Below are 72,089 nucleotides of genomic sequence, written 5' to 3' on the forward strand. Positions count from 1 at the left end.
GTTAAGAAAAGTGATGAGAGAAAAAGAAAATGGAAAATGAGTGAGTGAGAATTATAGGGAAGGTAGGTTTGTGTGTCTCCTCAAGGGAAGGATTAAATAGGAGAGAGAGTTATTATTTATGAGTGTCATAAACAATTTAATTTGTGCACTTAGGGGTAGGAGACTCATTTTATTTATTTATTTATTTAGTTATTTTATTTGACCCTGTGTTGTATAGCTGCTACTATTTTTGGGGGGCTTCTCTTATATCCATAAATTGTTGATATGAAAACTGTAGAGGGAGGATAGACATTGTTCATGTCTTAACTACCATTGGTTAGTTCCTCAACTAGGATATAGTAATGCATGTTTGGACATTGCATCTTAGATAGAATTACAGAAATACAAGATTTTCTTTTTTTTACGGTTAATATTAGTTTTTTTTTAATTGACTCATATTAACATCCAAATGAATATTTAAATTTTAAAATATTATGTACAAAAAAAAAAATTTATCATTATATATATTATTTAAGTTATTTTTAATATATATATTTATATTTTAATATGTATTTTAATTTATATGAGTGATTTATTTTTTATGTATAACTAATATGATTGTCTAGAATTATATACTAGAAAAAAAAATTCAAAATCCTATTACAAAAAAATTCTAAAGTGAAATAAAATATTCAAGTCAATGATGATTTTGTTTGAAGTCTTGAGAGAGATAAATACAAAAATATAATGTACAAACTAAAAATAAGTTATTAAATTATATATTATTTTATTTATTTTGATGTATATTTTATATTATATCATATATTTTATATATAAATGGTTGATTAGTCAGAAGCAGACCTAAATTGAATTCAGAGAGCACTAAAAATTATTTCGCAATAAAAAAAAATTAAAACAAATATTTTAAAAAGGACTGATATAAAATTTATATTCAATTTCTAAGAATAAAATGAAATGACCAGGGACATTGTCCCCTTTTGGTTAATGAAACTTTTTCATAAGATGTGGTTGAATTTTTGTGTATACAAAATATGCTTGAGAGAGGAAATATGTTAAGAATTGAAGTTAGATTTACAAGTGTAGATAAAAAAAAAATTAATGGCTAATAATAATTTTATTTTATATTAATTAATACTTCTAATATCTTCAACTATTTAACCTAATATTTTTAGTCTAATAATTTACTAATATATTTTAAATTAATATTTTTAAATATTGTTGGCTAGCTAACTGCTAGTCAAAAACAACAAATATCATTAGGTTTCTAATATTACTCGATATGAGTTAAAAAAATTATTTTAAGAATAAACAAAAAATGGTTAAAATTGGTTATAAAAAATTACTCCCTAAATTTGTTTTACTTCTTGAAATTTGATATAAGAATTCGTCTTTATTTTGTATTTTATTTTAAAAATAAAATTTATACAATCTAAATATTTTGTAGATATATAAAAAAAATTAAATTGAAGAAATATTTGTTGAAAAGGATACGGATTTTAAGTTTTTTTTTTTTGAAATATTAATTAGTAATTACTACATCACCCTCTTTTTTTCATTTTTTTACATTCTTAACAAATATGTTTAAACCATATATTAAAATGGATGGCTGAATCTTGTTTTAATTAAATAACAATAATATTAAAAAGTATGTAATTCATGGCCGTAAATTTGAAGTGTTATCAACAAAGGTAGGCGGTGATAATATTAAGTGCTTGTTTGGGCGGCATTATTTTGATAAAAAAAATATTTTTTTTAATAAAAAAGATTTTTTTTAATGTATTTGACAAATTTCTAATAATAAGAGTAAAAGTATTAGAAAAATAAAAAATATCTTTTTTAAAAAGCTGTAATTTGTATTTTTTTAAAAGATCTGTTTTTTTTAAAAAAAATAATTTTTATGTAGTAAATAAACAAAAGAGTACTTTTATATTATTATATCTAAATATAATTGATAAATAAAAAAATATTTTTACATAAAATACCAAATATAAAATTACTTTTACATCTTCATAAAATCTTTTAAAAAATTAACTTAAAAATTTTTTTTTTAAAAAGTTCATCCAAACAAATCTTAAATTCAGTGGGAACAAAAATAAAATGAAGATTATTTTACGCATTCTTGAACGGGAATGCAATGCAAGTGGCTCTCATTCACATGGTGTACGCATAGTCCCTTTGATCCTCCATTAATTAAGCTCATCAAACTTTGACTACCTCTGAACTACTCTTATTTATTTTTCATTAATTTGGATTTATATATATATATCATCCTCTTCCATCTTCATTCTACTTTGCTTCAATCTGGGTTTTGTTATTAGATAAGTTAGAATAATAGTATCAAATTTGTCTTGTACAATATATTCATAATTGACCAAATTATGTGATTCTTTTTGTCATATTGTGATTGTGATCCATATATATATGGTACAAACTTAATAATTATAGATTTTTTTGGGTTCATAATTTTGGTTCCCTCCAATTATTGCCGTCATTGCAGACGTAGATCAAATATTGGTAGCCCAAATATCTGGCAGTGCAAATTTTTTATTATTATTTTTATTACAAAATAATAAAAAAAAGGATCAGTTTTAAATGCCTTTACACTGTTCTGCCTATAACCTGTATGGTCAGAAAGCTGTGTTGATGTAAAAGAACATGATGTCATTTACAAATTTCTGAAATGAAAAGCGACTTCTCATTTTACCAATTTCATCAAACACTCACTTAATTGATGAGGAAAAATACACAGAAAACTTCACCAAACACTCATCAAGTCCCCTACACGCTTTGCGGGACAATCCTTTTGGGTTTAAATAACATTTTTATATTATATAATATTAGTTATTATTACCTAATTAGTATTTAGGCTGTTATCTTAGTATTTAACAATAGAAATTAAAATTTTTAAAATTTTATTGATCCAAAATTAAAAAAGGAATTTATAGAGATCAAAATTTAAAAAAACACCATTTTATAAGAATCAAATATTTATTTAGATAATATCATATTTTAAATTAATATATAATAATACGAATATTTAAATTTAAATTTTTTCTTCCGTTATACCAAAATAAGAGAAAATTATTACAAGAATTGAACAAATAATCATATAGAATTAAATGAAATTTATAAGACTTAATTACTAAACTTTAAATTTAATTGTTTTGATTTTTAATAGCCTACTTAGACATAATACTAAAATAAAATTATAATAATAATTTGAAGTTCACTAAACATGCTTGATTGAGTATCTAAAAAAAACATGGTTGATCATGGCTGTGGGAATTCATGACTTGTATATGCATGTGTGTGTAATTTTAATAAATAATAAATAATGAATTTATTATTAGAATTTATATATACACATTAATTAGTAATTTAATTAGACTATGATCCGATAATAATATTTAGATAAATGCAATATAATTTTTTGAGTTAGTTTTTAGAACTGACTAGGTTGAATACAATAATTTCTAATAAAAGTGACATATAAGCTGAAAATCATATGCATAACATTATATACGTCAAATAAATTATAATCCCTTCATTCTAAGATATACCAGCGGCTAATGATGTTGTTTTAAATCAAGCTAAGGAAGTGAATTCAAATGAGAACCAGTACAAGAGAGAGCCTAAACATATATAAAAAAAGCACATTAATATATAGGGTTATAGTATCTAACTAATAATTTTTTTAACAATACAAATAACCACCAATTAAATAAAAACATATTACACCTTTAAATAACTAACTTAAATCTTAATATTAGAATAACCATCCATATATCTAGTAAAATGAACATTCGATATATTTATTGTTCACATTATTTAGTATTTTCATTATCTACATATACTTTTCTTAATATATATAATACCTTTTAGACTAAATAGTCTTTGATAAAAAAAATTACCAATTAAGCCTTTCGTCATAATAAATAATGCGTGGACATATATATCTTTTTATCAATGAATAGTACAAAACGAAACAGAGTTATTCATGTATTTTATCATTTATTGTGATTCGTGTTTCATTGTTGCTCACATGAGTATGAAAACTATGTAGTTTTAGACGGTAAACATTTATTATCTTTTAAATTTGCATATAATTTATCATGAATCCTAACACAGGTAAAATTTTACTTCAAAAGTTGTTATTCAAACGACAATCTTTCATGAATAGACATGTCACAATAGTTAACGACTTAACGGTGCATGTAAGCAATACCCTTAAATTTTACGTGATAAATTGATAGAAGAATTTTACGTGTCCACCGTTTGTTATTGTGGATGACTAAATTAATACTTTTTTATTCAGAAAATAATTAGTTCGAGGTCAAAATTTTCAGAGCCTTAATTGTTGTTTTACTCTCAAACATATCAATAACATTTAACTAAAATAAAAAAAATGCTTGAAATGTTTAATTTTTTAAACTTAATTTAAAAAAGACAATGTTATTTCTATAAACAAGATTGGCATTATTAATCAAATTGTTAGAAGATTACAGAGACTCTAATATAATAACTCATATGTTGATAATCACCACTTTATGCATCAAACACTAAAATTAAGAATAATTAAGTTAAAAAAACAACTTGAATCAAAGTCAAACATTGTTTACATATCTAAAATAAACCTTTTTTTAGTTATGATGAATAGTTTTAACGGTTAAGGGACGGAGAAGAACTGAGGTAAAAGATTGAATAAGGAAATTGAACTTTTGTGAATGAAAACTATTATTGATGATTCTGAGAATTACAGAAAATATAGAGAAGAGTATTTATACCCATAGAGGTCACTGTCGATATTATATTATTAAAAATAAAATCATTCATATTTTTTTTATTAATTCAAATTTTTAGGACAGATGTTACATATCAAGACAGATAGATATAACAAAATGAATAGCACTAAATCATTTAGTGGTACCCAATTTAGCTACGAGTGAGTAACTGTCGCAGAACTATTTAGCAGCGATTTAAGATCGTCCCATACCGTCGTATTTGGTGGTTTTGATGTAGTGTTTCTCATTTTATATATATATATATATATATATATATATATATATATATATATATATATATATATATATATAAAATTGATGAATTTATCTAAGGTTGATAAACAAAAGACAAAAGAAATTAAATATATATTAAAAAAATGATGAAAAATGTAATGCATATGGTCCTTGACTTATTTATTTACTACACCCACTTGTTCATAACAGAGTATGTATGTTTACTTTTTTGTTTTCTACCTTTGTACCTTAGGAATATATATATATATATATATATATATATATATATATATATGGAGAAGGATAGTGCACACTTCACATTATATTTATCGTATGTTACCTTCTTCCGTTAGTAACAATCTACACAATACGATTCAACAAAGTTAGAAAAAAAAATTCCATTTTAGTGAAATTGAATAATATCTAATTCTATAGCTAACAATAAACAGAAGATATATATAGATTGTCCGTTTTGTATAGGAAAGTTAAATCCCTTTACGTGCACGCGAGCTGTAGAGACGGATAGTGCTACTGAATTCTTAAAATGGAATATAGAATATATTATAGTGTGTGTGAGTGTGTGTGACCGTCTGTTGTGGCCACTAGCCATCATGATTGCTCTTTTGGACCAGTTTTGTTGTTGTTGATGATATATAGCAGTTAAATTTTCTATTTAATTTTAAAATTTTAAATAAATTAAAAATTAAAAAAGATTGTTAAATCAAATAATTTCACGATTTAAAATTTTATTATGATTTTATATTTTACTTATTTAATTTAATGTTCGATTTTACTTTTCTCCATCTTGCATTACGAGTTATTCTATATACATTAGAAAAAGTTTTAAGTATATCGATATATTAGTGTTTTATTGACTTTTTATCATTGATTTTAACTATATATATATTATATATATTTTTTATAATTAAAATTAACAGTTAAAAATTACTAAAATACGAGTGTATCCATACATTTGAAAGTTTTCCTATATATTATGTGTATGCTACTGTACGAATTGAATATGCATATCAACAAGACAACAACTTATATTACAAATCCCACTACCTTATTATTAGTTACTTAATAATCATCTGATTCATATGTTTGAGTTTATATACATGAACTAATGATAATTTAATTAATTAGGCAACATAGTAATTTTTTTTTTAAAGGAAAAAGGAGAGATATAATAAGAACATCGTGTTATTGTGGTGGTGCATGGTAATCGAGTGCATGTTGAACCAAAACCAAAAGCACATTGCATATTCAATTTATTTTGCATTCTTGGTGGGTAGATCCGTTAATAAAAATACAAAAATAAATAAAATATTTTTCAGAAATTTTATTTAATTATATATATATATATATATATTTAAAAGTTGAGAACAAAGATATGAATATAATTTTTGTTGGTCCTATCACTATTTAACTGTCTTTATATTTTTTCCATCTATCAAACACAATAATTAGATGCCACATTCATCAAAAACTCCTTATATAATGCTTTATATAGTCATGCAATTATTTTACTTTAAAAAGATGATAAGTTCACCTAATTGATATTTTTAATTATATTTTGAATTCAAGTTTTATTCATATATATACTATGAAAAAGTATGAGGAGCCAATGAAATATTTGTACAATGTATACAATGAAGGTTTATGGAGTATTAGAGATATAACCATTAGTGTTACCTTTTCTCATCAGCAGCTGAAATTTTTGGGATGAGTGGTATAATGACATGGTATTAGAATGCTAAATTCGAAAAGTCAAAAGTTCGCTTATTGGTGAACCCCAAAATCAGTTTAATCTCTTGAGAAAATATTTATTATCCTTAGTACTTGAATAGTTATTCTAAATAGTATGAGGAATTTTCATTTTGTAATTCATTAGCCCATTATTGTACACATTGTACAAATAGTTCGTTGTCTCTCTAGCAGAATCCATATACTATATATATCTATAAATCTTAAATATTAATATGTAAATTAATACATATATATATGACAAAGTGTAAACAAACTAATAATGACCAAAACTAAAATAAATAACTTTTAAATGTAAAATAAACAAAAAAGAATTATAAAAATGATTTTTTTATAAGAATAAAAAATTATTTAAATTAATCTTTCCGATTTTGAACAAATATATATTTTGAGCTTTAGATTGTAAAATTATATTTTATCTTAAAGTTTATATGAAAATGTAATAATATGATGTTTAATTTATTGTTAGGAATAAATGATGAGATGGAAAGCAAAGAAAGGTAGTAGAGTTGGAACTTGAAGTTGGAAAAGGACCTAGTTTGGTTCCATAATGAGGCTCCATCGCACACAGCTAGATTCAAACGGCATTGATTGAAGACTTCGAAAGAAAGCTTTATTGTGTCAGTGTCACTTCTGCTACTTAAGCTTTGGTCAATGCTCATCTTCTTCCTCCCTAAGACCCGCACGGACTCTTCCCCTAAATAATAATTATGCCACTTCCTAATTCTACACTTCATTCTAATCTCACGTTAATTATTCAATTCATAACGTCTTATATGTGGTATACAAATTAATTAATTGCTTATTATGTTCTATTAATTAAGATTCTTTAATTTATTGTTTCCAATACTATTAACTTCTTTTTTTCTAGTATGGCTAATTTGACAAATTAATAACTAATTTGTTATAGATCTAAATTTTATTAAAGATTTATAATTGGCTAATAAATTATTACATACATAAAATATGATTCGAATACTCAACACTTATTTAAACGGATTACTGAGTTAACTAGTACATCAATCTAAATTTCCTAAACTATCAAGTTAACATCATAAGGCAGCATGTGTTTGTTGCATATAATTAGGACCTAAATATAAGAACTAAAAATTAAAAATTAAAAAATGCAGGTTATATATTGTTTTATATTTATATTTATATTTATATTTAATATTCATGAAATTAATTCTCCTAGAACTTGAAGCTAAAATCTCTTTTATGAGTTTGCATATAAATTATATATTTTTTATGCTAGAATTCTTTTTTTTTTTTTGAGGGGTTCAATAAACTAAGAAAAAATTAAACAGTAGATCTTTTAGTCATAAAATTTGTGATATCATATTTATATCATGTTAATACTTTTTTTAAAAATAAAAAATAAAAAATATACATAAATAATTATATTTCTAATAATATTCCTTTATTATACAAGTATTAAGTTAACTATTGCTTTAAGTTTTTGTCACATCTTTTTAGGTTATAATCCTGGTTTAAAAATTTAACAACAACAAAAATTATTGTAGTAATACATCTTAGCTATATTAAGAACGGTGATGTTAGATAAATAAAAAAAACAGTTAAAATTTTTTATTTAATATTTAATTTTAATAATAATTAAAGAATATTAAATAAAATAATTTTTTACTAATTTTAACGAATTTTATTTGAGTTTAATTTTTATGTATTGATAGTATAAAATGTATAATATACAATTACAACTATTTTTTTAAATGATTATTCATGTAATTAATATAAAATGTTATTTACTTATTTATATTAATGTGGCATACTAATAATATATCAAAATTAAATTCATTTTATTTTGTTATTAAATATTTTCATATATATTAATAAATTAAAATTTGATGTTATTATGATGAGGAGTGACGAAGTATTGCTGAAACGGAAAACTTTTCAGGTTGCCAGATCTACAATGTAACAGTGGCTATGCACGCATGTTGGAGTAAATTCTAGTCGGTGCTTAGTTGTGAGCACATACAATACACACAGAACTTCAACTCATTTTATTATTGTAACATTTTTCTGGTTAATATAAACGACACGTTTTGTACATCAGTTCAGCTTTTTTTTTTCTTTTTTATTAATCCGTTATGTAATTAAGCATTATTAGATATCAGACAAAGCTTTTCTTCATTGGAATCGAATGCTGAAGTCAAATTAATTAAAGATAACATAAATCATCATCTTATTTTTATAGTATCTTAGTGTAGTGGTTTTATTTAATTCATATATATACATATGGATAAAATGCTATTTAGATTTCGATATTTGAACCAAATTCTAATTTAGTCAATAACGTTTTAAATATTTTATTTTAATTTTAAAAAAATTAAAATAAATTTAATATTATTCTACAGTTAAATTTGACATGAATAATTAATATATTTAAAAGTTAATATAACGTTCGATTTTAAAAGTCCTACTTAAATGAGTAGTTTTTAGATACACATTGTATTTATCATATGTCTTCCATTCGAGAGTAGTTTTTGAATTTTAAAGAACTATATAAAAGATCGAGTTATTTACATGAAAAATAACATTTCATGTAAGATAACTGAGATAAATTCAATCAGATTGAACAATTAAGATAGATCCACCAGAATTTTAGAAGGTGTTTAATATGTTCAGAATTTGAAGAAAAATCTCATTTTTCTTGGGCCATAGAATCAAGTAGTCTAGTGATAAAAATAAAAAGTGAAATTCTTACAGCAAATTTTAGAGCATTGGTGGTGATGAAAGGCACATGAAAAAACTTGTATTACTATCAAAGTAATTTGGTTGTTAGAACAATAACAACAGTGACAACAATAATTTCTAGTGGCAATAAAGATGCAGAAGCAATAAAATTGTGGCATAGGCATTTGGGACATGCTGGTGAGAAAGCCTTGTAAACTCTAATTAAATAGGGACTGCTTAAAAACGTTAAATCTTGTAAATTGGAATTTTGTAAGCATTGTTTGATGGAAACAAAAAAAAAAAGAGATTTGAAACTATGATTCATGATACTCAATGTATTTATGGGTTTTTGTTGATGATATGATTAACGAGTAGTATGAGTCTTCATTTTTGTACTAGCAACATTTGCATTACGAGGAGTTTTTTCTTTGTTCTTCAGTTTTAGACAATTTTTCTTTCAGTGTCCTTTCTCACGACACAAAGCACACTCGTCTTTGGAAACTTTGGCTTTTGACTTTGATCTATCTTTTCTACTTTTTGTTTGGTGTTTCTGATGTCATCTCACCACCAGTGCTTTATCTACTACCGTCTGTTTGTTTAGCTTCTTTTTCTATTGTTTTAATTCAAGTTGCACCTATCATATATCTCACATTTTAAAATGGTTCTTGGACTTTAAAGAACAAAAAAGATGAGATTGTTTACATGAAAAATATTATTCCACATAAGACAGCTGAAATAGGTTCAATCAAGTTGAGGAATCAAGATAGATCCACCAGAATATTAGAGGATGTTCGATACATGTCGAGTTTAAAGAAGAATCTCATTTCTCTTAGGGACATAGAATCAAGTGGGATAGTAGTAAAAATATAAAAGGAAATTCTTACAGCAAAATATGGAGCATTGGTGGTGATGAAAGACATCCGAAAACACTTTCTTTAATGGAATTCTCTTTACATAGTCAGTCAACACTTTAATGCTTCACTACTGGAGAAAATATATCATTATAGTCGACTCTTTTCTTCTTAGCATAGTCTTTGGCTACCAATCTTGACTTGTATCAAATGTCATTTTTATAAGAAAATTCTTATTTCTTTGTAAACACCCATTACATGCAATTGCCTTCTTGTTCTTTGGTAGTTGTGCGAACTGTCAAGTGTTGTTCTTTTGAAGAGATTTTATCTCTTCTTCCATGACTTCCTTCCACCTTTCATTTCTTGAGCTTTGAATGACTTCTTGAAAATTGGATAGAACTTCTTCATATACGAGAAGTGCATATGCCACTATATTGACAAATTGTGTAGGTTTACAAGTTTCTCGTCTTAGTCAGCTAACTGCAATTGATTTTGACTGCAGCAAAAAACTTTCAGGTGATTCATTCGTTTCAACTGGCTCCACTTGAGTCATACGGGTTCAGTTGGTGTGCTTTTAAGTGGGCTAACATTTAGCTACTCAAACTCAACCTTCTTCAATATATACTCCATTTTTTGTGAACTACTATCAGTGTCGTCTTTTTTTGCCCTCAACATGGTGGATTCATCAAATGTACATTCCTGCTAACTGTGATCTTTTTTGTTTTTGGACATTAAAGACAATATCCTTTCACTCCAAAAATAAATCTCATAAAGAGTCATAGTCAATTGCAGGTTTTCTAGAACAAACTTCTAATGGTGTTTTACCATTGTTCGCAGATGATGACAAGCGGTTAACAAGATGTTGTGCATATCTCACAGTTTTTGCCTAAAATTGTCTGCCTAATCCAGCATCAGATAACATGCACTGAGCTTTCTCTATTAATGTCTTATTCATGCACTCTACCACTGTAAAATCTTGCAAAATACTAAATAATTAATTAACAATTAATAAATAAATTAAATGAGAAAGAGATTATATGATTGAACGATGAGATTGAGTTGATCGAGAGGATAATGGAAATAGGATTATATGATTGAATGATGAGATTGAAATGATTCGAGAGGATAATGAGAAGGAGATGATATGATTTAATGAGGAGATTGAATTGATTCGAGAGGATAATAAGAATGAGTTTGATTGATATTTGAGCTTCTGGGGTAGACGCAAGGATTGTGGTTTTGTCTCGCTTGCTTTCAATCGGTATTTAAGCTTCCGGAGTGAATGCAAGGATTGTGATTTTGTCTCGCTTGCTCTCGGTTTATAATTGAGTTTTTTGGTTGGAGGTGAGGATGGTGGTTTCATCCCACTCACGGAAAGGCAAGTTGAGGATGAAGAATTCACTCTCTTGTATTTTGAGGAATGTGAGAAAGGTGGTAGGACACTCATCCCCCGATTTATTCCCTGCATTCTCGTTAATTGTGTTTTTAGGGATGTAGGAAGGTGGTAGGGCACTAATCCCTCGATGTTTGAAAGTGGTAGGACACTAATCTTCTCGATATTTTCTCCCACACTTTCTCTCTGTCTGTAAGATAGTAGGGCACTAATCCCTCGATCTATATGGAACGGTTTCACCAGGGGAAGGTGGTAGGGTACTAACCCCCTGATAAGATTCTCTTTGGTGTTTGTCTCTAGAGGAAGGTGCTAAGCCATGCTCCCCCGATTATATGCCTTCTAGAGATGCGCAGCAGAGAGACAATATCCGGGTTAGCTACCGGATATGTTGGGTTTGGCTGTATAACCGACAGATGAGCTCATTGGCCATAGGACAGACATACATCATTTGTATTTGTGTGTATTGATTGGGTGTGCATTGTGTATTTGCCTTGTCTTCTTGATTAAATGTACGTACATGCTACTCAACCTAATTATTTTATTTGTTCTCTCTACTTGTGTATTCCTTGTATTGTTTTGTATGTGTTTGAACAAACGAGAGGTATCTTATGCTGGTGTCAGTTGATGCTGAAGGCTGTTCTTAATGAGATGATAATAATTAAATGAGTGGATGATGAAACTGAATACTAATTGATATGTGAACTCCCTGGGTAGATGCAGTGGTCTGTCTCACTCCCTCCGGGTTGAGAATTTGAGAGTACTAGTATAACTGATGTAACATCCTCCCTGAGGTATTACAATCTCTAAAATAAAATGTGTATATATAATAGCAGAAAGAATATAATAGACTATGAGCATTGAAAAATAGGTAAAACAAAATCGCAAAACTAAAAGCGCAATGCTCCGGAAACAGAATGACTTGTGTATAAAGAAAACTATAACTATCGAATATAAGATAATAAAAGTAGGAATAGAGAGCCAAAGATACAAAATAACAAGCTCCTAACTCAGCCCGCGAAGTCAAGGCTAGCCGGAGAATATTTACACGTATAAATATACATATCCAAAATCCAAATGTACATAAACAAAATCATGCTTCTCTATAAACCTCTAAGAGGATCAAAACAAATAAGTTATACGGAGAGAAAGCTAACTACACATATATATACATCACTGCACAATAAAATAACCTAGTAACCACTTCACCTCAGGGGCCCAGACGCCTAACGAGATGTCTCTCGACCTGCATCTGAAAAATAACAACATAGTATGTAATGAGAACCGGAGGTTTTCAGTATGGTAAAGGTGTCACACACATAATAAATAAGGTCTTGGGAATGCCAGAGGCAATCCTAGAATGCTGACACTCAGATTATAGAACTTAAAATATTAAAAAGAAGCCATAAAAGGTGGTTTACTAAGAATATCTGAACCTAACTTAACTTAATTCTAAATCTAAGTCATGTACTGCCATCCCTCCATACCTCCATCTCCGTCAGTATTTCACAGACAAGTAAACAGATAAAGGCAAGCACGAGAAGGTTACAAGTACAGCAGGCAACAAGTATACATTTAGCATGACAAATACACTTAGGCGCACCCAGTTAATGCATAAACAAGTAATTCAAGTAGTATGCATATGATGCATGCCTGTCCTATGACTGATGAGGCTCATCTGTCAGTTATCCAGCCAACCCGACAAGTCCGAAAGCTTTAGACTGTCCCTCAACGTGCATCCCCAAGAGTCTATGCATATCTTTTTCTCGAATAATCAATATTGCTCAATGGGGGCTAACATTCCCGGGAATTTATAGTGCCCGGTCACCCTTACTTCATAGGGTCAACAGAGTATCGAGCTTTCAACCTGGTAGACGTGGTGGCAAACCACGGTACTTTATCTAGGGAATCTCGTATCTCAGATCATTTAATCATTCAAGCCAAGTTTCATACATGATCATTCATTTGATTATCAAGTCAAGTATCAGACATGATCATCCGTAACATTTCATAATCAATTCATCACTTTTCAGCTTACTTCACCTCCAACTCATCTCCATTTCCTAACTTCATCTGATTATCAGGTGTAATACTACTATTCATGACTAAAGGAATAAAAATAGAGGTTTAGAGGTTTGAAATATAGTTTAGAATGTTAAAAATCATGTTTGCTGAAATAGGGGCTACGCGTGAGCGTGGCTCACGCGTGCGCGTGGGGTGTGTGAAGCTGCAGCTCGCACGCGTCCCTTTGTCATGCGTATGCGTGGGTGAAAATTCCATGTCACGCGTGCGCATGGGTCGCGTACGCGTGGACATGCTTAATACCCCTTACGCGTGCGCTTAGCATCAGTCACGTACGCATTGTCAAAATCCCATGCCACGCGTCGCGTGGACGTACGTTCTCTTGAAAAAACACAAATTTCAGTAGCAGAGCTGCAGAACCACAAGAAAACTTCTTGCATTATCACATTCAAATTACATATTCCGCTTCAAAATTTCTGACGGGCATAACTCAATAGTTTTAAATCATTTTTCTTCCTTTCTTGAAACGGCATAAACTTCATGACCCCAATTTTCATTTAAAATAAGTTGAAATCAATTTGGGGTTTCGGAAGCCAAGTTATAGCCCGCCGAAGTTCAGTCCAAAACCAAAGTGCAACAAATCTCAAAACCTCATTTTCAACTCAAAAATTCCATTTTATACACTTCCAAACTTACCAAATTAACATTACATTCCCTTCCTCATTACCGTAGCAATCATCACCAAAATCATAGTCCAAATCACCACTAATTCATCAAGCATTATCAACTATAAAGTCACATTCTCAAATCCATCATCATCAAGCTATTTACTTCTCACAAATGTCAAATCAAATCAACTAATTAACAAATTGCTAAGCAATAATTACATGCACATTCGTTCCAGCCTATCCTATGGTCAACTAGCCTAAGTTTTTACAGAATCTTACATATTAAATGCAAGAAACTTAAACCATACTTTGCCCGATTTTCACGTAACGATCAAGGCAATTTATCCAACACAGACACAGCAACTCAAAATTCAATAAACAATAGACTCAGCTTCCTCCAAGTTCCAATATTCATAATTTCAAGCTCTAATTATTTATTCACAACCTAATACACATTTATAACACATATATACCCAATTTAATACTCAAAGCTCAAATTCAATGAAATTAAAATAGAATTATCGTATCCTCAGCTTACCCAAGTTCCACATAAACAAGAGTGAATGTTTTCCTCAAACTAATTGGATCCTAAAACTTCAAAAAGCAAGGACTTTCAATACCCATACCATACTTTCAAGAATTGGGGGAAATGAGTGGCTGAGAGTATTTAATAACTTACCTATGAAATTGTTCTGATAGAAACGTAGAGTTCGACGCGGTGAATGCGTGGCCGCAAACGGTGTGGCGATCGGAGCTCGGACGGAGGAGTTACAGCGTTTTGAAATCACCGTAAAAGGTTTCGACGATCTTCTCTTCTCCTTCCCCTATTTGCTTCAGCGCTGAATGTTGCTGAAATGGGGAGGATGAGGAGGCTGGGTTCATTTAATAGGTTGGTTCGGTTGGACCGACGGTCCAATTTGGGTCTGGTTCAATCGGTTTGACTCGTTCAGTCCAATTTTCGGACAGTTTTCTTCGAAATTAGTGTCAAAATTCTCGTTTCAATGAGCTCTATCCTAATTTAATATAGTATTCACATTTCTGATCTTCTTTATTAAAAACTAATTATCTACTAATTTAACAGGGTTTACAAGTGAGAACCCATATTGAGACTGTTGAGATTTACTAAGACTATTGAGACTGAATGTTGTTATTAATAATTGTTAGAGACTATAAAACTAGAAGGGTTAAATACTGAAATGAATAATCCTGACATTGAAAGAGATGATGATTTAATGAGGAAAAAATGAGATTTAAAGACCACTACTATAGTTGAGATTTAGTTTACCTACCTTGAATCGAATTGGTAAGAACCCTAGACTTGAACCTTGAATGATTGGAGATTAAGATTACCTAACGAGTTCATGTGGTTATACATTGTTTCGATTTGGAATTATTGCCCTGCTGAAAATTCCGTAAAGGATGATGTTCTCACCCGTTTTAGGAATGATTACATTTCAGATGTAGGTTCCAGCGTTTCTCAGAGGTTTATCGGAAGGACAGCGAAAAAGACCTTTTATTCTGCTTTAATTTTAGACTCTCTCCTTCTTTTGGAAACTCTTATATTATGCTCTTGTTTTAAAGACTTGCCTTTAAGGGCTTATAATGTATTTTGGAGATATAGGTTATGTATATCTAACTGTTTTACTGTTGTAACTCTAGCTGGTCTAATTTTTACGAGTCGAGACTAGATGATACTCTTATATATACTTATATATGTTTCTTTACTATTATTTTTCTGTCGAGCTTTTGATTATCTATGTTCCCGACGCACTTATGTTTACTTTCGAGTGTGAACAATTGACGAATTGTCTTTCATTCGAGTTTTAAATTTTTCTACAGGCGTCTAGTATAATATTCCTTTTCATATATATATACCAATTTTAGTCGTAACACCAAACCATACTTAAATTATGACTTAAACATAAGACAATGAATAGTAGGATGTTACAACAATCCCATTCTATTATGATGCATTTCATTCTAACTGTAAAGTACTGTATAATTCCATAATTCTAACAAAATTTTGGATTGGATCACTTTTGTATTTTCCACCATTGTCTGATCAAAATTAATTTGCTAATAGATTCAAATTTGACTTCACAAAACTCTCGTCAAAACAAAGGTTCATACAAAATTAACCATATTAGTTAATATTCAAAATCATCTCCAAAATATTATCTTTATAAATTCTCCATTGTGTCAAATATCTTTAAAATAAATTTAGTTCAAAACTCAACTTTAAACTCTAATATCCCTTATTAAGATTTTAGACGGTGACTAGAGTGCACACAAGAGCTAACGAAAGCAGAATTTAGCAGAATTTGACACAAGAGGAATTAACGTGGTTCAACTTAAAGTCTACATCCACGAACAAAAACGATAAATGAATATTTTACTATAAAATATATCAAAGATACAAATAGGTGACAACACGACAATACCTAAATCAAAATCTCTAGTGAAATACCAAATAGATGATCAAAATTTAAATAAACATAAATCTTAAATACATCCAAAATACTTATCAGTATTAAATCAAATGGTGTATAGTCTCAACTTTTAAGAGAAGTAAATAAGAACAGATATTTTTGACAAAAAACAAAGAGAAGACACACAAGACTGACAAAAATCTTCTCTAACCACAGAGAGACCAACAAATAAACTTGGTATACAAAATACAAATGTCGAAGAATTCTAAAATTCTAACTAAAGAGTTCTTACACCCAATGGGTCTCTAACTCTATGGACTACATTATAGAATGCTTGATTATGAAACATCAAACCCTAAGCCTTTATATATGCACCAATGAAGCCACCAAACATACAAAAATATGAACACAAATTGTATTCATACAAGTCTCCAATATAAATACAACCAAGTCACTGAACATACATACCTACCAAACACACACATGTATGTGAATACAAAATTTCAATTTCGTACCTTCACATCCAAAATTATTATGCATGTTCAAACATCTTAACCATTTGATCAAACTTTAAACAAATTTTTGATGGTCTTCCCTCAAAACTCTACCAATGTATGTAACCAAAATTTGATCACCATACATGCAAAATTGATTTTGATTTTCTTCACAAAAACTTTAGACACCATGTCACAGTGTCTAGGGAGATTCCAAAGTTCTACGGCGAAGAGAACCTCGCCACCATTAAGAAGTTATTGGGAGGGTCATTGTTGCATCCTAGCTTTTCACGCATGTTGGAGTAAATTCAAGTCGGTGCTTAATTGTGAGCACAATAATGTACACACAGAACTTCAACTCATTTTATTATTTGTAACCTTACCTTGTATGGTTATCAATGAATCAATATATTTTCCATTTTTAACTATTTTGTTGCTTTCATTTAGAATTAATACAACGGTTTTGCTAAGTAAACAATGACTTTTGTAAACAATAAATTATCTTTTAAATCTTAACATTAGGATAACCATTCGCACACCTAGTGAATTGAACATCCATCCATTGTTAACTGTGTATAAGTAAATCGAATAAAAAAATAACCATCCAATTAAGAATAATCAATATAGTCATCTGCATACATATTGAATTGAACATCCGACATATTTATTGTTCACATTGCTTAATATTCTCATTGTCTCGTTATACTTGTCCTTAATACAATAGAAGGTGATATATATTCTCCTAAGATTTTCCACATCTTTTGTTGACTATTATTATATGTTGTTCGCGGGTAATAATGGATCACATGAACTTTTTCCTACCATATGATGAATGATGATGATGATGAATGAAATGTCTCAGCCACGTGAGACGCAAGGCTTCTTTAATTTACTTGTGTTGGTGTCAGAAAGAGTAAAATCTATCTTCTTCCTTGTGCAGTTGTGAATGACCCAAACAATAAACAGAACAGTACATAACAACAGTTTGTGGCTATTTTAATTTAATTTTCTAGCCCTAGCTGTAAAGTTTAGAACAAAATTATGCAAACAAAATAAAGTGTGATGATTGAAGTCAAAACCATATTTGATGCTGATAAATAGAATTATAGAAGTTGACTAGAAGCAAATAGAAAAGGAAAATGATGGTACAAATGGAATATGATGATCAAAACTTACAAGAACAAGGACGTTTCAGTGGAAGCAATTGGAATTGCGTGTTTGCCTGCTGTTTATGTAAGTGAAGAGACAAGGTTGGATTTAGTAAGATTCCACTATTAAGGGGACCACCTCCCATACTCCATTCACAAAAAAAGGAAAAAAAAGAAGAGAAAAATGTACTCGGATACAAGTTATACAATCCATAATAAAAAGTATAATTTATAAGTAAAGTTGTTATGATATACATCAGAAAAGTCACAACACTTTTCTTCTATTCTGTACATTTTTTTCAGTTTGTACTGTAAACATCTTTTTATATTGAGATATAACATTGTTAATAATAAAATTGTAACTTTAAAAGTTGTACAAAGGAAGTAGTATGGAAACCCTTAGATTAAACATGTCTTCAAAAGCTATGTTGAAAACTTTGTTGATAGGGAAACTAAATAGTCCATGCTTGGTTACTATTTTCACATTTTAATTTTGATATTGGCTTCACAATAATATTTCTAGTCTTATTGGAGTCTGGTGTGTTTCACTATAATTTGAAATTAGCTTTTACAAATCTGACCCTCTAATTTGTAAAATCTCAAATTTCTGTCTTCATAAAATTGAACCATCAGATTTCTTTAGAAATTTTGTTACTACTCAAATTTAAAGGTCTAATTTGTTAATTAAAATAAAAAATTCTATATTAGAAAAAAATATACCGACTAACCATTAGTGGATAACACAATCTTTCTCCACATCTAAAAAATTCAGCCGTTATTATTTTCCTTGGGTTCCAAAATCCTTTTTGTAGCACCAGGTATCTGAAAATCCAAACTTATTTAATGAGTCAATGGCCAAAGAAATGGATTTGGGCTCCGTAGTTTTCCACTTTTTCTTATTAAATTTGTGTTCGCTTTTAGGTCAGATGCACAATTTGGGTTCACGTACATTTTTGGGCTTAGGCCCCGATTTCTTACAAAAATAAAAAAGAATGCTCAATAAAAAAGTTCATTTGTTTTTCTGGGATTAAGTTCCCATTTTTGTACCACGTACCTTTACAAAATATATGGAAGTCCAAGAGAAAAGAAAATTGGCAAAAAATTTGGCTACGTTGTAAGAGAAAATGTGACAAAAAAAGATGTCCGACCCAATCCATGAACAAAAACACAAAGAAAGCAATAAGGATAAGAAAGAGACATAAAAGAGACTTTAAAGAGGAAAACACACGAATTAAAAGTGTCACATACAAATGACATTTCTCCAATTATACTAGTCTTCTCAATCTAAAATAATATACTAGATAATATATACACTTAGAATAAAACTGAATCATCAAATAGACAAATCCACACTGCCAATCAAAGTCATTGCTGGAACTCTATCCTATCTATATCGTATGCACTCATCATCAAGATGTGATATATAATTATGTATCTTGAGAATAATATCTCAAATTAATTTTTAAATAATATTTAGTTGGAAATTTTTGTTTCTAATAATATCTCAACTTGTTTGACTTTTGAGTTCTGAAAGCCGACGCAAAAAGTTCTGCTTAGGAGCGCAAAAATCCACTATGAGACATTGAAAGTAACGTCAAATTGGTAAAATTACTAATAATAGGATTGATTGAACCCATTACTCATATCGATTTTTTTTTTTACATATTGGTATAATTTTGGTGTAATACTTAATCATTGAATTTTATAGTATTTTTTAAAATTGTGGGAACAGTACAATACGCCCCCCTTGTATTTTTAAAATACAAGGAGGGCGTATTGTCAATACAAGAGGGGCGTATTGTACTGTTCCCACAATTTCGAAAAACACCATAAAATCCAATAATTAAGTATTACACCCAAATTTTTTCAATATATAAAAAAATTAACCAGTCATATCAAATCATAAAAATAAAAAACATTTTGTTAACGAGGACTTTTAAGTTTTAACATATATTTTTTAAAATATTTAAATAGCAAAGTTTAATGGTCCCATCTATATTTAAATATTTTTATTCATAAAATTTAATTAAATTAATTTAAATTCAACAAAATCACTAACATAATATATACATAAATCATACATTTCTTCTTTTTTATATTATCTCTTTTTCGTTACGTATTTTTTTATTTCTTTTTTTTATTATTGATGTTATTACAATATTTTTTAATTTTTTTGTTTTATTTTTTCTTCTATTTTTTTTGTTAATAAAAAGATAAAATATAAAAATTACAAAAAGATGGAACAAAAAAGAAAATATAAAGTAAAAGAAGAAGATGGTGATGGTGAAGGCGAAAAAGAAAAGGAGAGTCTTGAATTATACAAAATTTATTAAAAAATAATACCAAAATTTTTTAACCGTAATACAGAAAATTTCTTAAGTTTGATACAGAAATTTTTTACCGTGACACATGTTTTTATTAAGAGAATGAAATAAGAATAACTATGAAAAGGTAAAATAAGAAGGAGAAGATAAAGAAAAAGAAAATGATAACGAAAAAGAAAATGAGGAGGAGAAAAAGCTTTGAATTGTGCAAAATCTATCCAAAAAATAATACCAAAACTTTTTAAGCGTGACACATGAAATTTTTTAATTTTGACACAAGAATTTCTTTGCCGTGACATAAGAAATTTCTTAACCAATTAAAAATTATCAGAAACAAAAATAACACTGAAATTTTTTAACCATGACACAATAAACTTTTTAACTGTGACACATAAAATTTCTTAATAAACTAAAAATTATGAGAAAAATTTTAACTTGTGTTTATTTGAAAACTTTTTGTGTCATTCATTAAAATTTTTTATGCCATTTTTAAGTAAAAGATGTGTTATTTTATTATTAAATTGATTGAGTAGTATTGAACTCATATCTAAAAGTGGTCATTTTTGTGTTATTTATAATAAATTGTTGTATTTTTTAGTTTCAAATATATTTAAATATATTTTGTTGGTTGAGTGAGTTAAGATTTTTAAATTTGTGATTTTTTAATTTTTTTTATGTTATTTACTAAAAATTTCTGTATCATTTTTAATTAAATAATATATTTTTGTTATCACTAAATTGATTGTGTGATTTTGAACTAATATATAAGAAATTTAGTTATTCTTGTGTCATTTGTAATAATTTGACATATTTTTTGAATTTAAAATATATTTAAATGTATTTTGTTGATTGAGTGAGTTAAAATTTTAAAATTATAATATTTTAAAAATTTCTTGTAATTTTTATAAAAAATTTCTATGTCATTTATAACTAAATGACGTGCCTTTATTATTATTAAACTAATAGTGTGATATTAAACAAAAAATAAAAAACAAACGATGATGTTGATGGTGATGATGTGTTAATGAAGAGGAAGAAGAGAAAAAAGATGAAAAAAAAGAATAATAAAAAGAAAAAAATGCGCATAAATATTTTTTTTAATTTGAATATTCACACAGTTTAAATGTATTAAAATATTTAAAACTTAATATTAATTAAATTTCTCCCATTTCACGTAAGTATAATACTATTTGTTTAAAAGTTAGGCTTAAGATTGAAGTTTTGGAATGTTGATCGACCAGTTTCTATTTGTCTAGATGTGTGGGAGTTAAGCTGGTCCAAAATGGCGTTCAACAATAGCAAGTAACCTAATCTTGATCATTCAAAACATACAAGAGAACAAATACCATTAAATTAAGATGGTGTGAGAATATCAACGCCTTTGTCGGCCAAAAAAAAAAAAAAAAAAACTATTGATTGATACAATGATATGTGAAATTTGAAAAGTTGACAATAACCATTCAGTGAACTCTGTTTCAAATTATAGGGAACTAAACTTCAAGTAATGCAATAAAATAATGTCATTGTAAACAATCAAATCTTATTGAAAATCAAACTCAATGTTGCACTGTAACAGAAAAAAAAAAGTGAAAAAAAAAATGATTTTGGACTTCCATAAATAACAGAAATTTAAAACTTGTTACAGGAAAAAATAAAATCAAATCGAAAAAGAAGATTTCAATGCTTTTTTTTCCCTTGGACAGAGCAAAAATGATCCTGTCCAAGAATTGTTCTTCATCTGCTATGAATCCACCACAAGAGATTAGTATATGAGTTACCATCATCAAACCCCTTCAACATCCTAATGTTGTTCAATGCATTTTCCTTATCATAAATCCCCTGCAATGCATAGGTAAAACCCTTCCAACCTTCTACATTTGTTTTACCCTTCAAAGAAGGTAAAGTCCATTCAACAAGCTCCTTAGCATAAACACCATCAGAGAACAAAGGTTCAGTGATTGGCAACAATGGCAGCACTTGTATGCTAAGCCTACAATATCTACAATCCGCTGAAGCCCACCATAGCTTAGTGTCCCTCTTATTAGACCACAGAATCCCAACAATTCTATTATCTTTTGAGAAATCTTGTTCATACAAATTGTCCTCAGATTTCACATGCCACCATGTTTGTGCAGCTTGGATCTCCAATGCTAAGAGGGTTGATCCGGTATCAAAAAGGCGCGAGTCGTCGAACGCTAGCCCCATCAATGCTGCTGCATAGTATGCATTCACAGCTTCACTAGTACTCTCTTGATTTCTTCCATCTTCGAATTCGGTCACTCCTGAAGCCCAAGAATGCAGAATGTAGAGATCAAACATCCTCAACCGAGGATAATTAGCATTGAATCTTGGCCCCAAGTTCAAGAAATCATTGACAAGTGAATAGGCTTGTGGCTTGTACTCTTGTCCCCAATCAGGATCAATCTTTGCAAGAACAGAAATTCCATAAATGAAGTATCCTATATGGTAATGGTGATCATTATAAACACCAAAACCAAAATCACCACCTGAATCATTAGACCCTTGTAGTGTAACAAGTCCACCCCATTTTCTCTCATACAGAAAGCCATTCCCTTTGAGTGTTCCTTTCAACCAAGGCTCAATGGTTTCCTTTAGGAACTTGGCAATTTTGGGAATCACAATGGGATAAGACACTTCTTCTGCTATTAGTGCCATTCTTGCAGCTCTACCAACCAGCTTCCCATAGAAATATGATGAAGTTGTGTTCAAATTTGAGGAATTCAGCTCCTTAACATCTTTGTTAAGTGCTGAAACAATCTCCTTGTATGAACCTTTTTCCACACCTTTGATTGAATGCCATGTTACAGGAACATTCTGAGCTTCCAAAACCCATGAGTCACCAACAACACCAACAAGATCTCCATCAATGCTTCTGTACTTGAAACCATTCAGAACAGTAACATTATTATTGTTCTGTTTGAGAAGCTTGAGATGAAGAGGGTGAGCCAGCATTAGAAGCTCCCCGGATCTCCTCGTCTGCCATTTATACACAACCCTGAAATGCTTCTTGATATCTGCATCACCAGACACAGGGTAACAAGAACTGAACCTGTCAAGTATTTCACCACAGTTTGAACCGTTGTTGTTAGATTCATCAGGCAATGCTGCAACTCTAATGATTCCATAGAACGGATTCGACAAAATCTTAGAGCCTTTGTTGTACAATGCTATTGGAGAAGATGTATAAAAGATCCACGTCTGATTGTTGTTGAGCTTAAGAGTGTACTTGGTTTTGTCATCATTGGAAGGAAACAAGGAAACAATGGAGTGTGGTGTTGTAATAGAGAGACTAGTTGGTTTTGTAAGAGAAGCGGTTATAAAGGGACTTCCTTTAAGAAGAAAGAACCTTAGATTGGAAGAGGGTATGTCTAAAGTGACACCAAGATCACTATAAGATGAGATTACATGATCTTTTTTTGTTGGGGCGGTTGTTTTTTGAGTAGAAGAAGAGATGGTGATGTCAGGGACAAAAACCTGGTACAACATGGCAGCAGAGAATAAGAGAAAAGGGTAAGAGACAGAAAGAGAAGAGTTAGAGGATTTGATGAGGTAAGGGTGGAAGTACTCATGTTGGTCACCGTTTTTGAGAACAAAGTTTTGGAAGAAAGAGTTGGTTGGGAGTGGAGATTGAAGGAGGTTTTGGGAGAAGAATGTTGATGGATCTGGTAGGACTGTGGACTGAACTTCTGGGAAGAGGAATGGTGGAGAAGAAGGCATTTTTAGTGGTGGTGGTGGGTGGCGGCGAAGGAAGAGAAGAGAGGGTGATTATTGGTGAATGGTGGTGATGATGGTGACAATGACAAATAAAGTTGAGTGGTGAGGAGTTTTTTATATGAAAGAATTGAGGAATAAGATAAACAATTGATTGGGATTTAGGAGAGTAATTAAATGCTAGATATTGACTACTTGACAAGGATTAATTGTGAATTTGTGATGCATGGTAAAGGCCTAAATTAAGGGAAACACTATTTTATACATATATAAGTAGAAATAATTGATTTCAAAATTTTATACATATATAAGTATAAATTTAATTAAATGATTCTAAATTTTTTTTATTACGATTAGTATATTTGTATTAATAGTGAATTTTAAAACTAAAGGTTACTCTTTAAAATATTTGTATTATACAGTATTTTAGTATTAAAAGAAATTATAAAACCTTTTTTGCTTTAATTTAAAGGTGTATTATAACGCTTTATTCAATTACTATGTATTTTAATTAGAATTTAATTTTAATATACTGCTTGTATAAAAAAATTTAAACACATCAAATTACATTCTGTTATAGGAAAAATAACAATTTTTCATTAATGACGTAAATAATTATTTAAAAGATGAATTTATTATTATGCACATTATTTTTTAACAAAAATGAATTTATAGATACTAAAATGAAAACAATAGTGAAAATACAGAAATATTATTATATCTATCATGTTATATTTTAAAATATTTGGAGTAAAAAACTAGCTAAACTAAAATATGAATTACATATACGGCTTTTTATATAAAATATAAATAATTTAGTTATTTTGTATTTTAAGAACATATTTGAAGAGGATAATAATAGAAACATATGATTTTTTTTGACGCATTCAATGTATTAAAAAATAAAAAATATATTTTTAATACATTATTTTCTTTTATGATATTCTTATACATGATTTGTAGGAAGCACTTGTTGAAAATACCTCACTTTATTACTCAACAAGAAGGCTGAATTTGCAGCCAACTCCTTTGTCAGTTTCTTCACACACATGATATAGATGACCGTTAGACTAATCACTTTGTAAAAGACTATTAAAAGTACTATATATTATTTGAGACTAAAATAAATATGTTAACAAATTGAATTATTGAAGCGACGTTACTTAGCAAGTAACAAGCGAAGGTTTGAAGAAGGAACATGTATTTGACTTTATGCTAATAGTGCCAAGTTATTCTTAGAGACGAATATACTTAATTAGGGGATTGGTATGTATATTCAATTATTCATAACAATTAGGGTAGACCTAATTAAATTTGATTTTACAAATATATTTTCGATATACATTACTTGAGTAAGAAAAGTTTTATATGTATTGCTAAAATAAAGCACCGTACCTTACAATGATGTGTGTAGATCCAAAAGGGAATATAAGTCAATAAAGGTAATAATTATTGCGCGCCAACCATATATACACATTCAAAATATAATTAAAACGTGATAGCTTCAATTTGATATACTTTTCCAAAATTGAGCATAATAATTCAAGGTAAGCAATAATTAGACGGTGCGTAATAAGAGAAAGAATTTACATAGGATTTAGTGAGGCAAACAATTTGTAGAGCTGTTCAAGGAAATCTTTTATATTGGCGAAGTTAATAGGCATGATAGGGAAAAAAAAGCTAAAAGATTCTCTTTCCAAATAAACCCATTTGTGAATCCCATTTAATTTTGATAGGAAAAAAAATATTGAACAAATGTACTGAGTACAATACTTATTTGGTGCTATTAAGTTGATAGAAAAAAATTTTTTTTTAGTATATTTAACAAATTTTTAATAATAAAATAAAAATATTAAAAAATAAAAATTTATTTTTTTAATTATTGTTCTTGCCTGATTGTGGCCGAACTATAGGTCGTTCCCGAGCAGTGGGAGGCCGAGTTTATCCTCGAGTTGCAGTGTTCCACCACTAGCCAGCGGAGCCAAAGGAACAAGGGGGGAAATACCTGCAAAAGTACTCCGACGCTCAAGTCAGTTTAGAAGAGTTATTCTTAGAAGTTAACGGGTCAAGAAAGGTCTACCTTTACCGATTCTTCTTGATTGCTTTTTATAACCGAGATACTGTAACAGTCATATTCCTTAACTTACCGTTTAAGGTGTAACCGATGTAACTGATCATAAGGTTGTTTATTGCCATAAACTCGGCGTAATGGATTCGTCGGTTATCAAAGTATTCGCCGAGTTATAACTCGTAACCGACGTATAACGGTCGTATCACAGCCCCCAAGCTTAGCCTGGACGTAGATAGGGCAGGTTGAGCTTTGAATTTTGACTTGACCGAGTTATAGCTCGGCGTAAGGAGCCCCCAGTTCAACTTGACGTATCGAGTGGGGTGCATTTATTATAGCATAGGAGAAGTTACCTGAACAGTTAATGATGATGCCTGTCTTTTCAATGCAGGTGCAAGTTCCAAAGTGGCATTTATGCCATTGAAAGTGGGTTTGAACGGACGGTCAAGATTTAAACTTTGTAAATGAAAACGTTTTCTTAAATGAGTGGCTAGGAAGTGATGTTGAGTTACTTTCGTGTGAGGGGTTAAAGTTTCTAGTCTCTTTGTCTTCTGCAGGGGGTCTTAAAGAATGAGTAAAAGAGGTTAGAAATTCTACTCTCTTACTTCTTTTCCTTTCTGTTATTCCTTCGTCTGATAGAGAAAATGAGTGATACGAAGGTGAAGTTACTGCCTAAGGTAGAAGACGATGGATCGTATGGGTGGGTTGGTGAGGATGTGAAAATAAGGGCCTCTCTGTTTTTCGATGAAGAAAGCGTTAAAGAGATATCCTTAGAAAAAATAACGAGGCCCGGTTTTCACATTGAATTGGTTCCATGCAACCGTACGGATCAGGTTTATCATCGAAAAAGGGATTTTGAAAGTTTTTATTTGTATAGCTGTATTCTTGAGGAGTTGTTTGTGAAATTACCGTTTACAAAGTTTGAATGTAATATATTGAAGCAGATGAACTGTGCTCCGTCTCAGGTTCATCCTAACGGATGGGCTTTTATAAAGTGTTTTGAAGTTTTAATGGAATTTTTAGGGATTGAACCTGAGGTAGAGCTGTTCTTCTCACTTTTCCAGGCAAAAGGTGTTTGGAAGGGCCTTTGGGTAAACCTGAACAGTACGCCTGGTTTTGCTGTTTTTAAATTGTACAAGTCTTCTTTCAAAGACTTTAAAGAAATGTTTTTTAAAGTGAGATCAGTAGAAAAAGAATTTCCGTTCTATTTGGACGAGCATCTCGGCGAACAGTTTCCCCTTTACTGGTGTTGTCATCCTAATCATATATTGGGTCCCGAATTGATTTCGCCGCGGAATGAATGTATTATAAATTTTTTAATGGAGATGGTTGATCGGGGTGGGTTGATATCTGTATCAAACTTGTTGCCTTGGGAGGAAAATAGGGCTTCGGTAGTGGAATATTTGGGTAAGGTTTTATTTATTATCTGTTTTGCATTGAACTCTAATTGCTAAGGGTTTGTTTTGTTGTTTTTAGGTGGAAGATATCCTGGAGTTTCTGCATCGAGTATGAGAGCTCGTTTTAAGTTAAAAAACTTTGAAGGGTCTTCCTCTAACCCGGAAAAGGTGGAAGGGGAGGTTGAGGTGAATCAACCGATTCCGAAGAAGAAGGGAATTGTGTTTAAGAAGAGAAAGTCCGAGAACTTAGAGGAGGGGAAGAAAACGATTGAGCTTGACGAGTTGGCGAGTTTTATTGTTAAGCAAGAAAAACTCCACTCTTTTGAGCAAGAGGGTGATGGTTCGTCACTGTGGGACAGGAATTTCCCTTTTAACGTTGTGGCGGACGAGGTTGTGCAGTCTGCTTCTGACGTTACTCGTATTGATGAAGTCGGAGATCTTGGTATAGACCAATTTATGCAGGTTAGCTGTGGCTGTTTGGTTATACTGTTTTTTTTTTTTTTGAAAAAATTAATTGGGTTTGTACTACTATAGGTTTTGGGCTTTCGGTTGGCCAGCATTGGTCGAAGTCAGGAAAAGAGGCATAGGAAGATGTTACAATGCGCTTCTGAAAGCACAGAGCTAAAGGGTCAGCTTGAAATGAAAGAAATTAAGCTTGGCGAGCTTGAGAAGGAGTTGTCTGATATGAAAGAGAAATTGAAGGTTGAAAAGGAAGAGCATGAGAGTGTTACTGAGGCTTTAGAGAAGAAAAAAGGTGAATTGAGTACGATGAGTGAAAAAATTGTTGAAGTTACAATGAAGCTGAAGGAGATGGAATCGAGTCGAGAAGCTGATATCCTAGATGCCTTTGCAGAAGGTTTTGAACGTGCGGTACTTCAGGCTAAGTTTCTGTTTCCTGGAAACGATTTTACTGCCATGGATCCGAGTAAAGTGGTTCGGAATGGTGAATTAGTTGATGATGAAGATGGGGCTGAAGAGGGCGACGATAATTTAGCTGACTAAGATATTAGGCTGTATTTTGAACTATCTTTTTTGTTGTTTGTTTAAAAAAGGAACGACTTTATTTTGTAAGGCTGTTTGAATAGTCGTTTTAATGACTCTGGTTTTGATATTGTTTGCCTTGTGATTGATATATCTGTTAAATTAGGATATGGTTAGTCCTAATTTTGTTTATCCCTATATTAGGGTCTGATTAATCTGATATGCTGTTTTAGATTTTTTCAGCGGCTGTTTGCGCATGAGTTATCAATGCGACTTTAGGTTCGATTGATGGCGTATACATGTGTATATATGTTGTATGAAATGAAGATAAATTATGTGCTGTGATATTATGTGTAGATATGTATAAGAGAGCAAATTTTATTTAGTGCAGTACCTTTACAATTGGGATAGGTAAGCTAGCCTCGTTAAAACCTTCTTGAGCAAAACCCTATATGGGAAAAATCTCAAGGTAGGAAAAAGAGTACTAGCGTGCTGCACTTTGCTAGCTGTAGTATTTCTTCAAGGAACTAACATTCCAAGTGCTAGGTAGCTTTGTTCCATCTAGTTCTTCTAGATGATATGCACCTTTACCGATCACTTGATGTATTCTGTATGGTCCGTCCCATGTTGCAGCGAGCTTGCCATGGGAAGGTGGTTTACGTGCTACTTCAGTTTTCCATAATACCAAATCGCCTTGGCGAAATGATCTTGGTCTGACAGTCTTGTTATGACGTTGAGCTATTCGTTGTTGTAATGCCTTCTGCCGAGTTGTTGCCATAGTGCGGACTTCTTCAACCAAGTCAAGCTCGGCTCGGCGGGCTTCATCATGGGCTTCATGCCGTGTTCTTAAGGAGCTTTGTGATATCTCAACCGGAATCATTGCATCCGAACCATACACCAAACGAAATGGTGTTTCCTTTGTTGTTGAATGCACCGAGGTATTGTATCCCCATAAGATCTCCGGAACAAGCTCGGCCCAAAGGCCTTTAGCGTTGTCGAGTTTCTTCCTTAGAGCTTGGAGGAGGACCTTGTTGGCAGCTTCTGCTAAACCATTTGATTGAGGATGTTCTACTGAAGAAAAATGTTGTTTAACTTTTAAATTCTGCAAAAAAGTCTGAAAATTATGGTCTATGAACTGGCGACCATTATCAGTTACAATATGTTGAGGTATACCAAATCTGCAGATTATATGTTGCCAAACAAATGATATCATTTGTACCGATGTAATTCTGGCTAGAGGTTGAGCTTCAATCCATTTGGAAAAGTAATCGATTGCCACAACTAAAAATTTTACCTGTTTGGGTGCCGTGGGGAAAGGTCCGAGGATATCAATTCCCCATTTATGAAATGGCCAGCTTACCGTTGACTGGTGTAGTTCTTCGGCTGGAGTATTAAGTATCGGGGCGTGCTTTTGGCAGTGTTCACAAGTTCGAACTTTTTTCTGGCTGTCTTCCCATATGGTCGGCCAGTAAAAACCTGCACGGAGAATTTTGCGTGCTAAGCTTCTGGCGCCTGAGTGTATTCCGCAGATGCCCTCGTGAACTTCGGCTAGGGCTATTTCGGCCTCCGATCTGTCTAAGCATTTTAATAATGGTCGAGAGTAGCCTCGCCTGTATAATTCGTCATTCAACAATGTAAAAAAAAGATGCTTGTCGTTTAAACTTTTTAATGTCTTTTACTTCTAGCGGAAGTTTAGCATTTTTGAGATATTGGATGTATGGCTTTTGCCAAGAATCCTCGGATTGAAGGTTGCCGATCATATTTATGCTCGGCTCCTGTAAAGTTGACTGTAAAAGCGAAGCATTATGTGACTGACTGGTAGCTAACTTAGATAGTATATCTGCCCTGTGATTCTGATCTCTTTCTATGTGGGTAATCTCGATTTTGGAAAAACGAGTAATCAGTTTATTGACAATTTCAAGATATTTTAGTAGGATAGTGTCTTTTGTCTGAAAATGCTGATTTACTTGTTGAACGACTAACAAAGAATCACAATAAACGTGTAAGTTAATGACTTGTAATTCAATTGCTAACCTGAGCCCTGCAATGAGGGCTTCGTATTCGGCCTGATTGTTACTGGCTTTGAAGGAAAACCGAAGAGAATGTTCGAATATAACTCCCTCAGGGTTTTCCAAAAGTATCCCTGCACCGGCTCCTTGTGGGTTTGATGCTCCATCAACGAATAGCACCCATTTTTCGCAATCCTCATTTTGGGTGGGTCCTGTAAATTCAGCAACAAAGTCAGCTAAATACTGTGACTTTATAGACGACCTAGGTTGATAATGGATATCGAACTCTGAGAGTTCGATGGACCATTTGATCAACCGTCCGGCAAGCTCGGGTCTGGCGAGTATTTGGCGTAATGGCTGAGACGTCCTAACATTGATCGTGTGACTTTGAAAATAGGGACGAAGCCTTCTTGCTGAAAAAACGAGGGCGTAAGCCAGTTTTTCTAACTTCGGGTAACGAAGCTCGGCGTTCTGGAGTGATTTGCTCACAAAGTAGACTGGCTGTTGAGTCTTATTGTTTTCTGCAACAAGGACAGCACTAACTGATATATCAGTGATAGACAAATACAAATATAAGGGCTCACCGACTTTGGGCTTTTGTAAAACAGGTGGTTTAGAAAGGAATTGCTTTAAGCTTTGAAATGCCAATTCACAGTTTTCATCCCAGTGAAAAGCTGTGTTTTTTCGTAAACAGTGGAAAAAACTCGCCGATTTAGATGCTAAACATGGCAAGAATCGGGATAGTGCTGCTAGTCGTCCTGTCAGTCTCTGCACTTCCTTTATGTTTGTGGGACTGCTCATATCTAGAATCGCCTGACATTTCTCCGGGTTGGCCTCGATTCCTCGGCTGGTCAGAATAAATCCGAGGAATTTTCCACCTTGGACACCAAAGGCACATTTTTCTGGATTAAGTCTCATGTTGTAAACTCGGATCTGACCGAATATCTCAGTAAGATCGCCTACATGGCTCTCTCCGATCTTTGTCTTAGCGACCGTGTCGTCAACATAGACCTCTAGGTTTCTGCCGATCTGTTGGTTGAAGACTTTATTCATCAGCCGTTGGTATGTTGCTCCTGCATTCTTTAAGCCAAAGGGCATGACGTTATAGCAATAGTTACCATATTCAGTAATAAAAGCGGTTTTTTCTTGGTCTGATTGATGCATAAAGATCTGGTTGTAGCCAGAATATGCATCCATGAAACTCAATGTACCATAACCACAAGAGTTATCTACTAAAGTATCAATTGAAGGTAAAGGATATGCGTCCTTTGGACATGCTTTGTTTAAGTCAGTGAAATCAACACACAGACGCCATTTACCGTTATGATTTTTTACCATTACGATGTTGGCTAGCCAAGTTGTGAATCTGATTTCTCGTATGAAGTTTGCATCTATTAGCTTTTTAGCCTCGTCCATGGATGCCAGTCTTTTTTCTGTGCCGAGATTTCTTTTTTTCTGGGCTACTGGTCGGGCTGTCAGATTAATGGCGAGCTTATGCGTAATGACAGAAGGGTTAATTCCTGGCATGTCCCCTGAGGTCCAGGCAAATAGGTCGGCATGCCATCGCAAGAAGTTGATCAGTTTGTCTTTCTCTTCGCCCTTCATAGATGCGCCAATAAAGGTAAATTTGGTTGGATCATCTGTCAAGGTAAGCTTTATCAGCTCTTCATTTGGTAGAAGGCGATCTTGAAGGTCGGCTCGAAGATCCAGCTCGGTAAGCATTGGCCGTTCTGCGCCTATGGAATTTACACGTCTGTCACTATTTCTCTTGATGGGCTTTAAGCTAGTGTTGTAACAGTGCCGAGCATCTTGTAGGTCGCCATGGACGATGGCCACCGTATCATCCTGCAGAGGAAACTTGATACAAAGATGGACAGTGGATACAATTGCGGCAAAACTGTTTAAAAAGGGTCGCCCTAAAATAAGGTTGTAAGGGCTGAAACTGTCAACCACCAAGTATTGAATATCTTGTGTTCTAGATGCAGGTTGTTCACCCAATGTGGTTTGCAACCATACTGAACCCATGACTGGGACTCGCTCTCTTGAGAAGCCGACCAAGTCTCCTACAGATGGTTGCAGAATGTTAGTACTTAATTTCATTTTTTCAAATGTAGTAAAGAATAAAACGTCGGCGCTGCTGCCTGGGTCCAGCAGTACTTTCCGAACTATTAAATCGCCCAGCTGGATGGAGATGACGACAGGGTCATCGAGATTAGTGTCATGAGCATGATAATCGGTTGGAGAAAACGTTATCTCAGGTGCTTTTTGTGTCAGCTGAGGATTGTTAGTCGTATCCGCCAGGGCGAGCATTGCTCTGTATGTGCGTTTTCGTGCAGAGCTTGTGTGTCCTCCTCCCGCATAGCCCCCGGAAATGCAATTAATTACGCCCCTGGGTTGAGCAGGAACTTTCTCCTTGTCTTTTGATGGAGTTGCTACCGAGGATGGTTCCGCGGCAGAAGTGGATCTCTTTTGCATGTGACCTGCAATGAATTTGTCAAGGTGCCCCTGTCTCGCCAAACGTTCAAGGAGATCTTTGGCGATCACGCATTCATCGGTTGTATGACCGAACTTCTGATGGAACGTACAATACTTGGATTTATCAACATTTTTTGGTTCTGGATAACTCCCGGCTTTCCGTGGAGGTTTGATCAGCTTGGAATTTAATATCTCCTTGATAATGTCGTCTCGTTTGGTGTTGAACTGTGTGTATGACTCGTATCGGGGTACTGGCTTGAAGTTCTTTCTACTTTCGCGGGGCCTCTCGTCGTCTTTGGTGGTTGCCGACTTTTCTGACTTCCGAGCTTGACGGAGTTCTTCGATGTCTATCTGTCCTTTGGCCTTCTCACGGAACTCGGCCAGGGTCCTTGGTTTAGCTACCGCGATAGCTTCCTGAAATTTTCCTGGGCGGAGCCCACTCTTGATGGCATGTAGGTGGACCTCAGGATGAAGGTCGGGGATCCTCATTGCTATCTTCGTAAAACGGGTGATGTAGTCCTTCAGGCTTTCTTGAGGGCCTTGTTTAACAGTCGTCAAATAGTCCGAGTCATGTAGATAAATAGCGGATGCTGCAAAATGATCCTCAAATTGCTTTGCCAGTTCCTGAAATCGGGAAATAGAATCTGCAGGTAAAGAGCAAAACCAGTCAAGTGCAGGGCCATCTAAAAAGGAAGGAAAACAACGGCATAAAATAGGATCAGATGCACCGTTAACAATCATAATTGATCGAAATTTCTTGATGTGTTGCTTTGGATCTCCCAATCCATCATAAGGAGTTAACGTTGCTGGTAAAGTAAACTGCCTAGGTAGCTGGAAATTCATGATATCCGCCGTAAATGGTCCTGTGGAGTTGTCAAGGTCGTCCCTATCGGTTTCGGCTCTTTTTTCGCTATCATGCGGACCGCCGCCTTCCTCATCCTGAGGTGTCTCCGAAACATGTGTGCGGTGTTCATCGTCATTATTCCGCTCATTATGATCGTTACCATGTTCAAGGCGGGCGTTGATTAATTGCTCGATCTGTTGTTGCATCCGTTGATTCTCGTTTCTCATGTGCTCGTTTGCCTCAGCCATGCGCTGGTTTGCCTGCTGAAGCTCAGTCACCATACGAAGGAGCTCGGATGGGGTGGGAGGAGGTGCGTCAGCCATTGTTAACCGTTGAGGTATTTTGGGGCCTGAGAGAAGAAACTTCAAGCTTCGGGCCCCACGGTGGGCGCCAAATGTTCTTGCCTGATTGTGGCCGAACTATAGGTCGTTCCCGAGCAGTGGGAGGCCGAGCTTATCCTCGAGTTGCAGTGTTCCACCACCAGCCAGCGGAGCCAAAGGAACAAGGGGAGAAGTACCTGCAAAAGTACTCTGACGCTCAAGTCAGTTTAGAAGAGTTATTCTTAGAAGTTAACGGGTCAAGAAAGGTCTACCTTTACCGATTCTTCTTGATTGCTTTTTATAACCGAGATACTGTAACAGTCATATTCCTTAACTTACCGTTTAAGGTGTAACCGATGTAACTGATCATAAGGTTGTTTATTGCCATAAACTCGGCGTAATGGATTCGTCGGTTATCAAGGTATTCGCCGAATTATAACTCGTAACCGACGTATAACGGTCGTATCAATTATAATTTATAATTTTTTAAAAATATTTTTTTAAAAAATATTTTTTATATTATAAATAAATAAAAATTATTTTTATATTATTATATTTAAATATAATTGATAAATAAAAAAATTATATAAGATATCAGAATAAACATTTATTTTTATTTTTTTAAATTAAATTTTTTTTAAAAAGCTCACCTAATCAAATCCATAGTTTAATTTTCCCATTAAAAGAATTATGTATGTGATGATGGATGATTATGGTGAGATGTTCGACTTGTATTCAGAACTATTTTTGTTCTCTCTAGAGGGCCACGTGGGTACATTCTTTTATAACAAAAATCCAAAAGGCCTGCTCTGTCAGAAATATTGAAATAATGGAGAATTTGATTTATGTCTGAATTGTATTTTTCAAGTTTCCAAGATAAGATTCATAGAATATAATATATGATCATATCACCTGTATTTATTTTTATTTTATTTTCTTGCTGTCTTGATCATAGATACGTTGATACAAGTTTCAATTATGTTGAATATTCTTATTAGAAAAGTATATCACAATAAAGAATAAAATAAATGTGTTATGATTCAAATATAGGTTTATGACTTAATTTGTATTAAGTTTATGTTTTATTTTTATCATTTTATAATTCAACCAATTAGGTACAATTATGACTTCGACAACTTTTTGTTGGAATTATAACTATATATAACTATTTCTACTACTAATATTCATATTAAAATATAGCTTCCTCTTCTTTTTTTTTTTTTAATATCATAACTAGTACTATTAAAGAATCTAAAATGAAATAACTACCTTCGGTTTTATTTACACTAAATTTTGATAATTTTTTTTAACTTTGTCTATTTTAATTATTTTTAGGTGAAACTCAGATAATTGAGGACGATTAAATAATTTGACTGATTTAATTAAATTTTCATCTAACGGTTTTCAGCTATCAATTTCACGTGAAGTCGACTGCACGTGAGTTTTCATTTTATTTTTAATATTACATAAATTAAAAAATTGTGGATAAACAAACACGGTTTGATTAATTATATTTGATAAATTCAACCGGCTTTATTTTATTCATCATTACTTGTAAAGTTGAATCATGAATGTGCTTAACATTTTCAACTTTTTATTAATCTTTGATAAGCGAATATATATAGCCATAATTGTTAGCAAAACCCAAATACCTTTTGATCCAGAAAGGGAAAATTTTCTTTAGCTTAGCTGCAAACATTCCAACACTACACGCATTGTGACTTTTTTAGTAGCCAAAAATAAATTAAGTGCTTTCAGCACCAAACGAAGAGAACCAATACAATGAATATATATAAAATATGAACCACATGGCCTTGATTAATATTCTTCCTTCACCAAAGTGGTGTCAATTAATGCAAAAGTCAATATTACAACATTATTGGTCCATATATTAAGAAACGAAAATATTTAATAATAAAAAATATTAATAAAAAATTATCAAAATTTATTATTTTTATTTTATTTATTATATTCTAGAATAAATAAATATTTAAAAAAGTAAATTTATACTATTTGAACTGATTATTTTTTTTCTCTATCATTACCAATTTGAAAAAACACGGAAAAAAAGGGGAAAAAAATATGAAAAGAGAAAATGTGCCATGTTTTAAAATGGTAATAAAAAAGAATAATTTTAATTAAGATTGTGAAATGGTTGGTTATAAATGGGAATATTAATCATTAGATTCCCAAAGACATAGATCATAGATGCCATATTTTCATTTTTAGATCTCTAAGACAGAACCAGAATTGTACAATTCGGCCGTTGCAAACCCTACTTTATTTTATAAACGGTCATGTCAAATATTCTCTCATATCATATGAATCAATCATCAAACTGGATTCATTTTCTCCCTACCTAGTACGGTAAGCTATATGATGTTTGTGCTTTCTTTGTAATGTATGGGTTTTAATTAATGGAATATAAATATTCACCATAGAAAGGACACAAAAGGTTGGGTTCAAGCTGTCATTTGTTAGATATGTCTCCTTGGAAATTAGTTTACATGTGATTGTTTTAGCTTAGTGGAAAGGCAGCATCATTATTCTAATTTCACTTAGTCTAATAATTAGTTTATTAATCTGTTTAAATATATAAGTGTTAGATATTTAAATTTCATTTTATTCATGCAACAAGCCAACAACCAATTTAATAATTTATCAGTAACAAACTCTTAAATGAAGCCAAGTCCATAGTAAATTAGTTATGGAGTCGATAAATTAAAAAATACCGTGTAAAACTAAAAAAATACAAGTTCAAGTAGTAAATTAATTATTTTAATTAGCTAATATTGATTAATTTTTTATTTTAAATCTTAATTCTAAATCTAAATTCTCAGAAAATTAAAAAATCAAAATTAATGTTATAATAAAAAAAGGTGATATTAAGTTATTAATTAATTAAAAATTATTCCTTATAATTATTAAAAAAATATAATAATGGTTTACGGGTAATGATAATGCTCATGTGTGGATTTATGCTTTAATTTCAATAATGTCTCGTATGTGTCTACAACTCTACATACACTCCCTGTCCACCATAATAATCAAATGATTGATACTACTAAAATTGTAAACTGTAAATCAAGAGATGATTTTTTTTTAAAGAAAAATATTTTTTTGTTAGTATGATAAATTGATAATAGAATTGTAAATAAGAAAATAAGTAGTAGTTAGACAGTTAGACTAGATAAGTGTAAGATTCTGAGTCAAAATTTTTGTTTTTTTCTTTTCTTGTAAATAAGATGTAAACCTAGTGTTTTTATGTTTTACAAATATGTAGTGTCGTACACTCGTACAGAAATTACATCCAACAATTTTTATTTAATTTTTTTAAAAAATTGACAGAAATCTCACCTACCGATTTCTAATTTTAATTTAAAAAAAAATCTCACCTACTGATTTCTGATTTTATAATTTGTCAACTCAAAAAAAAAAAAAAACTCAATCATTTGGAATTTCCAAAAAAAAAAGTTCCTCCGTATGTTAAAAAACATTGCCGATATATTCAAAGTTAGTAGTCAACCTATCAAGGATGTTGAATCTCCTTATAAGAACAAACAATATAAACACCTCAACTTTATATATTAGATAAAACGATAAATAGATTTTTGATGTTTTATTTTGAAAATAAATAAATTATTTACTAATTAAAAATATAAAAATATTTTTTATATTTTAAAATATAAAATATATAAATTCTTTTAAAATATTTATTTGTTTTTATATATTTCAAATAGAAGAATTTAAATATCTTATAATTTAAAAAGTGAGAAATTTTTATTATGCACTATGATAGCTTTTTTTTGGGCATTCTGCATTATGATAGCTTTACTCCCCAGAACATTTTTTGGTGTAGACCAATAGCTAGAAATTCTTGTCTAAGCTAAGGTTGGTATGGGTCTTTGGCTCTTAGCTCATGGGCTTTCAAACTTGTAACAATTCTTTCAATATTTTCTTCTGTAATACATAAAAAGAATATCAAATTATGGCCGAATAATATATATTATAAAAAATATTGCCTCGAAGCAAAAAATAAAGTCAAGTGCCATTTAATTGAATTTAAATAAAGAAAAAATCACCGTACTAAATAACTTTTTTTTTCACAATATCTTTTAGTTTAGCAACTAATAATTAATCTGTTACGAATTTAAGTTCCATTTAAAACGAGATTTAAAAAATTGGATCGGACTTATCAATTCAATTGAGAACCAATCATCTAACTGATCCAATTAACTCCAAAATCATCATGCAAAAAACTAATAAAAAAACTAGTAGAATCGGTGATTAACAAAAAAAAATGGACAGAAAGCAAATAGTAAAATCTCCCTCTCCCTTCACTCTCCCCAAATTCTAATCTTAATTTGTGTAACCTACTAACTCCCTACCATAAGCAAAACCATGCCTCCAATCTTCCACCGTTAACTCCCACGACTATCGGTGTCGACAATGACAACTAACCACGTTTGCTCTTCTCCTCGTGAAAACCTTGCCACTGGAAAGTTTGTTCTTCTCTTCGCATCGCTAGAAGGTCGATTTAGAACCGTTTTTGTTGGCTTTGTCCACCATTATTCTCGTCGTTATCTTTATCCTCATTATCGAGTATCTATCTTCGAGCCATCTCTCTCTCTATCTGTTTAATTCACTGTAAACGTGCGAAGTGCGATCGTGAACTCTTTGCCGTCATAGACTTTTCACCGTCTCTTTCTATTGCTGTGAATTCTTCAATTTTTAGTAATTCAGTTTTTTTTACTTTGTTAATTAATAATTATAATGATTTTGAATTACTATTGTTTTTTTTTTTGAATTTTGGATTTTGGTCACTGAATAGAATAGTTTTTGGTTAATATAATTGTCAAAAATAATGATAAGTTCAATTTTAAATTTTGAAGGCAAAGGTTTTATTTTGCTATATGTAATTGATATTATTGTTGGCAGTATCTTGTAGATGGAATAACCACAAAGTGGTCAATAGCCACAAGACAATGTTGTCTAAGAATTTCAAACGGGTTCCTCTCGAGAAAAATCTGATCTAACTTGGCAATATTTTACTATAAGTAGTATCTTTATTTAGTTGAAAACTTATTTGTTCAGTGTTATTTCTTTTGGTGATAGAACATTTTGTGTTCATCATTTATGAGTAGTTTTGATTTTTTTTAGTTATAAATTTTGATGTTTCAATTTATTTATGAATTTTTAATAATAAATTATGGACAATTTATTTTGTAAAATTTTAAATTTTATTAGTTTAGAAATCATTGAATTTAAATGTTTGTAATTATATATTAATTTTTTTTACAATTTTATTGTATATTTAGTTAAACCAGTTCAACTACAGTTCAAACTCGATTGGACCATTGAACCAGTTACTCGACCAATTCAATGACTAATTTGGTTCTCGCAACCTTAATTTAAAAGTTTAATTTAAAAGTTTGTCGTTGGCCATTGAATTGTTGCATTCACAAGAAAGATTTTGAACTCTTGTAGCTTACTTAAATAGACTAATATGCTAACCACTAAACCAACTAAATAACTGATTTATAATTTCAATTAACATAAATAATATATCTACAACAACATAATATTTTTAACTTCCCATTAACAATGTTGTTATAATACTACTTTTCTTAAAAATTTAATATGATAGAAGAAGACATATAAATAATTATATCTTTAATAAGTATATTACCGACATATATATAATTTTTTTTTCAAAATTTTCACGGCATCTCTCAATCCAATCATCCAAAATATTAATCCGTCGCGAATTTGAACTTCATTTAAGAATCTATAGTCAGAAAATGACTTCCTTTATACACAAGACGATATTCGAACCTTTAATATTTATTTAAACGTACAAGTGAGTTAATTGCTCGACTAATCTAAGTTGGTGGAAATAGATCCTTTCATTTTTTTTTCCACTGGAAAGAATAAAATATAATCCTCACTATTAATTTTATAAATAAAACTAAAATAAAATATTAAAAATATTAAAAAAATAAAAATTATATTTTACTTCCTCCATTTAAACAAAAAATGGAGAGGAATCCTTTCCCAAGTTGGTTACCTACAAAGATATCATCGTTACTCAGGCATCAGTGACCAGCTACTTGTCTTGGATGTTTACTGAAATAAATAATGGAAAGGCCTGTAAGACAATGTAACAGAGACAAATAAGAGGCCCAAATCACAAACATGAAGCCCAACTTCAGTTTTATTAATAATAGTCTATAATAGATCTCTTACGAAATTTATAAGTAACAAATATAAACTTATTGCTTTTTTGTCTCTTCAATCACCACCACATGGCAAATGCTTGAAGCAACAACACATAAAAAGTACGAAGAATGTGAAAAACCACGTATAGGAACCCATGTTAAAACTCACCGAAGATAACAAACAGATACAGTGGGAAATAATAATTGATGTTGGTCCATTGGTTTGTATAATTTTTACTTTAATGATGATAAACAACACATGTCACATGCTCATCCATTCACATTTTCACCCATCTTTTTTTTTTTTGGTGACTTCACCCATCTTCTTTTTCTAGTTTCGTATGATTTATACAACGAACCACACCTTTTTCCGTATCAAAATCTTCGCCCTACAAATATACATAGAAGATTTAATCGGACTAAAATTAAGCAAACAAACTAAATAGCTCAAACAAATGAGGAGAAAAATTAACTTCGGCTCCCTACTATAGGTGAATTTTTTAATTTTTTATATTTTTATTCATCATATCTACACTAATTTCCCTAAAAGAAAATGCCAGTATATGTCCTTTTCAGGGGTGTAAGTCTACCATCATAATATATCATTCATATAAAAGAGATTAACACATTTTATAAGGGATAATAATAAAAAGAATCCTGAAAAATTATGTCTTCATCGGTTTGATACTCAAAAATCAAATATTCTAAATTAATTTCTGAAAAATATAACGATAAATCAAATTAATCCTACTAAATAATGATATATCAGAAAATATTTATTTATATCATTATGAAAAAATTAATTTAATTCACAATCATATCTTCTAAATTTAAGACATTAAGAGAATAAATATTGTAAATGTCACTTACCTTTTCTATAAATTCATGTTAAGTACAATACAAAAAAAAATCATGTGTGAAATAATATCATAAAAAATAAAAGTGAAATTATCATCTCCCCAAAATTAATACATGCTTAATCTTTCATAAACTATTTTAACAGTAAACCCCATTTGTCATATTACCCAAATATATACATTATGAAATTAGAATTGACTTGCACAAATAAAAAGAATATTGGATGTATTATTTACCCTAAAAAACTGCATATTAAAACTCAAACAAGGAACACCATCACTCTCACACTAGGTACACCAAAATATGGAACAAATTAAACACATGAAACAGTTCAAAACATCTATGAATTCAAAGGATGCAATGAACTTTGATTATCAGATGCAAGATTAGAAGAAGTAAGCGAGTTATAAGAGTTAACATAGAATCAAAGAGAGCAACAAAAGAAAAAGAAAAATGATCACTCATCAATTGGTTCTTCTTTCTCTTAGCCTCTCACCCAATGCAAATTACAAACACCCTCCTGGACTAACAACAATATGCTTCAATGGGTTTGACACATCACCACCACCACCGTGCTTGACGAACTCGGCCGGCGTGAGGAAACTGCCGTGGCAGACGCACACTATCCTCACCTCCAAACCTTTCCCGTACCTGTAAAGAAACCCTTCTATTTTCTTCCCATTGGGGCCGTCGAATTTGGTCGACACACACGGCATGTCTTCCAACAAGCTCTTCACTATCTCCTTGGTCTTGTTTGCCGGCGGCGAATGCTTGTTGGAGGACTCGTCTCTTGTCGTAGTTGAAAATGTGTCCGAACCAACAGGGCTTCTTACATCTCCTGGTATTGACCCTGAAATTTAGCAATCGATGAGTTTAAGAGTGAAGACTTCATGAATACTAAAATGAGAGAGAAAACACAATCCAAGAACAGAGATCGGGTCCCAATTTTAATTAATAGGTCATCAAGGAAATTATGTGGAGTATCTTGAATACAAATGCAACTACACACCCAATCTACAGATGATGCAGTTGAAAAGAGAATGCAATTTCTTCAGTAAGAGTTGATCAATATTTTGACTACTGTTCCCACACCCAATCTACAGATCATGAAGACTTCAATTTCTTCATTTAGAAATTAGAATACAGTTCTTAGACCACTATAATTTTTTGAAATTTTCAGTAGTAGCCAGAGAAGACTTAACGATTTTAAACACACTGATTGTTCTAATCATGGGAATGGATTCACAAAAGGAACTTAAAATCCCAATACATTTTTGCTTATATTCTAAGTTGTCTCAAACACTTGCCATAACAAGAATTTACTTTACCAAATCGATTCTCACCGATATAAATCTCCTCCCTTGCCCTTATATATAGTGTGACTTATATATAGAGTGATTCTCGCTCCATCATATTAAAGGATGCAATAATAAAACCCCCAAAGAAAATTCAGAGGGAAATTATGAAATAACTGAATATACTTAAAATGGCAAATTCAAGAAAATAAGGGGTATGCTAAAGTCATCAAACAAAGACACAGGTAATAATGTAAATAGTTCCTAGTTAAATGGAACAGCAATTTCTGCTTAAAACAATGATCCATTAATAAGGTAGGAGGTTGGGGTGTCACCAAAATCATCATACCAAGCAAATGTCAAATTGAAAAAGGAAATAAATTTTGATTAATTTTTGGCCAGAGATAATAGGCATAATATGACATGACAAGACAGAACACCATGGTCGGAGACTTGCAACTCATGTGACACAACTCACAAATAGACTCCAGAGAAATACAAATTGATCAAATTTGTGCAACAAATTCACATTGATTTCTGTAAAATGGACTCATCTTGGACACCCCAAAAACATGGCACAAAACGGGGGAAAGGGACTAAATATAAGAAAACAATTAAAGAAGTTGAGAAAGTGCATTAAAATTTGCACAATTCACAATATAAAAACTCAAGCACCAAAATTAGAAAAAGAAGAGAGATTAAGAAAAAAAAGAGGAAAATTGGTGATTTACCTTGACCCTGTGGACTCTCAGATTCTGAGATCCCTGATGATCCTGCTCCTTGAGGAGAACCAAATGGACCCCTTGAAGGAGGAGAAGGAGGTGGCAAACCACCACAACTACCACAACCACCACCACTTTTCTTGTCTCCATTCAAACCAAGTTCACCAACTCTAGTACTCAACGACGTCGTTCTCCCCAAACTACTAAATTCATTCAGAGCAGCCTCCACCAGATTGCTATTATTTCCATCAACAAAAGCAGCAATATCTTCAGAGAAAGAAGAAGAAGAACGGTTACTCTTTTCCCTCATGGCCTTGATGTTCCTCTGCTGCTTCTCAGAGCGCTTTCTTCTTGCTTCCAACCTCCTCAGCGTCTGCAACTCCTTCCTCTTCCTCCACTCCTCCTCTGTCTCCGTTGGAAGGGAACATGTTCTTATCAGATTCGATGTGCAAGGCATTGGCATGTTATTAGAGTAACCCCCAATATCTTGATTATTATTATTGCTGTTGTTATTATCTTCATCTCTGATGAGGGGCTTTGAGAATGAGAATTCGGGTATTGATGTTGTTCTCTTGATCTTCTTCGCTGTTGGGTCCACACCAAAACGACCGTTCATTGAAAGACCAAGACTCAGCTCAATCTCTTGTTCTGCATCTCCATCACCATGGCGATGTTGTTGTTGTTGTAGCTCACGATGGTGATGATGGTTCACGGACATGAACCTTTTTAGCAGATCTCTTGGGAAATCGCTCATGCGAGTTCTGCTGTTCTCTCTTTCCTCAACAACTTGTGCCATTGAAGAATTTGGGATTGAAACAACAAAAAAGAAGAAAAAAGGTTACCTTTTCCAGGGAAGTAAGAATAGCCAGATGGCTCAGAATTCACGAGGACTTGAAAATTGAAGTTTGTTTTTGATAGGTAACCGAAGATTGGTGATGAACCAGAAGAAAAACAAGGTCAAATCAAATGGTTTTTGTACCCATGCAGTGAGTGAAACTGAACAATTCTAACGTTGTTTTTTTCACATTCTGTCGCAGTTTCCCGGTAAGAACATCGGGAGAGAGAGAGAAAGAAAAGTGAAGAGTTTTTAATGAAGAGTGAAGAAGGGGGGAGAAAGAAGAAAGAAGAAAGCGAGAAAGGGGAGAGTGAAATACCGAGAAAGTCCTTAATGGGATAAGGTGGCGACACGTGGAGGAGAAAAGGGTGTTGGCAGTGTTACACGTGGCGAGAGGAGGGAGTAGAGAGGTGGCGCGTACGAGGGCGTCAGTTTTGTGTGTTGTCTTGTTGTTGGGTTTTTTGGGAGATGGGGATAGGGAAGCATGGTGTATAGCATACACGTGTCGCTCTGTGGTAAGTCAGGGAAAGTAACCTCCACGTGATGGAATGGCAACGTGACACATATATCTATTTGGGGGTACCCCTACCCCTATCCCGAGATACTAAGATGCCATTCTCTCCCAGATTACAATACCTACAAATAAATTACTTAGATCAAATATCTTCGGTGAAAATTTATATACCATTATCGTCTAATAATTATTAATTTTATATTTGAATAAAGCATAATTAAATTTTTTAAAATTTTTTTGAATTAATGTTCTGGACCCAATCTTTAGATTTTTTTCGGAACAGTCATCGAACTCGACAATCTTAAAATTGGACCATCTTTAAAGCCTAAAAACGGATTAATAATTTTTATTATCCTAACTTAACATTTGAATTTAAATATTTTTCTTATCTTAATCAGATAAAATAAGATGACAACAGTCTAAATTAGTCCTATAATTTTTAACTAATATTTAAATTCGAATACCACCTTTATAAGATGAGATAATTACGATTAACTATATAAAAAGAGAGCTATAAATTCTTTTAAATATGTTATTCATTCTACACATTTTATACCTTTCAATTTCACTCTGACTTAAAAATCAATAATAAATAAGAGATATATATGTTTTTACAATAATAAAAGAGAGATATATATGTTTTTTTTTTTGTCAATGGATCGTTGGTGTGAAACAAAATAAAATTGTTTATGTATTTTGTATCTATAGTAGTGCGTGTTTTATTATTGTTACATAATTTACATGATATAATTTTAAACAGTAAAATATTTATTATCTTTTATTTTTTATATAATATTTATTAATTACTCTTTATTTATCACGAATTCTATTAAAATAAATAAAATTTTATTCAAAAATATTATTTGTATAATAATTTTTTATATATAAATATGTTACAATAAATAAATAATGGTATATATAAATATTACTGTTAAATTTTACGTAATAATTTAATTAAAAAATATTACGTATCTATTGTTTATTATTATAGAAGATTAAATTAATATTTTTTCAAAAAATTAATTAATTCGAGATCAAAATTTTTAAAACCTTATTGTTATTTAACCGTATGTAAATTTTAATGAGTAAACAGAAAGAAAAATATTTTACATCTTAATTGTGCGTTAGTTACATTTTATCCAAAAAAAAAATGACAAATTGATTTCAGCTCATAAACACACACAAATTTATTTTTAAAATTATTATAAATCTTTTTAGTTACACTACTAGACAATTAAAAATACACAAATTTAGTAATTTAGTAATATGTAATATATATATATATAATAATAATTAATTTAGTAATTTTTTTGTATAAGTAATATTTTTTTATTTTTAAATACTGAAATAAAATGCAAAACTTTTTATTAATGGATGAAAAGATTTAAATCGCTCAAAAAACTAATGGTTCAGTGGCTGGTTGGCTATTTTTTTATATATTAATCTATTATTGGTTAATTATTTAAGTGTCAGATAATTTGATGTTTAACAAATTTATGGAAGTGTCTGTGATACAAACAATTTACTGAAAACGTATTGTAAAAAAAATATTTTTATTCGTAAGAGTATAATTTACAAAAAGCGTATTGTCAATAGGTAAAAAATGTATTATAAAAAAAAATATTTTATATGTAAAAATACAATTCACGAAGTGCATATTATCAGTCCGCAAAAACATAATTGTTAATTTTTATATTTTTATTAAAAATTTTGTTAAATAAATAATAATTTTTATGAACAATATAAACAATAAATTATAATATTAATCCAATAAAATAAAAATAGTGCCTGGTAAGTGATAAGCGCGAAAATAGATCGCTCGAGAGTCCAGATGTACTTTCAACCAACACCACCCTATTATGTAAACTGAAAATAAATAAAATATAGAAAAAGAAAAACAGTGAATGATAAGAAGTTTCTTTTTTATGTGTGTCACATAAATGAAATTCTTTAAAAAAAAAAAAGTATGTAAAAATAACATATTACTTTACCACTGGGTGCGTCAACTGTGTAAGAGAATCGATGCTAATATTGTCCAACTGTCATTGATTTCAATTTATTTTACTCCATTAAATCAATCAATTGTCTGCCTTGGTCAAATACTAGGAATAGCACCAAATAAATTGGCAAACTCATCAACTTGTACACCAAATTGCAATGGATGCTTTTCAAGTAGTGCTAATTTCCTAACATATTTTTTAAATAATCGGACTGCAGAATTTAATTAATTTGAAAAACACAAAAAAAAAACACAAAATAACTCTTTAGACTCTTTTAGAGAAAATTTTAAGGATTAGTAATTTTGATTTGTATTAATTAGTATTTTTAGTCAGCAATTTAATACTTTTAGTTTAATAATTTAATATTATATTTTTAAATATTATTAATTAATTGTTAAAAAAATTATATTGTTCTATAGTTTTGTTTTTTTTATTATTTTGATAAAAATTGTTTAGAGAATTTGAATGATACTTACTAGTTGCTTATTAATCTTGTTAATATTTCTATACATGCTTATTTATATTCTATGTTTACTTCAAAATTATAAAAACGACGGTAACACTTTATTATTATATAAATTTAGTAAACTTATATTTTAAGAGTATAATAATAAATTTTTTATTAAAGATATAAAAGTTTCAAAAAAATTACTTAAATAGTTTTTTATAATACTCTTAGAATATATATCTTATATTATTAGCAACACTCTAGTATATATTAATATATAATTAAGTGCATATACGATTACAAGTTGAGCTTTAAAAAACATACACTACTTTTTATGTGACTTAATTTTCTATTTGAAAGAGATGTAAACTAGAGCGGTAGAGCCTCCAAGTTATTGCTCTGTTGAAATCAGCAGACAATGACATTTTATTTAGGAAAAATATAGGTAAATAATAAAAATATTAAATAATGTGAATAATAGATATATTAGATGTTTATTTTATTAGGTATACGAATAGTTATTTTAATATTAAAATTTTAATAGTTAATTTAGAGATATAATATATTTTTATTTGATTAATAATTATTCATGTTATTTAAAATTGTCATTGTTTACTTAACATTTTTTTATTTAAATGTATGTATTTATTTAGTAGAAATTCATGCATTCTTTCTTTCATTCATTCATTCATTCTTTTTTTCTGCCTTCTTTTCGTCCATTTGGCTCAAGTTTGATTGATCCTTCATTTGACACCCGTATAGCACCTTGATGGGATCAAAACAATATATTATATTGACACTTGTTATATATTATTCAATCATTTTTCATTATTATACCACAACCTAGGAGTATGATGACATTCTGTCCAAGGTTCTATTCTCTATTCAATAGTCTTGGAACGTTATATTTAAGTAGTGATTCCTTATAGAATTTACGGTGTAAGAATCTAAGAGTGCCATGTAAACTTATTATTTCAAGCTAGTAATTACTAATTAGGAGACTTAGGCATATTATGTACTTAGAAATGTGTGTTTACTTATGGGAAGTAATTGCGTATGATCCAGGTGTTTAACAATTACAGTATTTAGTAGTACTCCTAAGATTTTAGCTAGGACTAGATAGATGACTCATCAATATAAGTGATCATGTGAACCCGTGGTCTTAAGTAGTCTTAATTAATTAACCTTACTCTTTAATTAGCCGGAATAACCTCTTTAAAAAGCTGATAATCACTGGCAACCGTAAGGCTGTATTTGATCATCATAACATGATGATAAGATAAAATATTAAAGATAAAATTAAAAAATATATATAAAAATTAATTTTTTATATTTTATTTAACAATAAATTAAATATAAAAAATTAATTATAAAAATTTAATTTATTATTATTTGTTTCATACAAAAATTTTAAAAAGAAAAATTATAATATAATAAATATAATTATGAAAAATTAAATTAATAAAAAATAAAAAAAGATTTATATTTCTTATTAATATTTTTGTAATTTTTTATAAAAAATATAAAATATATTAATTCAAAATTTTTAAACACAATATTTATATTTATATCTTATTTATTATATATAATTTTGTATTTTTATATTTTTGTTTCAATATCTTATGTAGTCTTGTACCCACAAACAATACAACCTAGCTAACTCTATTCTTGGGAGTACTGCAGTAATTCCAAACATAAATGGTATCGGCAGCAATGCATACATGCATGTGTAAGTTAATTATACAATAATGGTTCATTAAGTCTTAATCACAATAATTGGTTCAGGATTATTGGAGGAATCAAATTGCTTCACTTAATTAGTGTTATTGTCACTTTTAACGTTGGTGGATGATGCGGATATCATTATCCTGTGTAATAATAATCTTCTATAAAACGTGATTTTTACAATATTTGTAATTAGACCTTAATCAATAAATAAACTATTCTAAAATATTTTATCAAGGATTTAACTTTTTAATTTTTTCTTCATCTGAAAGCTTGATATTTTTAATATATTTATCTCTATTATCTAAATTTTTCAAATTCATCCGATAACAGTGAATTATAGATAGGTCAAATTCTCTTGATTGCCATTTTATGCAAAGACTTATAATCTTATTCGGATAAACTTATTAATCTTCTAGTCAAAATCATCGAATAAAACTCTACAAGATATAACTAGTATTTTTCTTTTCTAGCTCTCATTTTTTCCTTTAATGAAAAAACATGACCTAGCTAGTAATTACTTACTGATACTGCATAGTAATTAGCTAAACTTGTAACATAATAGAGTTTGTTTTTTGTATAGCTGTCAAGTTGGTTAGTTTGTTAGACATAATTATAGCACTATTAGTTAGTAATTTATTTTCCCTTTTGCTATATATATTGTAATTGGTACTCAGTACTCGGTGGTGGTTCTTTTAATCAATTATTCTCTCTTTTCACTTCTTTTCAATTCTTCTTCCATTACTTTAAATTTCAATGACCTGAGAGTACATCACCAACCTTCTTCTTTTCTTATAATTATTTTTGTAATTCACTTGAATTTTAAGCTTGGCATCATTTTACATGGTATCAGAGCGAGAAGATCCAATTATGGCAGATAATTTAGCTAATCCGAATGCAAGCCCTTCATCAAATTCTGCTGCAAATTTTGAGAATTTCACCGCTTTCATGCGTCAATTCTCTCAGTTCCAGGCACATCTTGGCAGATCTAGTTCCTCTTCTGCAATTTCTGATCCGATTAGCCCTTATTTTCTTCATCCAGGAGAAAGTCCTGGTTTGGTTCTAATTCCGCTTAAGTTGACACCTCAAAATTATTATCAGTGGTCGCACGATATGTGGAGAGCACTCAGATCGAAGAACAAGGTGAAATTCCTCGATGGATCCATTCTAAAACCAGGTGAAGGTGATCCTAATTTTGAAGCATGGGATAGGTGTAACAATTTTCTCCTCTCCTGTATCAACCTCTCTCTCAGCCCTGAAATCGCTAAGAGTGTGATGTGGGTTAGCTCAGCTCCAGACTTGTGGAATGATTTAAAACGTCGTTACTAACAGGGAGATGTCTTTCGAGTTGGTGCGTTAAAAGAAGAATTTTATGCACTCAAACAAGGTGATCTTACTGTTACCTCTTACTTTGCTATGTTGAAAGCTATTTGGGAAGAATTAGAAAATTTACGTGCTATTCCTAGTTGTGTTGCTTGTGTTAATGGATGTTCATGTGGATTACGAATTGTTCGAGACTATGCTTCTGAGGAATATGTTGTCAAATTCTTAAAAGGATTGAATGAGCAATATTCAAATGTTAAATCACAAATCATGCTAATGAAGCCGTTACCTGAAATCAACACAGTACTATCTATGTTAACCCAACAAGAGCAAGAATTGAATTGTGACCCGTCAAATAGCAACATAGTGACTAACTCTTTAGAGGTGCAAACCTCAACTGGAGGCGGTTCATTTTCTGGAAGAGGCAGAGGCCGTGGACGAAATTCAGGCAGAGGAGGAAATCAAAAATCTTATAGTCGATGCTACACTTCAAAGTTTTGTAGCTACTGTAATCGAATTGGTCATTTAGCAGAGACATGCTATAAGAAAAATGGCTTTCCTACTCACCAAAAGCAGCGAGTAGCCAATCAACTTAGCATTGACGAGATAGTTGAGAATTCTAGTGCTGAGATTGCTGATTCTAACCAGGATAAAAAGAACGATGATACAGTACTTGTGTTGACTCCAGATCAGAAGGAAACCTTACTAGTACTCCTTCAACAACCACGCATGCCAACTTCAAATAGTGTAAATCACATTACTTCTTCGGCCACCCTTACTCAACCAAAAGGTAGGCATTGCTTGAGTGTATCATCAAATTTTACTAAAACTTCTTGGATACTTGACAGTGGAGCTACTGATCATGCATCCTATATTCAAGAGTCTTTCAAAATTTTTCATTATATGAGACCAGTTTTGGTAAATCTACCTGATGGTTCTACCACTACAACAAACATTTGTGGCACTGTGCAACTCTCTAAACATTTGATTCTTACCAATGTTTTATTCATACCTCACTTTAAATATAATTTGATTTCAGTGTCTAAACTCACAAAGTCATTACATTGTGAATTAAAATTTACTGATTCTTTTTGTGAGATACAGGTACTCCCATCATTGAAGATGATTGGGCAAGCTAAAGTCATTGGTGATCTTTATGTGATGGATGCTCAACCTTGGAAACTAACTACACCAGAAGTTAACACACATTCTGTAAATGTCACAGTGCAGCAAGATTTAGGAACTCTATGGCATGCTAGACTAGGTCATTTACCATCCAAAAGAATGTCAATCATGAAAAATACATTTCCATTTATTGAATGCATTTTATCATCTCATGTTTGTGATTCTTGCCACTTGGCTAGACAAAAGAAATTGTCTTTTCCCATTAGTAATACACAATCAGAATATATTTTTGATTTGTTACATATAGATATTTAGGGACCACTCTCACTTTTATCTACTGCTGGCCATAAATATTTTCTTACAATTGTAGAAGATAAAACGAGGTTTACTTGGATTTATTGCATGAAACTAAAATCCGAAACTAGAGTGTTAGTAGAAAAATTTGTTCAAATGGTGCAAACTCAATTTCATAAAGTTGTGAAACAAATTAGAACAGATAATGGGATGGAATTTAAAATGAACTCCTTCTATAACTCAAAAGGAATATTACATCAAACATCTTGTGTTGAAACTCCTCAACAAAATGGAATTGTTGAGAGGAAGCATCAACATATACTGAATATTGCAAGAGCACTTTTGTTTCATTCTAATGTGCCAAAATGTTTTTGGCACTATGCTATGCAACATTCAGTACATTTAATAAATAGACTACCAAGCACCTTCTTGAATCATCAAACGCCTTATGAGGAACTTTTCAAGAATAAACCAGATTTGACTCATCTCAAGGTGTTTGGTTGTCTTGTTTTTGCTACCACTTTGAGTACTAATAGAAGAAAATTAGATCCTAGAGCTAGAAAATGTGTTTTTCTTGGTTATCAATAAGGAACAAAAGGGTCCATTTTGTTTGATTTAAAATTCAAAGAAATTTTTATATCAAGAAACACTGAATTTTATGAACACTATTTTTCATTCAAACAAATACCAAGCACTGATTTTTCTATAGATCAGCCTTCAATTGAATCATCCAATTTTGACCCTTTTGCATTCTTTTATAATAACTCTGCACATACTTCTTCATATGAGCATACTCATGGCATAATTGCACCTCACACCATACACACTACACCTGATTTATCTGCCACTTCTACATCACCTATGGCATCTCTTCATGATATAACAGATTCTGCATCACCCGCCACCTTAAAATCAGCATCTACATTGGCACCATTGGAACATTCATCCATTCATATTGAGTCACAATCTGCTGCACCAGTTTTGAGAAGGTCTGAACGAGAAAGAAAAACACCCTCTTATCTTAAAGATTTTCATTGTTTCCATATTTCATCACATAGAGATCCAATCAATGCGGCCCAATTACCTTCAACATGTAAGTATCCCCTTTCTCACCATTTGTCATATTCATTGTTTACTCCCAAGCACCAGGCCTTCACTTTTGCTCTCATAAATAACTCGGACCCTAAACACTATTCTGAGGCTGTTATGCATGATTGTTGGAGGAAGGTTATTGAGGCAAAACTCACTGCTCTTGAGCAAAACAAAACCTGGATCATCACTTCTCTTCCTCCTGGAAAGAATGCAGTTGGTTGTAAGTGAATTTTTCGCACAAAATTCAACCCAGATGGCACTATCGAGAGGCATAAGGCACGTCTTATTGCCCAAGGTTTCACTCAAATTCCTGGAGTCGATTACATTGACACCTTTAGTCCCGTTGTGAAAATGAGCACTGTGCGGGTTCTTCTTACTGTTGCAGCAGCAAAGAATTGGCATCTTCATCAACTTGATGTGAATACAGCTTTTCTCCATGGAGACCTACATGAGGACGTTTATATGAAACTTCCAAAGGGGTTGCAGTGTTCCGATCCAAACTTAGTTTGCAAGTTGACAAAATCTTTGTACGGTTTGAAACAAGCTAGTCGCCAATGGAACATCAAGTTGTCTGCTGCACTTGCTGATCTGGGGTTTACTCCATCTGAAAATGATCACTCGCTTTTTACCAAATCCACAGGTACAACTTTCACAGCTATTCTTGTTTATGTTGATGATCTTGTGTTAGCTGGAGATGATTTGAGTGAAATTCAAGCTGTCAAAATGTTTTTGGATGATAAGTTCAAAATTAAAGACCTTGGCCTTCTTAAGTTCTTTATTGGGATGGAGGTAGCACGAAGCAATGCTGGTATTGCACTGTATCAAAGAAAGTATGCATTGGATTTGATCACAGACTGCGGTTTGCTTGGTGCAAAACCAGCATCTACTCCTATGGAGTACACTACTTCTCTGTCTAAGGCTTTAGGCTCCCCTCTTCCTGATGCAACCATCTATCATAGATTGGTGGGCAGACTTCTGTACCTTACTAACACAAGACCAGATCTCAGCTACTCTGTTGGATGCCTATCTCAGTTCATGGATTCACCAACTGATGCCCACTTGAAGGCTGCCTATAGGATCATCCGGTATCTAAAACAATCACCAGCAACTGGCTTATTTTTCTCTGTCAACAATTCTTTCACATTATCTGGTTACACTGATTCTGATTGGGGGGCTTGTAAAGACACCCGAAAATCCATCAGTGGTTATTGTTTCTTCCTTGGCCAAACTCTTATTTCTTGGAAGAGTAAGAAGCAGGCTACAGTTTCAAGGTCGTCCTCAGAAGCAGAATATCGCGCCCTTGCTAATGGCACTTGTGAACTCGTTTGGTTACTCAAACTACTAAAGGAATTCAACATTCTTCCTCCTCTTCCGGTTGATATCTTCTGTGATAATAAATCTGCTATCTATATTGCTTCAAATCCTGTCTTTCATGAAAGAACCAAGCATGTTGAGGTTGATTGTCATGTGGCTCGAAACAAGTTCAAAGAAGGGGTTTCTAATCTTAGGCACGTTGTCTCCAGTGAACAACCGGCTGATCTATTCACTAAATCCCTTCCTCCATGACCATTCTCTCGTTTGCTTTCTAAGCTGGGATTACTTGATTTGCACAAACCACGTAATACCAGCTTGTGGGGGATGTAACATAATAGAGTTTGTTTTTTGTATAGCTGTCAAGTTGGTTAGTTTGTTAGACATAATTATAGCACTATTAGTTAGTAATTTATTTTCCCTTTTGCTATATATATTGTAATTGGTACTCAATACTCGGTGGTGGTTCTTTTAATCAATTATTCTCTCTTTTCACTTCTTTTTAATTCTTCTTCCATTACTTTAAATTTCAATGACATCACCAACCTTCTTCTTTTCTTATAATTATTTTTGTAATTCACTTGAATTTTAAGCTTGGCATCATTTTACAAAACTCTAAAATATGTATGAGATGCTAATCATTTATTATTTATTCATCAAATTTCACTTAGTTATTTGCAACATGTACAATGATGAACAGGAATATGGAAATAAGTAATGATGTCAATTGTGAACCGTGCAACATAGAGAATGCAAGTGGGGAAGAAAAAATGAGACGTAAAAAGTAGGCCAGCAAAGCAAGTGATGGCACGGTAGTACTAGTTGTAGTAGTACCACCCCCACACAACACATACAACTATAATGCCACAAGATTATTTATTTAATTATTTCCCTTTCTTTTATACTAAAACTAGCAATAAAAAAATAAAAACAAAAATTAAATAAAACTTATTAAGCAAATATTAATTTAATTAAAAGAAATCTCCATATATTATTTAAATCAATTTCACTTATTTGTTTTTACAACCAACATAATATTATAGAAAAAACTATTTATATTCATTTAGAGTTAAAAGTGGTCTCTAAAATTGCATTTGAAACTTAGAGTAGTTCATAAAATTAATAATTACTTATATTCATCTCTTAAATTACACTTCATGATCCAAAATCATCTTTTAAGCATTTTCCGTCAATAAATACCATTAGAAAACTGAGATAGACTCGTCTCTGATATGCTAGCCAAATACCGACTAACTAACGTAGATTAATAAATTTTTTTGTGATAATTTGGTCTTTTGAATCAAATTTAAAAATTCCAATCTCTAATTTTTTCTTCCATTCTCTTTTCTTTTATTACCTTCTCTTTTATACCTAAATTTCAAAATCCTACTTCCTTACTTACTATCAATTTCTATGGAATGTTTTGATTGAAAATATGGAAAGCTATATTTAGTTCCACATATTTCAAAGTCTAGATAAAATAATAGATTTCATAACTCAATGTCTCAAATCATTTACAATCATGCATTACTATAAAAATTATTGAAAACTCTTCTCCTCTCCATTACCCTAAATCATGAACAAGTAATTTGGACTAAACCACTTATAAGTTTACAAAGATCAAACATCTATTGTTAAATCCTAATAACACATCACATCCATCAATTCCCATTATTCAGTCTTCATTGGCACTAAAAAAAATGAAGTTCTAATTCACAACCCTCAAACATAAAAAATCACAATAATTAAACAGAAAACTAACTATATCAATGAAAACGTTGCTCAAAGAACCACAAGAAATAGAACTTTCTTGATTTAACACTAATTCCATGTGAAACATGGTATTATAGATGTTTAAAGACAAAAATATTAATATGTAGTTTCAAAGATTTAGGTTGAAGTAGAATAACAAAAATATTAATTAAGTCATGCACCACATTTGCTGACTTTGGATTCTACCTCCCATTCACAATACAAAAAGAGTAGACGACACCCAAATCAATTATAAAGAATTAAAGTATGACATCATATATACATGCTTTAACCACAAATAAAAATCCTCATTCACAATCTATTATTATTTATCAACATTTCAAAAATTAAAAGACTTGATTTTATTTTAAAACAAAGACTACTGCTATTAAGAGAGCTACTTTTATATAAAAATAAGCAAACTTTTAATACATCTGTAAAATTCTTCTCAACTTCGATAATACAACATTGTGCTTTCAAGTTTATTTTTTCAACTTTGTCATAAATTTTTTTTTGTTACTTTTCATTTTTTAATGTTAAGTTAATATATATCCAACCACACCTCAAGCCTTTGAGACAAGCTTTTATAATTAAATTTTTCTTTAATTTTCAGCATATTTTTAACTTCATAGCCTGAAAATAAAATATACATTATTTTGCCAAAAAAGCTAACCAAATCAAATATCAACAATGTTTTCAATTTTATATAACAGTAAAAGTAACATACTAAGAACTTTAATAATAAGCTAATCAGAATGTATGATGAATCGATAGCTGAATGAGGAATAAATAATTTTAAATTATTAAAAAATTAAATATTAACTAATCATTAGATGGAATATACAAACTAAGATAATAATAATTTTAACAGTAGATAAATACATTGTACAAAGAATAAAGAGAGATAATAATGTTTTCAGCAGTAGATATATGTATTTTTACATTAAATAGGATATGCAAATTATGATAACTTGGCAATTTAATTATTAGATGGAGAAGAATTCGGCAACAACAACAACAGAGTGAAGGAATACAAAATTAACACAATTCAGAGAAATAAACACATATGCCCTAACAAAAAACAACAAACAACACTAGATTTAGCGGTTAAAAAAAGGGATAAGTATTGTTTTGGTCCCTCACGTTGAGGGTCGGAATCGAATCCGTTCCCAACGTAATTTTCGATTTAAAATCATACTTAACGTTTTTTTCGTATTAAAATTGTCCTTTTAATTTTTTCTGGGCAAAAATACCCTCACCACTACTAACATAATTACCTCCTCCACCACCACAACCACCACCACAACCACCATTAGCACCACCACCAACACCACCACTAACACCAACACCAACACAACCACAACCACAACCACCACCACCCACCACCACCACCACCAAGAAAGCAGGAAACAACACCAAATAGAAACAGAAACAACACCAAATAGAAACAGAAAACAAGAAAGCAGAAGTAAGACGTGAGGCGCAGGCGGAGGCGGCGAGGCGTGAGGCGGCAGAAGCGAGGCGGCAAGGCGGAGGCGGCGAGACGTGAGGCGGCAGAAGCGAGGCGGAGGCGGCGAGGCGAGGTGGCAGGCGGACTCCAACGGCAATGGCTCGCCGTTCCTCTCCCCCCTTTCCCCTTCCCCCTCCTCCTCTCCCTCTCCCCTTCCCCCCACCCCCACCCCCACCCCGCGTTCTTTCCCCCTTCCCCACTTCGCCGTCGCCGTCCTCCTCCCCCTCTCCCCTTCCCCCCACCCCCACCCCCACCCCGCGTCCTTTTCCCCTTCCCCCTTCCGCCGCCGTCCCCCTCCCCCCTTTCCCCTTCCCCCACCCCGAACCGGCTTCTTCTCCGGCTTCTTCCACTTCCCCTCCTCCCTCTCTTTGCCGCCGGCGCCCCCCTCCCTTCCCCTTCCCCCCTTCGTAAACCCTTTTCTCCCCCCATGCGTTTTATTTTTTTTATTTTATAATTTTTTATTTTAGCGATAGTTTGTGAATAAATTAAAAAATTTTATTAGAAAGGACGATTTTAAATTCAAATACGACTTTAAAGATGATTTTAAATCAAAATATACATCAGTGACGGATTCGATTCCGATCCTCAACGTGAGGGACCAAAACAATACTTATCCCTTAAAAAAAAGAGTCATGAATCTGAAGAAAAAACAGAAGACATCAAAATTTATCTTTTTCTTTTCCAAACCCTTACCTTAATAGAGACTACGCGGATCAACAACCCAGCACAGTAACGGCGATAACGATTGTTCTTTGTTAAGACAACTTGGTTTTTCCATGAGAAAAATAATACCAACAATGTGTTATAACAGACTCATTAAAGAGTAGAAGAAAAAGAAGAAGAATAGAAGTTGGAGTTTAAATTCAACGTTATAGATAGAATAATACACCACACCACACGACGTCATTTTGGCTAAAATACGCGCCAAAAACAATATTGCGTCGTTTTTGAAATGCTAGTGTGGTAGAAAATAATTCATTTCAGCTGTCCGAAGAATTATTTTAAATCCTAAAATACAATTTCAAAAATAAATATAAATAATTATTAATTTTAAAAATTATTTTAAAATTCGAGTGCAACTATAAAAATTATTTTAAGATTTAACTCATTCATTTATGAAAAATGATTATAGTGTACGAAATAAACTAAGATTGATGATTTAATTTGGTGACTTCTTATTTCAAAAAAAAAAAATTGGTGACTTGTGTTTCGTATTTTGTTATACCAAGTTGGAGGGGACAGAAAATTAGGGAGGAGAACAGCGGCCGTAGATATGGAAGAAGATGATTGAGATCAAAGGGTGGAGAATGGTTGGAAGAGAAAGAAAGGAGAAAGGAGACAAAATCTGAAAGGGAATCTCTCCGGACAACACGGCAAGAGCAAGTAGCTAGCGTTAGTAAGTAGGAGATCAGATAAAGAGTATTATTAACAGATCCGGTAGTGGGACCCACCCTTTTAGCTCCCCAACTTGCACTTTCCCTCTTTTTCCTCATTGCCACGCGTCACCTAACAAGCCCTCTTAACAGGACCAACTTGCACGTGCTGACGTGTCAAACATGAGGATTTATCAAATAAAGTGTGTACATCCTACTCTCCTTCTGTCAAACTGACGTGACGCCTTCCCTTGCCTGCTATTTTTTCTTCTTGGGATCTATAAAAACAATTAAAAAAATCAATAATTTAAAAATATTATTTATATATTAAAATTAATTATTATAAATATATATATAATTTAACTTATTTTTATGATATATTTTATATTTTAATATATATTTTATATTTATAATTAATTTTAATATATATCTAATATGATTGTAATATATTAGTATGAAATAAAAATTTTATGTTTCATCAAAACTAATAAAAAATTTTATTGTCTATAATTTATATTTTTTTGAGATGCTGATTTGAAATATTATTTTTATTTTTAATATTATTCTACAATTTTAAAACGCATGTTTTTGTTACATAAATTGTTATAAATACTTAATTTTATGGAAATAAATATTCAAAATTTATGCTGTTAAATTAAGTTCACTAAATTTTCATAAGAACGAAATAAGAAAATATACAATTGTCTAGAGCAATAAACAAACAAATATACCTGTTCTGTTCTTTTTCTAAAAAAATTTAATGCAACTTGCAAATTGTAATCGATTCTCCTTCCTTTTCTCCGACACGTGGCTGTGTACTTTACATTCATTCTTTCTTTTGCATTATTTTGTTTCCAACTTTTTTTATTTCTGTTGCAACTTGTACGATAGGTTTGAAATAATTTTATATTAATATGTCAGAAATTATTTTTAATACGGAGATAAAGATAGTGTTTTAATTAAATATTGATATTTAAAGTATATTATTATATTGTAGAAGTATAAAAAAAATATTTAACATGTAATTTGCGTATTATTATAATGATGACACGTGTCCAACGCAAATTCTATATATTGACTCTCCATCTATAAAATTTACTCTACATGAATAATCTCATTTCTAATAAAAACACAAATATTTTTTTATATAAAAAAAGCCTTAATTGTACTATCCAATTCTTTAGGTATTTTAAAAAATTTAAGAGTAATATATCTTTTTATAATGTATTATTATTGTATAATAAATTATTTTTACATATTTTAACATGCAATAATAATTATATCTTAAACTAATTTAACCCATTATTAAAATTTAGATAAAAATAAAATTTAAAATACATATTAAATATATTTTAGAATTATACAATTATTTTTCAAATTTTTATTTTTATTAGAATAGAAATGATACGAAAGTTAATTATGTAAAATTTAATTATAATACGATATTTAAATTTAAATAAATAAAATATATAAGAAAATCCATCCGTTAAATGCATATAAAATTAGGTTTATCATATAATAATACATAATAGAGGATAAAATTAGGTTTATCATATAAAATCAACAATTACTTAATAAAATTGAGGTGTTTAATCTTTTTTAAAGACCCAAATATTTTTTTTTTTGTAATTTAATATCTCCAATTTATTAACATTTTAAATGCATACTCGGTATATCTCTTTTCCTTTAATTTTTTCCCCCTCCCATATATAGCATATCTTCTGAGGGACTCGATTGTACTTAGAATATGAAGAACAATAATGTTGTGTAACATACATGAACACAACCTATTCCGTAGTTCAAACGTATTAAATTGTTATTATTATTAAATAATAATTCCAAAGAAACACGATAGATGCCGATGAAATTGTTAATTTTAGCCTCTTTTTGATCCTATAAACTTGTGTCAAGTATGGTGTTAACAACTTATAAAGAAGGGACCATCACCCATGTGGATGAGTTGATCAAATTCGATATGCGACGCAGGGACCCTTTGTGAACACGTAATTGCAGATCGCTTTACTTTGCTGCCCAATGAAATTAATTTATTTATTTATTTATTCATTTTCTTAGCTGAACTACTAACCTAAACAAGTAACATGGGAATTCTTATTATTAGCGGGTTTGAAATTTATCGTAAAAAAGAAAAAGAAACCCTCATGCTCTGAATCATATCCTCTCAACATGTGCTCTATTCTATTTCTATCCCAACTTATCAAGTCATCAATAGTACTCAATATTCACATTCACAATGTTATCTTCCCAAATCTTCTTTTCTTTTAATTTTAAACATGATTGAATTTCTACTAATTCAAATTATACAACTTAACCTTAACTCAAGTTGTATAGTCCTTTATATTCTATGATGCTACCTAAAAAGTGTTGAGCATTTTTAACCAGCTCCATATTTTTCACCCTGTATTGCACCTTATGAATAAATTATTTGCATTTTCATTTTCTTTCTCACATAAGATACATATGATATGTTCAAAATTCATGATATTAAACCTGAACAACCTATAAAAAATATTGTCTTCCACGAAAAAAAATATTAAGGACCAACATTTTTTATCAATATTAATCAATATTATTAATATTTTATTTTTATATTATTAGAATTTATAGTTTATAATTTAGTACTTAGATTTAGAATATTAACCAAATGTTGATTAAAAATAATAAATTTGATTAATTATATAATATTATACTTTGACCACACTAATTCTTACTATCTTCTAATGTTATCCCAACAAAATTATCTGGCTACTCTGCTGCAAAATGGTGACTGGTGAGTATACGGTATACCTAAAGAAATTGTTCATTAATATAACTGTTTAACGGTTTAAGAATTAAGAAAAAAAAACTAGCACTCCAATTTTAATTTTCTTGGGTTGTTGGTCTCTTCATTTCAAATATAGCCTTTATAGCTGGCAATGTCAATAGGCGATGTCAGAAATAGCAAACTATCTTAAATAGTGAACAAGGATCCATAAATTATATCAGAATTAAACTATCAAAAATATTATATAAACATTAAAAATTAATTACTAAATTAATCATGATATATTCGGTAGATTGAAGAATTGCATTGGGATTGAAGATAAAGTAAAATAAAGGGAAATTGTAATAATGCTTCATGAACTTATAATAATAACTTACCTTTTCACACTTATTGTTCTTAAATTCCTCTATTATTTGAGCAGTCTTCACATTCAACGCCAGATTTCAGGTTTCTTGCATAAATGGAATGCTGCTTCACACCTATTAGAGGCAGAACATGTTTATTTTGAAATAGAAATATGTCTAAGCAAATATTGGTTCAGTTTCAACTTTCAAGCATGATAATAGATTATTCTCTCAATTTTTTTAATTAGTTGAAAAAATATAATTTCTCACTTTATATTTTTTAAGTAAAAAAAATATGAAAAATATGAAATAATAAAAAATTATACTTTACTAAATAATTAAAAAAAAGCAATGCTAGGGGCCAGTAATTTTGATATTTTATAACCATCAATAGTATTTTTAATGGTAAAAAATTACTCACTTTTCTTTTGATAGTTAATTACTAACAAAAAAATACAAAAATTACTGTCTCCCTAAACTTTTCCTTAAAAAAATTCAGAGTATTCACTATTCAGTCTTATCTTTCTAATGTATACCACTTTCTTTTTTTGGTATAAAAATGAGACTAAAGACTCGAGAAACAAACTACACAATAACTCCACAGGATAAGATAACTCCTCTATTATCATCAACAATGATCCGAGCTAACTCTTTTGGAGGTTGATAAACAAAGTGATAACCCAAACTAATTCTAAGACTCTCTTTAAACATTTAGTCAGCAACTCTATTTCCTTTTCTATAGGTATGTGTGCATCTAATAACCTGCCACTTTTTTTTCATCAATTTTATTAAGCTACTCACTAAGGAATTTGGATGCTGATAATGAACACCACTTTCAATATTGTAACAGTGTCTACTGTCTCAACTATTTGGCGCTATGGATTATTGGGCTTTGCCACCTTAACAGTACCAGTGGTTTGAAATAGAAAAACAGAACAGTGCATGCACACTAGTAATACTCATAATTGATGCATATGGTTTCTTATTTTTCTTGAGGTGAAGAATCCACCAGTTGTGTGGCCATAAAATCATATATCACCAATCCCTTTTGACTCATCAACATCAGATTCTATAAAATGTCGTCATTGATCCTCATTGACCATAGAATTTTCAGGTTCTAGTACAGGAGGATCAGAAACATTACTAAATTCTTTAATGAAATAATGTTAACAGAATCAATAATAATTTATGGAAGATTGACACATTGGCAGTTTTAATTACAAAAGAACCATGTGATACTCTAATGCATACGTATGATGTGAATTTATTCTATTCTTTTTTTTTTTTTGGAGAAACAAATTATCAAATTTTCAATATTTATATAGTTTGAAGTTGATACTCTCTTTGTTTTATAATAATTGTCTCAAGATAAAAAAAAAAGTAATTACTCTTACATCATACAAATCATACAAATTGTGCTGCTTCTCCTGTTTCAGTAAGACAGCAGGGAAAACTTATACACAGAAAAAATAATTAAGCACCATTTTTGTACAGTTGTGACAGTTGTGATTATACATAACATTGGCATTAATTAGGTTGGCTTAATAGTTAATACACTAGAATCAATGTAAAACTGAATTGCCGAACCTGGGGATTCATGAAGAACTGTATAATACTGTCCAACCAACGCATTACCAATCAACTGAGCAATGACTGAAGTAGTTGAATCCATAGCGGTTTCCATTGTCGTTATTATTCTGTCAAACTTACTCATCAATGTTAAAAATTTCAGAATATCTTAGACACATATGCATAGAATATATACGAAAGTAATAACCATGCATGCATGGAAGTTTGTGAATGAAGTGGGTATCCTATTCCATTTTAAAAGGTTCTTGAAGCTAATAGAAAATAAATCAGAGTAGACAGAAGAATTGAATTGTGTTGTATTAGGCTGTATGATAGAATTAGGACTGTGAAACGGACCAGTCCAACCTACTTAATTTTGTGAGTTATGTGAATTGACGTGTTTATTTTTTCGTTTGTTTATGAATTTCAATTTTAAAATTCGGACTGTTTATGGCCACCAATAAAACAGAACTAACAAATTCTTTTCTAATTTGTTATAACTAGCAACCGTCATTAACTACTTAACTGCAGGCTAACTGATTATCCTTTATGCGTTTAGTTAATAAATCAGATTAATTCATTTCAAGAATTTTAATGCGATTTAAGAGAGATATGAGATGGACCGTTATCGGTGTTACATATAATATGTATTAAGCAGATAAAAAAGAGGAAAACAGGAGGAAAAAAGGAAATAATAAAACTTCACAAACAAACACACTGTTGCCACTACTTCACAATCACTACGTTATCACTTATCACAGATACCACCATATGAATATTTATAAACTGTGAACTTCAGAGGCTAAAAACACAGAGAAAGTGAACTTTTTTGGTGTTTGTAGAGAAAGTGAGACTATATATATATGGGATTTATATTATTAATAAAAATAATTTCAAAAGATACTAATGATAAATAAGTATCTAAACTATTTAAAAATTTAAAACAGTTCAAAATATAGTTATTTATATACTTAGCTTCTTCCTGTTAGTTTAAATTTTTGAAGATATCCACATTTAACACCTAAATTTTTTAAACTTAAAAGTCTTCTCATTTTAAGAATATTTTGTTAACTCTAATATTTTTAAAATAATAAAAACTTAATTACAAAATTAAAAATAGTGTAAAAATGTAATTGAAAACTTTTAAATTTACTAACTTAATTATAAATTTAATAAAATTATAAAAATTGATAAAATAATTTAACCTATTGATAATCAACTAACTTTATTGTTTTTCTTTATTTCTTATTTTCTTTTTCTTTGTTCTCTTTTTTCTTCTTATTCACAGTTCATCGTCGAATAAAGCTGGAGAGTGGAGTTGTAAACTCGTAGTTGTAGGCCAAAAAAATCTTTTCGCCATTCTTTAATACGAAGAACCTCGAGAAAATATTTAGTTTGAACCCTGAAGTTACACTTGAGTCTCAATTTAGTTCTTAAAGTTTCAATTGCCTCAATTTAATTCTTAAATTTTTCAAATTTTAATCACGTTAGTCTCTGTGGTAATTTCCGTCACAGAGTCAATTAAAAAGTTTAAAAACTAAATTGAGACAATTGAAATTTCAAAAACTAAATTGAAGCTCCAATGTAGCTCAAGGACTAGTTAAATTGAGTCTTCATATACTTTCACTATTTTGTGAAGTTACTCCTACAACTTAGGAATTTGAGACTCCTCATTTTTTTTTAGAAGAGTGAAATCATGTTCTTCATTCTCTGTTAAGATTTAAAAAATTTCTACAATTTTTGGAAATAAAGGAATGGAGACCAGGGTTTAGGTTTAATTTCACTTAATAATTTAATTTGAAAAAGATTTTATCTTACATGACAACAAATTATCATGTCACTCATAGTAACAATGTCATTCTATATCCAAAGTGTTATACACATGTAGTTTTATTAACGGAGGCACACGCCCAATGTTAAAAGTGTGAATGTGTCCATCGGAGCAAAAAAATGTGGATATGCATGACTCATTAAATAATTTGGGTCTATTGTATACAAGAAGATTTTTTTGTTAAATATTTGTTGCAATTTATATTTGGAAAAGTATAGATAGATAATATAAATCAGCCAATTTTTTAAACAATTCTATTTAATAATTAATTTTAAATTTTTAAATTTTTAAATTTTTAAATTTTTAAATTTAAAATTTGAATAATTAAAAGCTAATTAAGTAAATCTTAATTAAAAACTGTGGAACCCTTCTCTTTCTCTCTCACTCCTATAGCTGCGCACAAAAATCTTTCCCCTTCTCTCCCTCTCCCACTCCTACAGCCACACTGTTCATACTCCTGTCCAGTTGGCACAACCACCGCAACACCCAATACCACACAGTTAGGCGACATCCTACAACCGTCTCTCCTCCGCCGCAAAGGAAATCAGAAACAGCTCCAAAAGCAACGCTACCAGCAACCACCATCCAACAGTGTGGGCATCGTTCTCTCGCACCGCAGCTACCTCCGCACACCATTGCCGCCATCATGACTTCCTCTATCGTTGCAGCAACCATCGACGACATAGCAATCGCCGCCTAAACGTGTACTTCGGTCGATCAACTGCATCTCTTCTCCAGCGACCTAAGTTTTTTTTTTCCTTCCCATCTTAAAATTTTAGTTTAACCTGTATTTTTTTATTATGAATGTTTCTTTTGGATGTTTTTAATTGATATTGGTCTGAGAATTAAACTCTTATGGCATTGGATATTTTTTTTAAGATAATTAGTAGGTTTTTTTTTGTGCCTATGAACTACTCTATATTGTATATTTAGTTTCATTCCTATTTTTGGATAGCACATGATGATGCAGATCTTCCACCTTCTTCACCCTCTTCACCTTTAAGTCCTTTTGATGTAGTTGATAATAATGAGAGTTTGTTAAAGCCTTTAGGAGTTGATGTCTTTAATAAGAAGAAAAAAAAAGGAAATGGCAAAAAAATGGTTGTTATTAGGATAAGGTGGCTTTATTCTTGTTTATAAAGGAGGCCTACAAGATGGGAGGGATGTTACAGTGAAGACTCTAAAAAGAGACGATGTACAAAGAAAAAATTTATATCAAGCTAGTGAAGAGTTAGATAGATCCATCAGCATAAAAAATGTTTAGTGCATTAGAAAGTGTAAAAAATAAAAATCTTGCTAGAGGGACGACTATCAAGGAGCATGAATTTTAACTAAATAATGGCCTTGATCCCATTAAATTTGTCATAGCCTCAATGCCAATTCTATTGACAATTTTATTATGTTTGTTATATTATATTCGGAAGTCGGTATTTTAAATTTCAAAAGCAAAACGAATGAAACCTGTATTCTTGTATGGAATTAATCTTTTCATATTGTTACTTATGTCAATTTTTTCTTCTTATGTTGTTGTTGTTAAAGAAATTTAGAGAGTTGTTTTTTCACTGTCTCTGAAAGTTGTTTATATGAACACAAGTATATAAATAGAAGTTTTCTTCTTCCAAATCATTGGACATTTAAAAAGCAAATACAAATAGATTATAGAAATAATTTTGGATGGTGTATCTTCAACTATTGGACATTTATATATGAGAACTTTAAAATACAATATTAATAAAAAAGAATTTCATAATAGAAAATAATATTGATTATACTACACTGTTAGTGTGATAGCTTCAAAAGTGAAACCAACATAGCATGTTGTTTGGGAAGGTGGTGAAGGAATTTAGAGACATCCATAACTACAACACAAGAAAACTCGAAAAATATATAAAGTAACATCTATTTAATATGAAAAATAAAAATTATGATACTTGATGGAAGTAACATTCGCTTAGATCTTTGTAAAAATAATAAAGTACTTACATGGAGAAACATGCCGAGTAGGATTTAAAAAAAAAGTACATGCAATTCTTAAAGAAATACAGTCATCCACAACTACGACAGAAGAAAACTTGAAAAATGTATAAAGTAACATCCATTTAGTATGAAAAGGGAACATCCTGATGTTTAACAGAAGTAACATCCACTTAGATTTATGCAACAACAGCCAGGTACCTACACGGAAAAACATGCCAAGTAGGATTAAAAAAAAGGCCATGCAATTCTTAAAGAAATGCAAACATCCACAACTGCAACACAAGAAAACTCGAAAAATATATAAAGTAACATCCATTTAGTATGCAAAAGAAATACACTGATGCTTAACAGAAGTAACATCCACTTAAATCTGTGCAAAAATAGTCAGGTATCTACACAGAGAAACATGCCGAATAGAATTAAAAAAATAAAATGTATAAAAAATGTGTCAAACGTGATGGCATCCCATGTATACATTATCATAAATTTTCTAGGTATCATTTTTCTTTTGTGGTATGACCTTAAAAACTTCATATCTTCTGCAATGGATGACGAAGAAAGAAAAATGAAAGAGAAGGATAAGTTTCATAGCTGAATCCACATGTGTGTGTCTTGATGGTGGTGCTGACGGTCGGCAGTGAGGCTTTTCAGCAACACAAATCAGGTGATTTTGTAATCTGTAAAGATCTTTGGTTAAGGCTTCACACAAGCAGAACTTTAAATATAATTCCACAGAAATATATATAATAACCATACATTGTCGCCATAAAAAATTTACTGGAATCCACCAATTGAGGTAAGGAATAATAGTATTAAAAATAAGTGATATACACATTTTGAATAAGATAGAGTTTTAATTTTTTTAGACAAAACCATCCATTATCTAATGACAGCAAAATCCAATATCTAGTTACATGCAACCCCTGTTCATGCTACAATTTTAAATGCGCATATTTAGATCATACACGTAAACCTCTAAATTTAATTAATATTACAATATTCAACAATTTAGAAATATTAAATCGCATATGGAACACACCCTAGATGAACATGTACAAAAATAGTAAAATAAAATTTAAATATTTTGCCGTAAAATACAACATCCCCAAACTCAGTAAAGAATTACCCACATACGTAGCAAAAGAAACATATTTTTTATGTGAACAGAAGCATCTAAAAATCGGAGAGAAAAAAAGGTTCTCGCTTCACCATCTTTGGATAACTAATCAATTGTGATTGTGTAGTTAGATTTCAAACCCTATGTAACACCCTAATATTTAAATTCTTATGCTCAAGTCATAAGTCTATGATAATAAGATAGTACGACTCCCAGGTGGATTATATAATACATACATACATATATAATTGAAAGGAAATATTAATCGAGAAGCCTGAAAATAGTGAAAATAAAATCGCGAAGTCATAACACTCACGTATCGATAAAACATAAGATAAAGCGTGAAATCGAAAGCAATATACAGATAAAGCCATAAAGAAGAATAAGAATAAGACAAAGTATGATATATAACATAAGTAAATAGCCACTAGATATAACCCGCAAAGTTTAGGCCATCTAGAGTACAGTATAAAAGTAGTTGATAACAATATCTCCTAATCTCTCCCAAAAGATACATAAGGGCATCTATAGGCAAGTTCCAAAGGATTAAATACATAGCATAAGTTTTTCAAAACAAAAACGGAGAGAATCTAAGCAAAATATAAAGCAAAGAATGCAAAGGTCTTCGCCATCTCTAAGATGAACCACAGCTCACTGCTAAGCACCTAGACACATGCAACTGAAAAACAAGAGATATATACAGAATGAGAACCCCCGACCCATGAGTTTTCAGTACGATAAAAGTGCCAAATAAATACAATGCACTATAATAAAAACTCACTAAACATCCTAAATTTCCTTTACTCATTTATTCATCTTAGGTTCTCACTAATCCATGAATTAGACAACTGTTCTAGGGGATACTAAGTCTAATCAACTCCTCATCCTTCCCTTCTTTCGAAACCTCTTAACGCTCAATTCCTAACAAAACCATAGCCAGTAAATATGAACTTAGTGCTTAAATATCAATTATCTCATTCTCTACCTGGAGCAAGTGAAATCACTTCACTGTGTCTATCCAGGGAGCTCAAGTTACCTCATTCAATAATCATCATTTTAAATTAATCATCTCATTATTTCTTTTCAACAAGAACAACCCTCAGCGTCAACCGACACCAACGTAAGGGACCTCTCATTTGTACAAACACAAGCAATACAGCCAAGTAATACACAATTAAGGTACAAGTAGAACAAATAGCATATAATCAAGTAACATAGCATATATGATTTACCAATCCAAAACAACTAGGCAAACCCAAACAAGTCAAACATATGCAAATGATGAATGCCTGCCCTATGGTCGATGATATCATCTGTTGGTTATATAGCCAACCCGACATGTCCTGGTAGCTAACCATTGCACAATCCCTGCAAGCGCGCATCCCCAAACTCAAAATCATAATAATTCAAAATAAAAATATCCATAGGGGAGAGCTTACCCAGAAAGGTCTAAGTGTCTGGCCACACTTACGACGTAGGGTCAACAGAATCTCAAATCTCAACCTGGAGCAAGCGGAGCCGACCTACTGCATCTACCCAAGAAAATTCGAAACTCAGATAATTTCACAAATCTCAAATCATTCTCGATTGGGAACAAGTGGGGGCTAACCATTGCATCTACCCCAGGAGTCTTAAACCAAACCCGGAGCAAGTGGAATCAGTCCACTGCATCTACCTAGGCATGTATATCTCACCACATCTTAGAGCAAGTGAATCAATGCCACTGCATCTACCCAGGCAGGTGCATCACAATTTGGATCATATTCAAGATCAATCTCATAATCATTATCATTCTCATCGTCAATCTCATAATCATCATCATTCTCATTATTAATATCATAATCATCATCATTCTCCTTATCAATATCATAATCGTCATCATTCTCATTTTCGATCTCATAAGCATCATCATTCTCACTTAACATCTTGTTTATTTCTCTCAATTCTTACTAACTCAACTCTTTGGCTTTATCCCTAACTCTTCTATCCTCAATTCCACTGGATCTAGACTCGTATCGAAGTTTATAAAGGTTTAGAAGACCAAAAGAATGGTTAAAAGCCATAAAAATATATTTTTTCATATTCTGGGAAGTGTGCGTATGCATACATGTGTTGTGCGTAAGCACATGCTAAAAATTTGGGATTCGCGTACGCATGCATGATGTTGCATACGCATGATCCCAATTTTGGACCATGATGCCTATGCATGCGATATCCGTGTACGCAGGGGCACTTGGCAGAGGCCAATGCCCGCGTACGCATCCATATCAGAAACCAGAAAATCTGATATGCTGCAGAAATTAGTTTTTCAATCCAATTTTCAAAACCTCATAAATTTTTTCACAAAATTTTGTTTTCAACCATTCTTGAACCGTTGGAAAGATTGTTGAATAAAATTTTATAAAAATCTAGTTTTGAAGAATTTCCAACTCTGATGATCGAATTACAGACCGCCAAAATTTGTCAAAAATCAGTTTTCACCTAAAAATATAAATCACCAATTTTTCTAAGGTTCACAAGCCAAATTCATTTTCATCTATCAAATTGACCCTAAACCAACCAAATTCACCAATTCACACTCAACCAAATTCAAACCTACCTCATCTACACAATTTCCACCCAAAATCATCAAATTTCACACCTCAATTCCTCAATTCTCATTACTCAACAATCATACCAATTATTCACACAGTTAATATCTAAAATCCATTCAATCTCATATATCATCACACAATACACATATCAACTTACCTTTTTTGCCCTTTGGCCCAAAATTCACGGCCTCCGACCCAACATTCATCAAATCAATAATAATTCTAACAACACATCAATTGTACACTATTACACTAATCTCATCCAAACCCTCAAATACCACAACATAATATCTACGCATATCGAATTCATCCAATTTCATAATTCAAACATAATCCTAGGGGCATTTAACATAGGAATTCTCATCACACCACACAGTACTTAAATGAAACTTAAACCGTACCTATTGGAAGTCAAATTCAAGCCCTCAATTGGGAGTTTCCTCCAAACCTCAACTCCAAGCTCCACCAAACACTTTTACAAGCAAGATTTAAGTTCCAAAAGTGTACCCAATACTCTAATACACACATTACATACATACATCAACTTAGGACTTACAAAATCTCATAATGTACAAAGATTAGAGGGTTCCTTACATTAACCTATGAAATTAGTTGGTAGAACTCACCAATAACTCATGCTAGAGCACTTCTAAACAACCAAAACCAGAAAATTTCTCAAAACCTAAAGCCAAAACCCGTTTTCCGAGAAAAAAATCAAAACTGGACAGATTACAGAGAATTACTCACCACAATACCTAGATAAAATCGAAGAGGGAGAAAAGAGCAACGCGTGGCCATAAACGGCTTGTCAATCGGAGTTCTTTAACAAAAGTTATGGTGGTTTAAAGA

The 72,089-nt window shown here is 31.3% G+C and overlaps 5 protein-coding genes and 1 long non-coding RNA gene across 9 annotated transcripts in view; 1 reads left to right on the forward strand and 5 right to left on the reverse strand.

The window, feature by feature from the left end:
* The window catches only part of LOC112797871 (serine carboxypeptidase-like 25), a 9,063-nt gene extending 8,848 nt beyond the window's left edge, over positions 1 to 215 (reverse strand). For 2 of the 4 annotated variants that reach the window (XM_025840981.3, XM_025840980.3), the window contains exon 1: positions 1 to 215. This exon is cut by the window's left edge and continues 301 nt beyond it. The gene's annotated coding sequence lies outside the window, so the exon portion shown is untranslated. The other 2 variants (XM_072236210.1, XM_072236209.1) reach the window with 2 other exon arrangements.
* Positions 216 to 12,629: 12,414 nt separating this feature from the next.
* LOC140184365 (uncharacterized) lies at positions 12,630 to 15,266 on the reverse strand. Its single transcript, XR_011880821.1, has 2 exons — positions 15,090 to 15,266; positions 12,630 to 12,972 (listed from the first exon to the last, which is right to left on the reverse strand). It is a non-coding gene; the product is annotated as an uncharacterized lncRNA (long non-coding RNA).
* Positions 15,267 to 22,323: 7,057 nt separating this feature from the next.
* Positions 22,324 to 24,760, reverse strand: LOC112797872 (glucan endo-1,3-beta-D-glucosidase). The gene has a single exon (XM_025840982.3). The coding sequence runs from the start codon at positions 24,541 to 24,543 to the stop codon at positions 22,540 to 22,542; it is 2,004 nt and encodes a 667-aa protein (XP_025696767.1). The 5' UTR covers positions 24,544 to 24,760; the 3' UTR covers positions 22,324 to 22,539.
* Positions 24,761 to 29,485: 4,725 nt separating this feature from the next.
* On the reverse strand, positions 29,486 to 34,634 carry LOC140184262 (uncharacterized). The gene is made up of 2 exons (XM_072234587.1): positions 31,018 to 34,634; positions 29,486 to 30,161 (listed from the first exon to the last, which is right to left on the reverse strand). Exons 1-2 carry the CDS (start codon positions 34,632 to 34,634, stop codon positions 29,486 to 29,488), a joined length of 4,293 nt encoding a protein of 1,430 aa, XP_072090688.1.
* A 7,386-nt stretch (positions 34,635 to 42,020) lies between these two features.
* Positions 42,021 to 45,156, reverse strand: LOC112797873 (ninja-family protein AFP3). Its single transcript, XM_025840983.3, has 2 exons — positions 43,734 to 45,156; positions 42,021 to 42,557 (listed from the first exon to the last, which is right to left on the reverse strand). The coding sequence occupies exons 1-2, from the start codon at positions 44,518 to 44,520 to the stop codon at positions 42,214 to 42,216; spliced, it is 1,131 nt and encodes a 376-aa protein (XP_025696768.1). The 5' UTR covers positions 44,521 to 45,156; the 3' UTR covers positions 42,021 to 42,213.
* Positions 45,157 to 50,089: 4,933 nt separating this feature from the next.
* LOC140184263 (uncharacterized) lies at positions 50,090 to 54,646 on the forward strand. Its single transcript, XM_072234588.1, has 5 exons — positions 50,090 to 50,527; positions 50,579 to 51,568; positions 51,674 to 51,833; positions 52,698 to 53,300; positions 53,334 to 54,646. Exons 1-5 carry the CDS (start codon positions 50,090 to 50,092, stop codon positions 54,644 to 54,646), a joined length of 3,504 nt encoding a protein of 1,167 aa, XP_072090689.1.
* Positions 54,647 to 72,089: the final 17,443 nt, after the last annotated feature.

Source organism: Arachis hypogaea, chromosome 4 (assembly GCF_003086295.3).
Source record: "Arachis hypogaea cultivar Tifrunner chromosome 4, arahy.Tifrunner.gnm2.J5K5, whole genome shotgun sequence".
NCBI classification, from domain to species: domain Eukaryota; kingdom Viridiplantae; phylum Streptophyta; class Magnoliopsida; order Fabales; family Fabaceae; genus Arachis; species Arachis hypogaea.

Coding starts and splice junctions, on each gene's coding strand:
- LOC112797872 (XM_025840982.3), bottom strand. CDS start 24,543: ATGCCTTCTTCTCCACCATTCCTCTTCCCAGAAGTTCAGTCCACAGTC.
- LOC140184262 (XM_072234587.1), bottom strand. CDS start 34,634: ATGGCTGACGCACCTCCTCCCACCCCATCCGAGCTCCTTCGTATGGTG. Junction 30,162..31,017: donor GCCCTCATTGCAGGGCTCAG/GTTAGCAATTGA, acceptor TATAATCTGCAG/ATTTGGTATACCTCAACATA.
- LOC112797873 (XM_025840983.3), bottom strand. CDS start 44,520: ATGGCACAAGTTGTTGAGGAAAGAGAGAACAGCAGAACTCGCATGAGC. Junction 42,558..43,733: donor TGAGAGTCCACAGGGTCAAG/GTAAATCACCAA, acceptor GCTAAATTTCAG/GGTCAATACCAGGAGATGTA.
- LOC140184263 (XM_072234588.1), top strand. CDS start 50,090: ATGGTATCAGAGCGAGAAGATCCAATTATGGCAGATAATTTAGCTAAT. Junction 51,569..51,673: donor AACATTTGATTCTTACCAAT/GTTTTATTCATA, acceptor TGTGAGATACAG/GTACTCCCATCATTGAAGAT. Junction 53,301..53,333: donor TGGAAAGAATGCAGTTGGTT/GTAAGTGAATTT, acceptor AATTCAACCCAG/ATGGCACTATCGAGAGGCAT.